Here is a 55368-nt window from a genome sequence, read left to right on the forward strand (position 1 = left end):
AGTAGATTTTGTAAACTTTATTGTTTACAAAATTTGTGAATACGTTTTCAAAATTTACAATTTATATTTAATTTTAAAGTTTTAAAATAATTTATTAAACATGTCTGTTGTTTTTATGGTAAAATATTTTTATGCTTATTGGGCTACATATTTATTTATTATTTTATATTTACAGGCTATACAGGACATAAAATCAAAATTCACATGTTTTATGTAACTGAAATGTTTAATTAGGCGGGCTACAGAAAATAATGAAGTGATATACTATGTTTATTTGAAACACGTATACTTACTGCATTTGAATCATTTTAACTATATGTAACACCTTTTTTAAAGACCTATGTCTTTAAAAAAGGCTTTGATTTTGCCACCCCATTTGATTTCCATGCTAGCCTAAGAAAATTTCTCTAGATCCGCCCCTGGTTTGTGGGTCTTACAGTGTGAGTGGGGATGGGGCACAGTCCATTTATCAGTCTCACAGTGCAAAAAACTCATCCAGCATCTACTATCCTACTGGCAGTTCTATGATCTTGTTGGGTTGTCGCTTCTCACGGGACTTCCAGCTGCTAAACCAGGATGTGAAGCTTAGCGTCAGAATGTTTTCTGTTACACCTCTATTTCTATAGAGGTGTAACAGAAAACACCTCGCTGTGAAGCGAGGTGTTGGGAGTCCTGCTTTCCTGAATCTTCTGAGGGGGTGGTTTTTGTGCTTTTTTGATGACTGCTATGGTGTTAGTGTAGAAGAATGGCTCATCAGCTAAGTGCACACCAAGGAACACTGCTGACCCTCTCCACAGCAGCACCGTTCATGGTGAGGTCTGTGTGGTGATCTTAGCCAGACCTCCTGAAATCTGCACACCACTTCAAGCTTCTTCACGTGAACTCATTATTGTTAGTAATGAGAACAACCACTGTGGTGTTGTCTCCAAACTTTACAATGTGGTTGGTGCTGGATCTGTGTGAGCAGACTAAACAGCAGTGGGCTGAGGACATGGCCCTTCTTGTCCCTCCTTTAGGGGGCGCCATAGCTTCACCACCTCCGCTCGCTCCAGCTTCACTGAACCTCTCTGCTCTCAGACACATCAGTCAGGGTTTTCCGGGTTTTACAGTTAATCTTTACAGTTAATCCGTGTGTATGTATGTATTCTCACTGGCCACTTCATTAGCTACACTTGTTTATCTTCCCTTTAACACATGTATCTTATCAGCTCGGTGCATTTATGCATGTAGACCTGATAAAGAAGAGCTGCTGAAGTTTAAAGTGAGTGTCAAAACAATGAAGAAAGGTGACCTCAGCGACTGTGAGTGTTTCTAGGATTTTCCCAACCAACTGTCCAACCTGGTACTAGGTGTACCGAATAAAGTGACCAGTGAGTGTGTTTTGAATGTGCAGAAAGTTTCAGACATCAGAAATCTCCCTGAAGCACATCAGAACTGATAAAGTCCAGGAAAAGAAGATGGTCATTGAAGCAAGGCATGGTATTACACTGACCTTTGACCTCTTTAGACTTAAACACACACAAAAAGAGAACATGCTCTAAGCTCTGACCTCCATCAGTAGAAGCAGACTTATGCTGAAAAGAATGGTTGAAAACAAGATCTTTCAGCCTGTAATCTGATTTTTATAACAACATTACTTAACAGACTACAGACCTGCAGCACAGGTACAAAAGGTGTGCAAACACAGGTGATGTCCCTACATCACAGTCAGGCAGTAGTAACGCACCACACTAAGCCAGAACGCTGGACACTGGAGTCAGTGAGGACAGAAGCATGATCATAACCTCCCACTCATTTCTGACCTTCCTGTGATCACCTAACGGGACCTAATCAGAAACAACCTGACACACTTTTTGTGACCTTTAATTCTCGTCCTGAACATGTTGTTGATCTCAGAAAGAGGAAGCAGGGAGCTTCCCTTATTCACTCTCTGACACTGTGTTTGTGTAAAGTTGACTTCACAGAGTGTGTGCTGATGGCTCAAGATGATCATCGATCACATCAGGATACCCAGTCTGTCAGCTCAGCCTGAAACAAAGTTGTTTTATTCTCGGAGTACAAAAGACGCCACACATAATGAATCTTTTACTAAACATCGGGATTGAAACCATTCATGCTCCTATATAAAAACATCAGCAGAGTATAAAACAAATATTACAAATGTTGTTCTTTAAAAAACAATCACACAGAAGTGCCTACATCAGAAACACAGCTATTGTTCACACAGCGATCACTTAATCAGTCCAGCTTTGGCCTAACAATCATCAATACATCAGATACACACAGGAGTCTGTCATGTGAAACACTCTTACTCCCTCACACACTCTCCCTCACACACTCTCCCTCACACACTCTCCCTCACACACTCTCCCTCACACACTCTCCCTCACACACTCACAGACCCTGATCAGACACACAAAGAGGGCTTGGCTCTCTCAGGCAGTGCGAGCGTCCCTTGTGCAGCAGCTTGAACTACAGTCAGGTTACAGGTTCAGCACAGAGCTACATTCACAATGAAGCAACATCACCAAGTACATTCAGAGCGATATAAATATTCACAGCTGTGAGCGATGAAGGTGCAGCGGGGTTCCTGACCCAAGCTCATCACGCGCTCCTTCACCTCCTCTACTCTTTAAGGACAGAAGGACCATCAGTTTAGTCTGATCTGGACGGCGTGGAGGGCGGAGTCACCGTGACATCACATCACCTACAAGCCCATCTGCATGTCGGCGAAATTGAAGAAGTTGTCGACGTCTCGAGACGACGTGTTTTTGTTGTCGGAGACAAAAAGCTGCAAGACAAAGAAATAGCAGTGTGAACGTGACATCTTCAAAAACGCAGAGTGAAGCCGTAAGGATCAGGCCTGGAATGCGCTGCACTCACCTTTGTCCCGCTGAACACCTCACTGGCAATGTTCCTGCATGCTTCAACAACTCCGTCCCCATTCATCTCAAGGGCAATGACGGGGCCTTCAGGCAAAATACAACAGTCAAACCCTCAAGACACCGACAGCACCACCGCCCCTTCTCCACCTGTGAGTCAGCCTGATACAAACATAACCTCCCCCTTCACAACAATTGTTTTTATAAGTCACCTGTCTGCATTGTTAGGTGTGTGGCCTCTTTGACTGACAGGTGGACAGCTGTCTGCTAGCTTCACCTGAACTGGACCTGTGGACCGTGTTTGTGGTGTTGGAACTTTTTGGAGCATTTTTATTTGCCATCATGGGACCAATAAAATGGTTGCTGTGAGGTCACTCCAGTGACAGAGAGTCCAAAAAGGCTTTGCTAAGTGAAATTACAGAATTTCGATTGGATGTTACTGATTAGCAGGTATCTATGTCTGACTGATACATTTGTACAGTCTGTGGATGCAGACTGATAACCATGACAAGCATTAGCCCCACCCTCTCACATGATATGTTCACTTGTAGAAACAAACAGTAACCTTTAAATGCTAAAATGTGCAGTCCAAAACCACCAGGTGACATCACTGAAGTCCATCTTTTATATACAGTCTATGACCAGGAGTGTTACAATACAACTTGATTTAAATGGCTGTACCTGTTCAGGTGTTTTACCTGCTGTCCCCCAAATATGTAATAAATGAATGAGAGCGTGATTATAAATATCACACACTGACTGACACACACCCTCTGGTCAGTACGAAAGAGCTCCTGATCAGCTGATCAGTGAGGAAGGAGCGAGTATACCTTTGGTGATCCACTCCGTGAGGTCATCCGCGTCACTCTGAAACACTCGCTTCACGTCTTCCGGTCGCATCGACACTTCTTTCGTCTGGATCAGCACAAAGCCTTTAGCAGTCACCTGACCACATCGGAGAGAGGCTAAAGAGGTTAAAGTTCACAGTGACACTTTAAAGAACCGTCAGTGAGCATGCTCAGATTCAGAGCATGTCCCCCATGCCTGAGTGCTGGAGTCACACAAGTTTCAACATAGCGAGCAGAGCATGGAGGACTGAGTCATCACCTTGCTGTCAACCTCAAGAACCAAAACTGAAAGAATTCAGAGCAGTAAAAACATTTCTGAGACGAGGAAGCAAGTCGGTGTCAGGAGCATGACCGAGCGGGTTCATCGTACATGCCTTAGTTTGCTCAGTTTTACGGCCTTTGGCAACTCGTTTCATCTACCTGAGGACAGGTGCCGATGGCGAGTTTCCACAGCTAGAGGTTCTAATAATCAGCTCAGTGTGTATGAATAGCAATCCGCGATGCCCAAAAGCTCAGAACACTCCATTTATCTCAGCTTTCTGCTCTTGGATCTGTGTGATGTCACAGAGAGCCGAGAAGTGAGCTGTAAATGAGCTGTTCACTGAACTGAACTGTGATTCATGCTAAGCAACTCTATTGTACACATTCTGTTGTACATTATTAAATACTGTATAATCTAAAATCAAATAAAGCCGCCAACAGAAGTAAAAAGTGTACTGAGCTGTCTGTATGACACACCTGTGTGTTTGAGAGATTGAAAGGATTGCATCATTAACAAGTAAACTTCACTTTTTGCAATTCAGAGCTGGTGATGGACTCACCTCGTCGATGAGCTTGCGGGCGTTTGCAGTAGTGTACTCTCCAGCGAAGAAGACAAAGAGGCAGGACTCCTCGCTGTCCTTGCGCCTCCCACCTTTTGTCAGTGGCACGATGCTTCGTGCGGGGTCGGCGGAGACTCGCACTGACTTGAAATCGGACTCGGGGTCTGGCGCCGGAACGAAATCCAGAACAGGTGAATCCTCTGGCATCAGGCTCCAGTTGGTCTCCCCGGACACGGGCGTGAAGTCGTGGATGTTGCTCCAGTTGTTGTTGAAGATGCTCAGCCCGGCATCCTTGAAGTGGAAAGCAAGCTCGGGGTAGTAGTACTGGAAGCAGCCAAACTTCATCCCAGTGGACGACTCGATGATGGGCTGGGTGGCACAGCACAGGAACACCTCCATCTTTTTACAGTCTCGTGTGCGGAACTGCTGACATGCCACCACACACTTGATGTCTTTGCAGTCCCTGAAAAACACGCTGCCTTTGATGGGTCCCAGAACGATGCGGCAGTTCACGCAGTCGTCGATGGTGATGGTCGCCGAGTGGTCGAACACATAGATGTTGCAGTTCTCGCACTCCTGGATGACGAATTGCTGACCGTTCAGTTTGCCAGGCAGACGGCCCACCGTCACGTCTTTGAGGCCGGTCAGCATGTAGTCCTTCGGGTCCACCTGTGCAGAGAGAACAGAGGATTCAAACACTGTTCACACTCTTACGGATGCACAGAGACACGATTTTTAACCCTTCTGTGACCATTAAAGATCCGAAAACAAAGTCTGAGAGTTAAACGCTGCACGCCCTGCTAACAGATGTGTGGGAATCAGCTGGACCAGAAGTACTACTTTATTTCATGCTGCGTCATCTTTGGCATTTGTGTCATATTCAACTAAAGAACGATGATGTGTTTCTGCGGCAGGCTTCTGCTAACAAAGAGCAGCATGCACAACCTAAAACTGGCTCCTTGCTCAACTGTTCATGATGTGCAGACACGACGGTGGTTCATCAGCTTCTAAAGCATGCATGTTTGATATATCTACACAAATATGTGTTTTTAGTTAACATCGGTCCCAAAACTCAAGCCTGCCACACGTTCAGATGTCTGAGATGTGTGACTCTGACTCCACATCCCTCTGAGCCTGCAGCAAACTGAAGCTGGTTTATGGTTGGTGGATATTTTGGTTGTCACTTTTAAAGGTGTGACCTCCTGTGGGGTAACACCTCAGCTTTAATGTGTGAGCGGGGTGCACGTGAACCACATGCCGTTTGGTAGTAAATCTGATAATCAGATAACACTGGCTGCAGGAGGGAGGGGTGGGGGTGCCTGAGCCTTGCTGTCTTAGCTCGCTGCTCGGCTCACAGTAAACACGTGAAGCTGAATCTTTGGCTGGCGAACAGCAGGAAACACGTTTCCACAACAACAGGAGCCCACGAAAGCACCGTCAGTGCAGATAATGTCACCATTATCATCACTGAGACTGACAGATATGCGACATCATAAGGATGATCATGTGACGATGTTCGGTGCTAGGCCCACACTTTTTTATGCAGCATTATTTGTACCGATTATTCCGATTTTTAGTGTGTAACTGCTTCCGTCCTAACAGGAAGTGACTTGGCAACTGAATGCCACAAACTCTGCACGAGGATGGACGCATTAAACCTTTCTCTATTTTGAGGAGAGAAAAGGAGACTACCAGTGAGAGCAAAGATTATTGTTGATTAACATGTGACCCGGAGCGTTACCTAGGCAACTGGAAATTTATAATGAGCTTTTTCAACAACATTCTGATGTATTTATTCATCTCTTGCATATTCTGGTTTCTCCTAAATGAATATGTATACATAATGGAGCCGTTTTTATATATTGAAGCTTTTTATTTGTGGGCTTTGTGTCATGACTTGCTGATCTCACTGTGTTATTTGCATTTTTAGCTGTGGAGCTCCAGCTGGACCTGTGCACATTACACTTCTTATTCTTTATTTTGCTCATTTAATTTGAGTTACTTTCCTTTTATAAGGCCATGGTATGGCATTTTATTTAGCATACACAGAGTTTATTGTTATTTTTTGATAAATTTATTTAAATCATGTGGCTTTTTTTTATTTAGATGCATACAAACTGAGTTAAAGTGTAACTTTTTTTCTTCTGCATTTTTAATTGTTGAGTTTATTATTCTGCTTTCAGCTTTGAGCTGCTGTCTTTAATTGTTTGTGGCTGTAACAGGTAACACATAAAGTATCGTTTAAATTCACACATTCACATCTGGCTGTTTTGGCTGTGAACAACGACAGGAACAGAAATGTCGGTGACCTGAGAGGGCTGTTTCCGGCGTCGTTTGCCAGGTGTGATCTACCTGCGCTAAAGCCCGGCTGTGGGTGTGTCCCGGTGCTGCTTACCTTCTCTCGCTTGTCCCAGCTGTACTGCTTCGGAGCCTCCTCGCTGTTGTTGCCAAGGGGAACCGCGTTGCCCGTCGACGCAGTTTCGGCGGAGGTTGTGGTCGGCGCCCGTTCCTCTTTTTCCGGCGACTTTCTCTTGGATTTCTTGGAGAAGAAGCAGCCCATGGCGGCCTCGAAACGACAGGGCAAGCGGGAGCGGGTTTGTGGGCTCGGAGAACGCGGTTAATGCGGCCGAAGCTCAGGCTCGAACTCTTCGCTTGGCTCGGTATTTTTCAGCTTCCCGTTTCACGGCTTCGTTTCGCAACCAATCGAAACCCCGAGGGTCGCTGTGTCACCCAATCACAGACGTCAGCACAGTGACGAAAGCACGCTCACAGAGGGCACGCTCACGAGACGTTTAAGGGCAAGTAGGAAAAAAGGAGCTCAGAACCAGTCCTTCATCTAACTCTGATTTATGTTTGCGAAACACGCACATCACATGAAGCTCTAAAATGAAATATTTAATTAATTAAATAAATCATTAAATGTGTCATTAATTAATTAAAATTGGAAATAAATAATACACAATTTATTAAATGTTTTAGATGGAATGAATGGGCATTTAATTCATGATTTATATATTTATTTATTTAATTAATTAATTCCATTTTTTCTACTCAGATTTGATGTTTTTTGTCAGTATTTTGTCAGCAGTTTACAGTTTGTCAATGAAAAAATAATTGTAATTTCAGACACATGAGAATGATAGCAAACAGGGTAAAAATATTGTTAAAGGTGAAATACAAAGGTAAAATCAAACTGTAGTCAACAATGGGCAGTTATATCCTGGACCCCAGAGAGTTAACCCAGTAAATCATGAAAAAATAGGTTTAAATGATAGGTCAAAAGTGTTACATGACAGTGCGATTTCTGACATTCTTTGTAAATCTAAGCATATAACAGTTTGATTATTTGTAAGAAAAGAGTGTGAAACTTCAGTTAGACTTGTATTTCTAACCAAACCACGTTATGTTGTGTAGCCTTCTGGATTTTAAACTTATTGGGCAGCATACTTATTTATTATGAAGGCTATACAGTATATAAAATCAAAATTCACATCTAACTGAAATGTTTAATTATCTGGGCTACAGAAAGTAAGAAATTTACAGACTATGTTCATAAGAAACATGTTTGCACTTACTGCATTTTAACCATATATAATGCATATTACAGGATGTAACACCTGCATATGTGTAAAGAAATGACTTTGATTTTGCCACCCTAAGAAAATTTCTCTAGCACCACCTCTACACCTAAACAGAGGTGGGCAGCACCCACCCAGGTAAAAACTAAAAACTCTTATTTTTACAGAGCAAGCAAAGGCAGCAGCAGTGACACCAGGCCACGCCCCCTGTGGCTGCTTCCTTCACACCAGAAAGCAGCTTTCACAAACATATTATTGTGATGTAAATAATAACCGCTGACATGAAAATCATGTATTTCAAAGCTGCTGCTTTGAGGCCGCCATGTTTATGTGCTGAGGTCTAACTGCGCACAACCAAAAACCACACACACACACAGACACGCAGACACCGCCGCGCGACAGATTAGCCTGCAACTTAAGCCACAGGCCACTGTAATCAGTGGCGGTCCTAGCCTGTTTGGCGCCCTGGGCGAACACCCCCTCCGCCCCCACCAGGGGGGGGGGTCATTTGTTTGGTTGCTATGGTGATGTGTAACGGGAGTCACGTGGGTGCTAGCGGTGACATTAAGAGGGCGTTGTCAGTCTGTCTTTCACTGGTTTGATTTTGACAGAGTAGGGCTGGGTAGCTGTAGTTTTTGTTGACCGCAGCACAATGAGGTTCCCCTTGTTGCATTAGAGCCTGTGATGTTTTAAGAGTTTGAATCGCGAGCCGATCACATTGCTCTGTAAACTTTTCAAGCACTTTAATAAACAAGCAAGCAATTCCACCTCTGGCATTATTGCGTAAAGTTGACAGCGCGTCAGGCAAATAGGCAGGCTCAATCCCCGGCCTCTAGCAACTGTGGAAGTCGCTACACTCCTCTTCTTTTCTCTTTTTTTTAAACTTTAAAAACGGGTTGTGTGTGAGACTTTAAATCAACAAAATATAAAATATACATTTTAAATTGTTATTGATCCCTTTACCCCGAGTCCTAAAGTGTATATTCATTTTTTTACTCTTAAATATTTATTGTTCGTTTACTACTTTTGCTGTAACTGGAGCCTCGTCGTCTCGTCTCTCTATATACTGGACTGTATGTAGCGGAGATGACAATAAAGTTTACTTTGACTTCAGCAGCGAGCAGGCGCACTGAGGGCTCTCGCGCTCACTTTTCGCGTATAGAATTTTGAAAAAACATTGGTGCAAATTATAAGTCTGTATCATGATGTCTGGTGTTTTCGTGTTTGTAGGTTTGTTTTTATTTTGTTTTATTTTGCGAGTTGGTAATTTTGCTGCTCCAGCCAGCCAGAGAATCCCCATGCCGCCCGCCTCTCTCCTCCCTGTGCCGCAAGCAGCAGGCGCACCTCGCAAACGGAGGGCGCCCTTACTCCCAGCAAATGGGTGATAGAAAACTGATCGGTGCCTATGCCATTCCCAATATGCGCTGGCATGATGTCGGGGCAGCATGAGTACGAGCAATTTTTTTTTTTGCCGATGCCCGTGATGCCGCCCCCCACCACGATGCCGCCCCGGGCAACTGCCCGTGTCGCCCATATCTAAAACCGCTACTGACTGTAATTATAGGTAAGTCTCCTCCCCCCTGCTGAAAATGGGCTTTTTTATGATCATTAATATTCAAATTGTCATGACCACTGATCAAAGCCCATCAGTGGCTGACTGGATCAAGTTCTGATCCACTGTGGCCAAAGCTCTTGCTCATCAGGGCTCATATCGTTGAGTTTTCTCTGTCTTATTGTAGGTCTTGACTTTACCATATAAAGCGCCTTGATTGTTTTTTTCTAAAACATCGCTCTGCGGATAGATTTTAATTCCAGGGATGAGCTGACATTGTTTAATGTGTCCATTTCACTTTCATCCACATGGGAGGAAGTCCAATGCTCTTTAGGCCTCATGGTGTCATATTACTCCAATTTACTGTGGTAGTCTAGTAGCATGAGGTCAGCCGATGTCTTTGTAGCTCCTGTTCTGCCTGCAGCCTGCTGGAGCAGAGATGCTGGGAACCCTTGGCGCATGTGATTAGAGGATCACCAGGGGGTCCTTTGTCCCTCCTTGGGGGGATACTCCCACTGGGTTTAAATCTGGGACTCTCGGCCATTTGACCTTAGAACTGAAGAAGCTTCTCGGATGAGAGGTGAAACGTCTTCAAGCAACTTAAAGAAGTCCAGACGCTTTTCTTTGCAAACTCCTTTGACTACGATGACCTGGATGACTGAGAACCTTCACAGACAACCCTGTGCAACGGGAGGAATTGTAGAAGTTCAGTTTCAGCATCACTCACACAAAAGCAGAAAGTCCAAGGAAACAGCTCCAGATTTCTCAGATAGCCGAGGAGTGACTACCTACTACTATAAGCTGTGTAATATAATAATGAGCAGAATGACATAATCAAATATGCAAAGGAGTAGGAGCCCTCCACTCCCACTCACACAAAAAAACAGCCCCATTCATCTACCCATCAATTTGTAAAAACCAGGAAGATTGAAAATAAGTAATATATGCACAATAATAATAAAATAAAGTGCTGGATTAGATTAAAAAGACACAAAAACCTGCTTTCTGATTGCTTGCTAGGTTGTTTGCTTTCTTAAAGGTGCTTTTCGCAGTGACCCTCTGCAGACGCTGACTGAAACTTTGACCACCAAGGGGCAGCATCTGTAACATATTATACTGGCCATTTCCCAGTACTCAAGAACACAAGTCCGTACTTGCATTCTTGCTATTCCATATTTAGTAGGTTCACTCGGGAGTCCAGACTTCCCAAGAATGCAACAAAATCATTCTACGATTGGAACGGCAGTGTACTTGATGACATCACAACTCCAGACTTTTTACCGCCATCCACCCCCTTTTTTATAAACTGTGATTAATATTTGCAATGGAAATTACACATGATATAAAAAAATTACATCCTGTCTACTAGGCTTCATAGAGTTACACAGAATGCACGGGAACAAATAAAACACTGAAATAAACCAAACATTAGCATTAACAACCAATGAAAGATTTGGATGCAAAAATTGTGATTGGCTGTTTTGGTCCCCAATCAGCTTTCTAGCTACTCCATTCTGGAAACACTGTCCAAAATGTAGCTAAATCCAGTGGAGTGGTTTGGTTTAAACTAAACCAACAATGGTCTTAAAAAATTATATATTTTAAAATAACATAATTAAACATTCTAACCGAAAATGGGTTGAGCTACACTATGGACAGTGTTTCCAGAATGCAGTATCTAGCTAGCTGATTGGAGCCAATCACAATTTTTGCATCCAAGTCTGTGATTGGTTGGTTTTGTGGCACATTTATAAAGGTGTACAGGAAGAGTTGAGCGTGCAGGGAGCAGAGATGTTGAGAGCGGGAGCGACACAAAGCAGGTCCACAGATGTCTGCGGACCTGCAGCAATAAATTTTGTTCGCTCAAATTAAGCTTTTATTCACTCAAAATATTTTTTCCTCAAAATACAACATTTGTACTTGCAAAAGTTATTTATGTGCGCTCACAATAGAGGCACAAAAATAACGCCATACCTGTCAGAAGTTCTCACCTGAAAATATCTTAAAAGTTTATTTTGTGTCAGACATCGTGTCATATTTCAGACTTTTTAGCCACTCTCCTTTGCCATGTGGGTTTTGGATTAAATGCATTCTGGGACATTTGGCTGCACCAAGTCCACGCAAGTCACCACTGATGTATGCGCGATAGAATGGGCGGAGCTTGTTGTGTACTTTGAATTGGAACAGTACTTGTTCTGCGACTGATGAGATGTCGCAAGTCCACGAGAACGCAAGTACGCACAAATACACACAAGTACGCATGCTGAGAAATTCATTCTCTTTAGCCCCTCCCTTTAGTTCCCTCGGGTCGCTTTACAGTGACTCGCCGCACCATCTTGTGGTTTAAAATGGTATTACATAAAAGCCGCAGTCCAGCTCCATATCCACTTCCACGCACGATCTGATATCGTCGTCTTGGTGTTGTTCCCACATCATCATACTAAATGTTGTTCCAGGATCAACATAGCAAGTGACCAATCAGAATGTTGTGACGTCATACTTTTGCGACTTCGGGAAAAACCGCCGTAAAACAAAAAACTGTACTTAAGCTGCGAGAAACCGCCTCTGTCCACCGATCAACGGACCCTGACCCTGACCCTAACCCTTTAATAAACGCTAAGCAGAACTGATATTGTCCTTGCAACATTGGAATTTCATAAATGCACGAATGGCTTGGCGCGCAAAAGAACGTCACAACAATGTGATTGGTCACTTGCAATGTTGAACCTGGAACAACATTTTCATGATGATCTGGGAACAACACCAACACGACAATATCAGATCATCCCACTTGCACAGTCATAATGAGCTATGTATCTAACAGGTAGTAAGGAAGGGACTGATGGGGGCTGCGGGTGGAGGTGGTGGGGGGAGGTGGACCTCGATGATCAGTGTGAGAACCAAGCTCAAGTCAAGGAGTGAAAACTTCTACTAACAATGGAAATGTAATATTTGACTGCATACAGTTTTTATCATGTTTATTGTGTTTACACTTGTTTCATAAACGGTGTTGGGGGCGGGTAGGATTAAAGAGGAGGAGAAAACGTCGATCCTCGTATTTTCACGCTGGACACTGGAGGGTGGAGCGGATGGTGCAGCTGCTTCCTCTGCAGACACATCATGTGAGCAGCTTCCTCCTCCTCTGCCTCAGCCCGGTTTCAGCTGCGCGGTCGTCACAGCGCAGGCGCAGTGACTCAGGCGCGTGGCTGAGAGACCTCCTCGGTGCTCGCTGCGCTCGTCAGAGGCTCAGCTGATGGCGCAGAGATGATGGCTGCATGGATCCTCCTGAGCTGTGCGTGGGGACAGGGCATGCGCGCGGAGGACTTCGCGATGGAGGAGCTGGCCACGGAGAAGGAGGCGGAGGAGAGCCACCGGCAGGACAGCTTTAACATGCTGACCTTCATCCTGCTGCTCACCCTCACCATCCTCACCATCTGGCTCTTCAAGCACCGGCGGGTCCGCTTCCTGCACGAGACCGGGCTGGCGATGATCTACGGTGAGCCTCGCCTTTACGCTTAACGGCACGCTCGCGCACGCCGACACCGCAGGCTTTGCGTGTTTCGGTCAGAGGAGGACACGCGGCCGTGATTTTTAAGACGGTGCAGAGCCGCCGACGCGCGTGCGCGTTTCACATCGAGCTCCCGGTTCGGTGTCAGCGCGCTCCTGTGCGCGCACCTCTCTGACTGAGCGCAGATCAGCCGAGCAGCTGCTTCAAGAGTCCAAGTGACACCAGCCGGCAGTCATATCACACTCATCATACACACACACACACACACACACACACACACACACACACACACACACACACACACACACACCTATAACAACCCTGTTATAACCCTGCTGGCAGTAGAATATTATGTGTGTGTGTGTGTGTGTGTGTGTGTGTCTGTTTGTGGGCTGATTCGGAGCCTCAGCCCAGCCTGGCTCTTCTGCTGAGGCTGTCCTGCCTCAGCATACATGGAGAATGATGACATGAACAAAGATCATCAGATAATGTGTGAATGTCTCTGATCACCTGCAGTGATTAGTCAGAAGGCCTGCTGGTGTACACATCTGCACGTTCCCAGTGATGGAGGCCGTCCGTCCAGCGTGTCACTCATTAACCACACATGTCCTCCGAAGAAGGCAGACTTTGATTTGTTTGGACCTAAAGCTCCAAGGCAAACATGGCTCTGGTGATTTTCCAAGTGTGGTGTCTGTGCTGCACAGGGTCAAAAACAGGAAACAGGCACCACGCTCACAGCTGACGTTTGCTTCTTTAACACCGTTTCATGTTTCATTACTACTTATACATGCAGACCTCATGTACTAATATCTGTCAGCCATACTCTGCAGTTAATTAAGTGACGTTTAACTTCCAGTTAGGAGAACAAGTTCACACAGGAACCTCAGACCATTTAAAGCGTGCTGGAGGAAGCAGGTGACCCCGATTTAAAGTTATTGTGGGCTTAACTGACGCTGTGTTTAGTGTAACCTCACAGAAGCCGTGTTATTGGTCAGAAGATGTAATTAACACGGTCCAGATGTGCAGTTCAGGGACTCTGGTTAGCTGAGGTGAAGCTGAGCAGACAGCTACAGTTAACTGTGTTGCCATCCACCTGTCAGAGAGACTTTTACACAAAAACACACCCTGTGTAGCCTTGATTATCTAATGTTATCCATTATTTTTCTACTGATTCTAAGGTCTGGTTCAGGACATCTTGTTCAGACTTTCTGACCTAGAGACTTATTCTAACCATTATCAGTGTGTGTAAGCATGCTGCAAAATATCTCTCTGCACTCAACATGTACCTGCAATATTTCAAATCCAGACAATAACACGGAATGAAGCTCTCAACCTTTAAAATACGGAGCGCCAACTCGTTTATGAGCACATTTGCATCGTGTTTAAAAAAAATGATTAAAACAACTTTAATCGTTTTCAACACAGGTCAAAGAGGCCACGCCCCTAAAAGACAAACTTGGGTTACCTACCTAGTTTATCAAGGTCAAGGTCAAGATAACCTTTATTATCTCCAAGGGGTGTTTGCTTTGTAGCCACCTGCATAAATAACACACATAACATATACACCCAAAACACAAACCACATAATACAATGTAAAAAATTAACAGCGGTAGGAACAAGTGAACCACGAGGCAAAGAACCTCCACCCTGAAGCCAGTGAGACAGTCGGTGTTCCAGTCTGCTGGTACTAATCCCCCACGGTTAGAAGCTTGAAGAAGCCCTGAGTGCTTTAACATGAGCATCTATGGGAAATGACGTTCCTCCACCTCCTCCACCCTCCAGCACTCCAACATAAGTACATAAACCTGAAAAACAGAGCTGATCCCAGATCAATTTACACTGCAGTGTATAAATAAAACTGAAGGGTTGTTGTGGACTCCACCGATTAAACCTGTGATAGTGTAAGAAATGCTGCTGCAGCTTCATGCTGTTGACGATGAGATGCAGCCACGAGGATGTTTGTCCTGATTTAACTTCCTGCTGAAAATCGGCGAACAGAGAAAGTGAAACAGCAAGTGGTTTAATTCTATGTGTGTGTGTCTGTGTGTGTGACTGTGTCTGTGTGCGCGTGTGACTGTGTGCATGCGTCTGTGTGTTTTTGTGTGTGTGTCTGCGTGTGTGTCTGTGTCGCGTCCGGTGTGGCGGACGTGTGGAGTTTGTAGAAAGGACCCAAAGGTGGCAGCTCTGGTGCAGGTGAGTATTTATTTACAGGAGTGGGTACAAACAGCAATGGTGGGTGAACATGAAACGGGAAAACCTAAACTGGGCAGAGCTAAGAAAACAAACCTGAACGAAGATGCAGGGAGGACAGAAGGAGAGACGCAGGGAGACCGAGGTAAACAACACAGAATGACGGAGGGGATTAACGCAGACGAACCAGCAACGAGGACGAGGTAACACACACTATAAATACACACGCCAGGAATCAGGGGAAGGGAAACAGGAGGGGAACACACCTGGAAGACATCACCGCTGACGAGGCAGGGGAAACGTAACAGAATACACTGACATAAGACACAGACCTTCACAATAAAACAGGAACTACATACACGTAATGACACAGACTAGGAAACGCGGACTTAACACAGGAGTAAATGGGCAGAACAGAATAACACTAAACAGAAGGAACAACAGAACCAAAATCACACTAATAGAAAACACAAAAACGCTGGGTCAAAGGACCCAGGATCATGACAGTCTGTGTGTCTGCATGTGTGTGTTTGTGTGTCTGCGTGTGTGTGACTGTATGTGTGTGTGTGTGTTTGTGTGTGTGTTCTTTAAAGTGGCCCCTTTGCTTCCTGGACATGAATCAGTATCTATGAAAACAGACTGATGGAAAATCAGGTCCAGCAGTCTGTGCCTGAGACCAGAAACAGAGACACGAGGTCCCCATTAACCTTTCGGTATTTCTGTTTGTTTCTCTCAGGTTTACTGGTTGGCGTGATTCTGCGTTATGGCATCCCAGCCAACAGCTATCACAACAAGACGCCAGCGAGCTGCTCGCTGAGGGAGGGACCCACCAGCACACTGCTGCTGAACGTCAGCGGGAAGTTCTTTGAGTACACACTAAAAGGAGAGATCAACTCCCGCGAGATACACAACGTGGAGCAGAACGACATGCTGCGAAAGGTGAGGAAGGCAAGGAAGTACGCTGGCATCTCTCACATCCGCCCGCCAACTTCAAACTTTATGTCTTTTCCAGGTGACCTTTGACCCCGAGGTCTTCTTCAACATTCTGCTGCCTCCCATCATTTTCCATGCGGGCTACAGTCTGAAGAAGGTAAGAGTCACCTGCTGTGTGTGGACGGGTGGGTATGTGTGTGTGAGCAGGGGAACGGCGATGCTCTGACTGCTTCACCTGTCTCCATGTTTACATTTAAAGCATAGCAGGTGATGCTTTTACAGCAAGCTGTGATTAAACTTGTGATCTGTCTTTGAGGTCACATCTCACCTGATAACATAACGCACTCATAAATGATATCAAGGTTACGCCAGAATAAATAGGCGGAGCCACACGGACATCCACCAGCAGCTCAGGCGCTCCAGTCTGACCAATAACACTCCGGGGTGGGTCGCTAGGAGGCAAGTCTGATGAGAAATATCAGCCAATGAAATTGGAGTAAACCTGGCCATCTTTCCTGATCATCTAACCGACTTTTCCAAAAATCTTTAACGAACCCAGAAGAACCTGCAAGTAAACACACCTGCCTTCACCTGTACTGTGGTGCTGCTTTTGTGTGCTGTGCAGCTGAAGAGTGCGTGAGCAGCATTTTGTGCTTTTCTTGTGAAATTGTTTTTCACGCTGGATCTGCTGATTCAGCAGGAAACAGGAAACAGGAAGCAAGAAGAGCATTTTTGTCTGGCGTTGCTGTTTGGTTGATGTGTGAGTCAGGAGCGTTGGATGCAAACAGAATTGAGCGCTGACCTGTACAGGCACACGTCCTTTAGAAACCTGACTCAGCACTTTGCCTTTGGCCTGCATAGAGGGCTCAGCGCGCCCCGTGCGGCAGCGAGCTGCAGAGGCCTTTGATTGGCTGCCTGGCTGGGTCAGTGTGAGGAAGAACCACATTTCTTCTTCTCTTTCTTCTTTTTGCTTCTTCCAGAGACACTTCTTCAGGAACCTGGGCTCCATCATCACCTACGCCTTCCTGGGCACCGCCGTCTCCTGTTTCGTTATCGGGTGAGTCAGAGCCAGGTGTGACATCACCTTCGGTTTGCTGCTGCGTGACTGACGTGTCATACCTGTTCCCTCCGCAGGAACCTGATGTACGGCGTGGTCAAGCTGATGCAGGCGGTGGGTCAGCTGACGGGGAAGTTTTACTACACTGACTGCCTTTTCTTTGGCGCCATCATCTCTGCCACGGACCCAGGCACGAACACAACCACAGGAAGGAGGACCGTGTGCACGAGTGTGAACGCGAGCAAGGTTTTCAGTGTTTTCTTTGTTTCTCTGCAGTGACGGTGCTGGCCATCTTTAACGAGCTGCACGCCGACGGGGATCTGTATGCGCTGCTTTTCGGCGAGAGCGTCATGAACGACGCCGTGGCCATTGTGCTGTCCTCGTGAGTCCGCTCCTCGCTTTACCCACATTTACAGCAGGGGACCTTTGACCCCTGCGGTGAGCTGTGCTTTTAAAGACAACTGATGATGCACGTCTGATTAACTGAGTAGATGACACAACAGACCAGCTGCTGACAGTCATGACTTCATAACATCTGCATCCTCAGCTGTGATCATAAACAGCTGAGGGAGGCGGGGCTCTGGCAGCAGGTGGGCATGCGTTATCCTCACTGCTCAGGAAGTAAACGTCTGTGCAGCTCTCAGCTGCTTATTTGCTTGTTAACACAGAAATAGGAAATGGGACACTGCCAGCATGCTGATCAGTAAACGTGACCACTTCCTGTCCCGCAGTCTGACTATTTTTTATTTAAAGAAACCTCTGACTGCACTTAGCGCTGCACTCAGATGTTTCCAGCTGTGGTTTCTAGTGACCACCTGTGGGGGCTGCAGGCAGTGTTCTGGCTCCCCCTGCTGGAAGAGCCCAAGTCACCTTTGACTCGTGTTTTTGTGTTTCAGGTCCATCGTGGCGTACCAGCCGGCCGGCGCCAACACGCACCAGTTTGATGCTTCGGCTTTTTTCAAGTCTGTCGGGGTTTTCCTCGGCATTTTCAGCGGCTCCTTCGTGATGGGCGCGGCCACGGGAGTGGTCACTGCTCTCATATCCTTTCAGAGAAGTCAGCGCCCACCACACGACCCCCCCACCCCCACCCAACTAAGTACAGCAGATATTCACATAAACCCGAAAAACACACGTGAACTCCTTTAAAAGCTGAACCCAGATGAGCGTCCAGTCTTAGCACTGATCCTGGTTCCTGTATCCAGCTGTGATCTATCAGCAGTTTAATATCTGTGTAAACTTTCGGGCTCACGTCAGCAATTGGAGCAGGTGTGAGCTCAGGTGAGAGCAATTGAACAGTCCCTTTTCCAGCTGTGATTTTTCTGGGTCAGATTATTTTCTAATAGTCAGATTTTAGCTCTCTGAGTGGAGGTCGTGGTTGTGAGGTGAACAAACATCTGTATAATAATCTGTGTTGTAATTGTATTGTAATAATCGTAATGTATAATAACACTGATCACACAAATTTAGGTCCTGAGAGAGAGGTCCTGAAGCAGGTTGTGAGGATGAGTGGGTGGGTTTTAAAGGTGGATGTCTGCTGAGAACCTTTGATGTAGTAATAAAGACGTGCGTGTCTTCAGTAAATATTATAAGCTTACTATACAGGACAGATCATCTGACTGCAGGGGTGGGGCTACGTTCACATTTGCCAACTGGTGTCTCAGTCCCGTGTTTACACTCTTTGACCGGAACCTTACGTCACCAAGTTCACCAAGCTGCACTGCTTCCCGCTGCTGGAGACGGCCCTCTTCTTCCTTATGTCCTGGAGCACCTTCCTCCTCGCCGAGGCCTGCGGCTTCACAGGTGAGCTGACGTGTCACAAACATCAGACTGCCATTTGACCATCACTGGGCGACCCGCTTCACATGCAGCACTTCGTCCTGTTCATAGATTTACACTGTTCCGTTCCGCCCCACGTTTATCATCAGAATACATCAAAAAAGGTTATTCATAGAGCGCTTTTACAGGAAACAGTCAGCTGTAAGGACGTGCTACAGGCACACTGTCAAATCAGATCCAAAAAGCATCATCCACTGCTAACAAGCTAGGAAAAGTCACCTGAAAATGTAGAAGAACATTTTACAAGAATCAAAACTGCTCCATTTATTTCCATCCAAGAAAAAAAGAAATCTGCATCAGCACAACAACACACACACAGTCAGCTGAAATACACAATGCCAAATTTCAGCCATCCATCCTCTTCCTCTTATCCCAGAGGGGTACACCTGGCCTAGCCTGAGACAGACAAACACTCACACCTGTGGGCAATTTAGAATCACCAGTTAAAACCCCACTGACGGCATGTGTTGGACTGTGGCAGGAAGCCGGCGTAACCGGAGCGAACATGCAAACAGAAAGGCCCCGCCCACATAGTAGTGGGTGTGGAGTCCAACCTAGGACGTTCTTGCTGTGTGGCAACAGTGCTGACCACTGCACCACTGTCCTCCCACCTCAGCCATCAGATTATTTTGAATATCTGAACCCATTCTGACTCCTGACCACATCTGTGTGTATATGTGTGTGTGTGTTGTTCTGCAGGCGTCGTGGCCGTGCTGTTTTGTGGCATCACGCAGGCTCACTACACCTACAACAACCTCTCTGAAGAGTCCACAAAGCGCACCAAGCAGGTATGTGAACATGTGATTCCCCCCCCCCCCAGCCATCTGGCGCCTGGGCCAGATGGTGCCTGCCCGATGAGCCGGCTGTGACCTTAATTTCCCCCCCTGACTGCTCAGTTCCATGTGGGGGGGTCGGTCTGAGGGGCAGGATGAGATTAGCAGGAACACAGTTTGGATCAGGACATGGCGCTGCCATTGAAAAAGGGGCGGTGTCACGGAGCAGCAGGAAGGTTACTGCCTATTCAGACAGAGTCATTTTAGGGAACAAACGGCGCACACACCCCTGGATCCCTCCCGGGAGGCCCGGTTCAATATAGATTTCTGTTTTTAACCTTTAAACTTGAACACAGGTTTTATTCTGTGTTTGTCTACGTTAGCTGACTCAAGCTGGAATCACGTCCTTTATATTTTTATTTTCTCTCACTTAGTTTGGATAGAGGACAGTATAGTTCAGTTTTTATTGTTATTTTAGATAAATAAAGTTTTATCACACCAGTAATAACCCTGAAGTGGACGACGAGATAAAATTCATACACAGAAGTGATAAACTGTTAAATCGTCTCACTAACACTACAAATGTAATGTTAGAAGTTTCTTCAGATAAGCAGCTGAACTGAGATTAACTAAACATTTCTCAGTTGGTCTCCAGTTACTGCAAAGAGTGGATCATTATAGCAATTCATCATTAAATGTAACATTAGCTGTTATGCTAACCTAAAAGCATGATGAGGCTCATCCTGTTTACTGTGTAACCATTCACATATTTTATGATTCTAAATGATGATGAATATTTTTAAACTGCAGCTTTTTGAGGTTCTTCATTTCCTGGCTGAGAACTTCATCTTCTCCTACATGGGCTTGGCTCTATTCACCTTCCAGAATCACATTTTCAGCCCCATCTTCATCATTGGAGCCTTTGTATCCTTTCTGAGCTTCTCTCATTGTCAGAGTAGCACCTGCAGCACTGAGAAAACTACCTGCTGCGTCCTCATTTCCCCTTTTTTCACATATTGGTCACGCTTGTGTGTTTCAGATCATCCAACTAATGTTAATATTAGACAAAGACAGTTTGGTCAGTTTTTAAAAGATGATTTCAATTTTCAAGGGAAAAAAGGTTATGTAAACCTACCTGCCCTGTGTGGAAAACTAACTGCCCCTAAACCTGATAACTGGTTGTTGCACCATCTTATCTTTTGTGGATCTTTCACGTGACTGTAGAGGAACATTAGCCCACTCTTCTTTGCAGAAATGCTTTAATTCAAGCACATTGGAGGGTTTTTTCAGCATGAACGCCTGTTTAAGGTCACGCTGAAGCAGCTCAGTCTGATTTAAGTCCAGACTTTGACTCGGACACTCCAAAACATTCATTTGTTGTTTGAGCCAATCAGAGATGGGCTTGCTGCTGTGTTTGGATCATGGTCCTGCTGCCTGAGTGCCCTTGAGCTTCAGGACATAAAGTGATGGCTGGACATCCTCCTTCAGGGTTTTCTGGTATGGAGCAGAATTCATGGTTCCCTCAGTTACAGCGAGTCGTCCTGAAGTAGCAGAGCAGCCCAGATCATCACACTACCACCCTCGTATCTGCCTGCTGCTGGGATGTTCTCTTTATGAAACGCTGTTAGTCTGATGCAGATGTAACAGGACTCAAACCTTCCAGAAAGTTCAGCTTCTGTCTCATCAGTCAGAAGATTTTCCCACAGGTCTCTGGGATCATCCAGATGTTTGTTTGCAGATGTGAGACGAGCCTTTGTGATCTTCTTGGTCAGCAGTGGTGTTCTCCTTGGACTCTCACATGGAGGCCGTTTTTGCACCGTCTCTTTCTTATGGTTGAGTCATGACCTCTGACCTTGTTGTTCTGGTTTTTCTGTGACCTCCTGGGTGAATTTTGGTAGGCCTGTCACTCCTGTGAAGGTTCGGCACTGTTCCCAGTTTCTCCATAGTCACTGACCTCCAGTGATAGAGGTCAGTGACTTTGTTTCTCGGCTGTTTCTTTACATCTTTTAGCCTGCTTCACTTTGTCAGACAGCTTCTATTTTGTGATTCAGCAGCTTTGATAGTGATCAGGCCTGGGTGTGGCAGTTACACTGAACAGATCTCATATGTTTGTCTAGTATTAAAGTTTATTTGATTATCTGAAACATGTACGTGAAAAACTAAGAAACCAGGAAGGGCAGTAGATGGAGCTCAGTACACTCTAGGCTAATTTTTCCCTTTTGATATTTCTGTGTGTGACCTCACATATACCACAAACATCCTTTCTTTCCAGCATTAAAACTTCTTAACCAGCCTGTCAGATTGCCATTTTCATTGGAAGAGCTCTGAACATCTACCCGCTCTCCTTTCTTCTCAACCTCGGTCGAAGGCACAAGATCAAAGGAAACTTCCAGCACATGATGATGTTTGCAGGTATGAGGAGTGCTTCCTGTCTCTGTAATTCTAGCTCATCGTATCGGGCTGGGTGGTTTCAGGATCTCTCTCTGCAGGTTTGCGTGGGGCGATGGCGTTCGCCTTGGCCATACGCGACACAGCTACGTACGCCCGTCAGATGATGTTCACCACTACGCTGCTCATCGTCTTCTTCACCGTGTGGGTGTTTGGAGGTGGAACCACACCCATGCTGTCCTGGCTGCATATCAGGTTAGAAAATCAAAGTGCTGCACTGCCTTCATGTTGTGTTTGGACCCAATTAAGTCCTAGCCTGTGAATAATAACAGAAAATGTTAAATATTCGAAGAAAAGAAAAGACATGACCTGACCTGCTGAGGTCACCTGAAGCAAGGTGTGAGTGGTGGTTGAAACACCTGGGAAGACTCACAGAGTGGACTGTGACAGTTGGTGTCATAGGCTACCACTTTTGGTCAATGATGGCCGTTTACAGTGGACATAGATGGGCTCTTTCAGACCATCTGTGTCCTCTGTCCAAAAACATTGATGTCTTCGGCGAGTGGCCTTTGACCTTTGGTGCAGATGTGCACCTGAGTGTTGTGTTGTGCCATGTGTTTGTGGAGTGGCTGTTTGGTTCGTCCTGATGATTACTGTGGCCCAGCCCATTGTAACACGCTGTAACTGTGTGTGTGTGTGTGTGTGTGTGAGAGAGGATGAAGTGTCTCTCTTTTATATATGCCTAAGTTTTGTTGTTTAGCAGTGTGTTTCATTTTGTATTTTTATTTATTTTATTTCTCAGATAAAACTGCAAAATTTCAGAGACGAAAACATAAATTTAGGACTGTGTGTGAATTTTATAGGTAGAATATCTGCACATTTAATCACGTTTTCCCAGTTTAAGGAACCATGATGTTTCCAAGGCATGTAAGAGTCTTTGTATGCAGTGGTGAACATCATGGCACTGATGTACATGACTGAGACCTCCGTCATTAAATTGTTGCAAATTTGACTCTATTCGCATTTTTTAACTTGTGTTTTTAATGCAAGTTGTAATTAGTTGTTAGTTAGATAAGTTATCTATTATTATAATACCTAAATTGTATGATTATACCGCCTCTCCATCCTATGACTACATCCTTAATGTGGTTTGTAAACATGTGAATGTGGGCGTAAAAGAAGAAATTATTAATCTGGACGTTTTCAGTGGGAGAAACTAGCCCACTGAAAACATCCAGATGAACAGAATCAAACTGGCATTTCCTTACCTGGATGATTGAGCATGAATCAAGACAAATTATTAATTAAAGTATTAAATATTCATGTTGAAGTACTGACTGTGTGTCAGAGGTCTTAGGAGGGCTGCACAGTAGACACCGCAGCGTCCAGGAGATGGAGCCAGAGCTACTCTGCTGCTTTCCCTCCACCTCCCAGAGGGGGCGCTGCTGCTCCTCTGAAGGAGCTCAGCTTCAGGATGTTAACCTGAGGTCACCCAGGTCTGACTCCCAAGTACTGGGACTCTACCAGCACTCATGTGCTGCGTGAGTGTGTGTGTGTTTTTACAGTTTTTCTTGAATGCTGCATGACAGCAAACACATAGGACTGAACAGAGGCACTTGTGGTCAAAGTGACACATTTTATTTGCAAAAGGCTCTGACTGTGCCAAAACATTTAAAATGTGAAACAAAAGAAAATTTTGCCTTCAAACAACAACTTGTGGACAAGTGTATGAGCTCATCCAATCAATCATTACACAATGGACAACAAAATACAAAACACAGCACTCAGTGCGAGTCAATGTAGCCCGTTACACCGCCTTCATGGAGGTGCCGTGTGTTATCTTATCTACACAGGCTGTGTCAAATTTGCCTTCGTGCAGTGAGTTGGATCCAGAATCAGAAATGCTTTGATGCAAATTTTATGGAATTGTCACGGTTAGCGCTGGCAGACCGTGGGGATGTGGGGAATGAGGACCCAAATGCAGGACTCTGGTGATGATGACAGTGCGTTTTATTTACAGTGCAGACAATAAAGATAACCAGTAAATCCCTGTGTGTTCCCGACTCCCGTTCCGTGTTTCCTCTTCGTGCCTGTAATACGTGTCTCCGCTACCTGTGTACCATCCAACTGCTGCTTCCTTGTTCCCACAAATCCTCCTGAGGAAACGCACACAAAGGCAGCCTTTAGAATACTCCACAACCTGCAGACTGATTGCTAAGTGTCAAACAGGTGCTTGACTGCTTCACTATATGCTTCACTGAGCTCATACTGATCTGGGTAGTTTTTAATAGCTAGGAATAGGTGATTTCTGTTTGGTTACCATAGCTACAACAGTGGGTTTTGACTGCTTGAATGACATCTGTTTTAACTGTTTTGAAAAAGGGTGGGGAAAATGTGTCAATCCAACGAGAAAGGGTTAACACATTTGCAAGTTGTCTTCTGCTCTGCTAATATAGTGATGATGAAAACTGAGTGGATCCCAGTTTCTTTAGGCAGGTCAAAGCAATCAAGAAAAAATGTAACATGTGTGCTGTGTGTGTGTTTGTGTGTACCAAAGTTTAGGTTGCTTTATGCGGCCCAAAAGTTGGAATGCCACTATATTTGTGGGGACCAACAGCCCTTATGGGGACATTTTGAAGGCATTTTTTAGATTAAAAATGTGGTTTTAGTGACAGGCTTACAGTTAGATTATAGTTAGGTTTAGGCTCGGGGTTAGGGTTAGGTATTTATTGTGATGGGTGGGGTTAGGGTAAGCAGCTAGGGAAAGCATTATATCAGGTAGATGTGCCCACAAAGATATGAAAACACGACTGTGTGTGTGTGTGTGTGTGTTTGTGTATTTAATATGTGTGCTGTGTCTTAGTGCGGAGCAGGAAGTATTATGTTGGAAGTTTAGAGCACTGCCAGATTCTACCCCTTTCACCCTGTGAACTTGTTGCCATGGTAACGGTAACCGGCTGTGCTGCTCTGTGCTCTCAGCATCCTTCGCTGCAGTGATGTGTGTGTGTGTAAATTTATGCTTTGCTTCTTGGTGGTGGGGTTAAAAACAGGCCTTAGACGGTGTTCCTCCCTCTGTGCTCGACGTCACCGATGACTGTGGCGGTGCAGATCATTAACAGCGACACGGTGAGACCTGATGGAGTGTTGGTCCTGATGTTCTGGAAGCAGGGAGCCTATCACAGAGTGGCATCACTAATCTGTGACCTCAGTGGGACAGTTCCAGGTGCTGGTTTCAGGTTTTAAGAGAATGAGCATTTAAAGTCATGAAGCTGCTGCTCTGTGTTTGATGCTGAAAGTAGAGGTAAAGCTGGCAGAGGGGCGGAGTTTACAGTAAGAAATTAGGCGTTATCGGACAAACACAAGCAGAGGATCAGAGAGAAAAACAGAAGCACAAACAGCGGACGTGAGGCCTTTACATCACAGACTTTTAGCTTTAGGAGGAAAGCTTGTGTTTTCAGGTTTATGAAGTCAGTCTCTGAGTAAAACATAGGACAGGAGCTGTTCTGGTCTGATGTAGGATTCAGCAGTCCTGGCTCCTGATGTTGCTTTCATGATGCTTTTAAAACCAGATGTTCTCGGCTGGTCAAAGCTCTGGAGAGCAGGTGGGCTGGTCCAGCGGCCGGACTCTTCTCCTCTGAAGCCATGCTGCTGGAATGGATGCAGTCTGCAGTTTAGCATCATGCCGGTCAAACTCAACAGCCTTCCTGAAAAAAACATTTGTATGGAGCAGATGTTGCTCTAACACCTGTTTGTACCTTTCAGCACTGATGGAGCCTTTCCAGATGTGCCAGCTGTCAGCTCCATAGGCATTGATGTCTTACAGTTCCAGCTGGGTTTGTAAAAATCAGACACAGGTGGAAACAAGCAGCGAATCAGGAGGCAGGAAGTCAATCCATAGCAGACAGGGAACAAAGACAAAGGCACTAACACGCAGACGAGACAGACGCCAACATTAGAAACATGAGGAATAATATAAAAGCCCAGAAATACTTTACAACAAACTGAGCAAAACATTTCAAACTGAGACACAGAAATGTTGTAATAAAGCTCAGGCTCAACAGCTAACACCGTTGTTTCTGAGGCTGGGAGTTTCTCTGGTTGTCAGTGGTGCCAGTTTCCTGTTTAAATAAAAGTTTTAAAGTGCGACTGCATCCAAACGTGCTCTGTGAGTGAACAAGTGACACAGAGACAGTCCCGGTAATGCTCGGACTAAGACACGGTATTTAAATGTGCTCTGTGCTGGAGCTTCAGACTCCAAACCAAACCAAAATGCTGAAACATGTTCAAACTGATGCTGAAAGAAGAGGAAGTGGAGGTCAAAATAGATACCATCAAAAACACGCTGACTGACGTGGGAAAGCAGCTGCTGGAAGAAACGTCAGCGTCTCGAAGAGGAACATGAAGTTGGAGCTTTCACTTCTCTGTCGCACCAGCTGGCAGGTGAGGCTCTAATAATCCTCTGAGAGCTGCAAGCGGCTTGCTTAGTCAAAATGAAAATGAAATGGTGGCAAAGCAGAAATGTTTCCTGTGATTGCAGCTGAAGCTTCTGTATGGTATGGAGACCACACTGAAACGATAATGATGATTATTGTCAGGGATCAGATTTACACATTAATGTGTATGTAGCTGAGTGCAGCGTGCATTGTGAATGCGCTGAATCTGCCTGTGTGGGTGTGAAGACTGAGTCATGTCGGGTACAGGCTGACATCACAGATGACCGTGCTGTTGCGAGGTGACAGCGGTTGCCCTGAGATCAGAGCAGATGTAGATCTGTAGTTTCATGATTGTTTAATGGATTTTTGTTCCAGAGTCGGGGGCGTGACTGTCTGCAGTCCCGCAGTAATGATGTGACGGGTTCAAAGGTCAGTGTCACTGTCTGTGAAACTCGGTCCTTACAGGTGTGACAGTAATGATCACAGAAATGCAGAAAGGGGGCGGAGTCTGCATATGTTGGGACAGTGAGTGGCGTTGTCTAAGTGTGGTTACGTCAGAGGCGATTCTTTCCCGCACTCTTCACTTCTGTTTTTCATCAATTACGGGGAAGAGAAATAGAAATATCCCCCAGAGACCGGCCTGGTTTCACTTCTGATCACAGGCGCTATGAATAACAGCTAAACAGAAAAAGAAGTATTAATTCATTTTAATATTTAATAATAAAAAGTTAAATATCAGAGGTAGCTGATAACAGCTTATCTACCAGAGGTCCTATGTGATTTCACAGTGTTTTATGGAATATTACACACAGTACAGTCTGGGCGCAGCAGGAAAGCAGCCTGTCACTGAAGGACCTACCCAGTGATGCCCCAGAACTAAAACCCAGAGGAATCTGTGGACCATCAGCGATGTGATAAAAAGCAGCATTAGCTATAAAGCACCTGTTACACTGCAAAACAGGTCAAAACCCGAGGCCAAGAACACATTACCGTCATCTGATTGGCCGGTCAGCCATTTTATTTATTTATTTTCTTCAGGGGAAGTTAATTGGTTCCGAGTGAGAGTGTAGTACTGTGTTCCACTACATTAAAAGGGCGCTGTTTCACTCAGTGATATGAGCGTTAGTGTTGGTTCAGCTTGTTTTTCCACCCCACACAAACATTTTTAACCCTCAGAGCTAATTTATCGTCATATGAAAGATGGGGGAGATGTTTCAAAAAGGGAATATCGTTACACTAAGGAACACAAATAACATCCTAAAATGTTCGTGTGGCGAGTGGAGCCACTGCTCAGGTGATTTCAGGTGTTTGAACAGGAGGAGGACCCGGGCTGACCCAGCGCCCGCTGCAGAGAGGACATCGCTCAGCCTCCTGGGGAGAGAGGTTTTAATGTTTCATTTGAAAAGATGTCTTTGAAAAATAAGACCAGACTTAGTAACCTGGTTAAAGTGGCTGGTCAGATTTCAGGGAGGTCTCAGGTCCAGCTTGTGGACTTCTATAACAGGCAGGTGCTGAGGAAGGCAGCCTCTGTCATGTTGTGTTCAGATGACTCTCTCTTTAATGATTTTCAACTGCTTCCATCAGGTTGTTGGTATAAAGAGCCAGCGGTAAAGACAAAGAGACATAGATTGTCTTTTGTACCTAGTACTATTATCATGGTTAATAACACTAAACCATAAGGGTTGTTGCCATTGCACACTGCACTTTTTTTGGATGATAAAATTTAGGTTGTTTTCTCTGGGCTTATTTTTGTGGGTGTGTGTTGTGATTCTTTGTTTTTATATCTCTGTATGGACATACTGCAAATCAATTTCCCATTGGGGACAATAAAATTACCATTGAACCATTGAACCATGCCCCCCGAGACCTGGATAAGCAGCAAAGGATGGATGGATATATATATATATATATACATATAAACAGATAATTACGCAGCGCCCAGTTTGAGACATTTAGTCATTTATTAACCGCACAGATAAACAGCATTGTGATGATTGTTAACTATTTCTTTGTCCTTTTGTGTTTCAGAGTCGATGTTGATCCGGACCAAGACCTGCAGCCGTCTGCAGACAGCTTCCAGGTCCTGCAGGGGGTAAGCACCACTCACACATGCTTCTGTGCAGTTATTAGAGTTATTGGTTATCAGTGAGAGTCATTTCCTTCCAAACCAATGAGCTTATTCACAGCTCACAATGAACTATGAATGATTATTTTCATATATAAGTGACTATGATGTAAAACCTCAGACCTCTGGAACCAGAAACATCATCAAATATACATAGATTTTTTTTAAATTGATTCATTAATAAAAATTAAATAGTTTTGCTGGTTCACTGATGTGAGAAAATATTTTTACATGTGTCAGTTGTCATGGAGTCTGTCTGTCTCTGCAGAGATTACCAATAAATATGATTATTCATTGATTATTCATGATATTTAACTCACATTCTGTTTGTATTAAAAAAAAAAAGCCTGCTCATTCAGCCTGGCTGGGTGAATTAGAAGGTGAAGCATTTTATCTTGATAGGCTGTTCTTCCCGTGAGTATAAAGCTGTGTTATCTGTGTGTGTTTGTCCAGGACGGGCCTCAGGCTGAAGGACAAAGTAAAACCAAGCAGGAGAGCGCATGGCTCTTCAGACTGTGGTACACGTTCGATCACAAGTATCCTTTCAGAGCTCTGTGGTCTCATCCAGGATGGTTCTGTCCTGTGTCCAAAGAATCGCCTCGGTTAACAAGCCCATAAAATGTGGTCACCTGCTTGCTAACAGACTGCAGTAAAGGTGTTTAGCTCCTCGTGCACCTGGTCCCTCCCTGCTTCTCCCCTCTGCTGAGCGACGGTTTCCTCGGTGACTGACTGTGTTTTCCAGTTAACCCCCGCAGTGGCTTTGTCTATGAGATTAATGGGCAGCCTGCCCCTCCCTGCAGCGTCCACAGCGGCCTTTTCCCAGAGTGTGACGGTCTCATTACAAATCATAGAGGAGCTGCTGGTTCTCTTAGCTCTCTGTTATTATTCTGCCAGAACTCATCAGCTGAAAGTTTAGTTTTATGTGCAACTGGTTTAAAACTGTCAGTCACTGGAGATGACCCTAACCTTAAACTATCAGCTTTATACATTTTTTATTTTTGACTTCCTCTAAAACTTGGAGTCAGGTGTTAGAGCTTAATTCTCGCTGTTAGGGTTAAAATGAGTCTGTCATTAACTCAGGAGCCTCATTACTTCATTTTATGAAGTGTAGGCGAGGCACCTCACAGTGTGGACTAGCATAAATACCTGAGAGAATTCATTCAGAGATTAAAAATATCATTGATGAGCTAAAGTCGCCAGAAGTATTGATAAGCAGAATGGTTTGATGGATAGGTGGACGGATGGATGCATGGGTGTATGGATGGATTGACAGGTGGGTGAAACATTACCATTTAAAGTGTTTAAGACTCAGTCAGCTGGTTGTCCTTAATAACCCTTCAGTTACCTGAAGCCCATTCTGACCCACAGTGGTCCGCCTCTCACCTCCACCCTGCCCAGCTACTGCGGGCCGCTGGCGAGCTGTCTGACCACCCCCCGGGCATACGAGGTGAGTGTCCACATGCACACTAACACAGCAAACTCACAGTGAGCAGTGAGTCTGTATGAAGTGTAGAAGCCTAACACCTCTGAGGGTGGTGCAGAGAGCCCTCTAACATAAAAAAAACAGAAGGAAAATATGATTTCATAACCGAGAACAAGCTCAAGGTCAGTGGTGGGCATGCCAGTTCTGGCATTCTATGGCAAATGTCAGTCAGGTCCACACTGCCGTGCAGTGAGCGCACTAGAAGGCACCGTGGACCTGACTGACATATGCCACCCTCATGAAGCTTGTGTTTGATTGTTTCATCAGAGACGTGGTGTGACCAGCTGGAGGTCTTTTTGTAGCTATTCCAGTGCTCGCCCTCTTCCGTGTACAGAGGAGCAGAACCCATCAGCAGGTCTGCTGATAGGTTAAGGCCTTCTACGGCCCTGTCCAGCTCTCCTCCATGTTCCTGAGACTGTGCTGGGAGACTCAGCAAACCTGCTGGCAGTGGCACGTAATAATGTGCCACGCTGGAGGAGTTGAACTACCTGTGCAGCCTGTGTAGGGTCCAGGTGTTACCTCATGCTACCAGCAGAGACACTGACCCTAGCCAAATGCAAGACTAGTGAAAAACAGTCATAAAAGACGGGGAGGGGAAAATGAAAACCATTCCTGGTTTGGGATTGTTGCCCCTCTATTGCACCCCCGTCTGATCCTCACCTGATCAGATCAATATCCAGGAGTTTAACTGACTTGATGCTGCACTCTGATTAAAAAGTGCTCCTTTAATTTGTTAAGTGTATTAAAAGAATTCTACAAATAAATAATTATTAATAAAGTACATGATGATGCCAGCATTATTTTCATCTGTTCACGGACTGTTCCAGCATCTCTGTCACTTCTTTTTATTTGCAGTTTGTTTGAGTGTCTGCCTTTATTTTAGTTGAGTCAGCATATTTCCCAAAGACAAACCGAAAACGATCAGCAGACATATATACCCCCCACCCCACCCCACACGGTTATATACACTACTGTGAATATTTCTGGACTACATTTATTTTTTCACAGGAGTGGGAGTAAAACTGATTCTGTGTCTTCAGCCCTGAAGACATTCATGAAGTTGAAATGCTGGAAAAATCATGTAGACTTGTTCAAAAACCCACTATTTTGTTCTTCCAGGACCTCTCAGGACCTGTAACTCTGAAAATATTTACAGCATGACATTACAGAAAAATCAGCTGATTGTGGTGTTGTGTGTGTGCGTTTCAGCACAGATAAACTTCTTTAGGAGATGTTTTTCCACAGGAAGTGATTCCCGAGCCGTTCTGGGACACAGTGAGTGGTTAGGAGTCATTTTCTCTCGTCCTTTGTGCTCAGTGGGGAGCCGGCTCCTCAAGAAGGCTTCCTGTGAATACTGAAGCTCTCAGAGCCTGCCAGCCAGTGCACAAAGAGCCGAGGCCTTCAGCGGCAGAGTAACTGGACGGTGGAAAAGCCTTTTGGCATTCAGCAAGCACAAAGGGCCTTTTCAGCTCCGCCTCAATGATGAGCGCTGTAATGAAAGATATTTCAGCCACACAAGCAGCCATTGAAGGCACGGTCACACTTGGATGCACTCTGGCAAATTCTTCTTTTCATTTTCTGAGAGATTCCTGCTCAAAGAGGAGTTCAGCCCTCAGAGCTGGCTCGCATTTAGAGATCTGAACTGTAATTCGACTGTTTCTCGTTTCATTTATTTATCTGAATGTGCCTCCTATCCCGAGTCTGCTCACAGAAACGCTTCCCCTCCCAGTTTGTTGCTGCTGTTTGCCAGCGAGCGGCTGGCTGCCAGGCTCATGTAATCAGGCCCATCCAGGCCTCGGTGTGGGCACAGGAGTTTAAATAAAGCTCCTTGTCTGCTTTCTCCTCCGCTTATCAATTTTATAAAACACAGAGGGGAACGAAACACATGAAATGCAATGGTTCAAAATGTAATTCAGAACAACAGATCTCTCACTGTCTGTAAAGGAGCTAAATGCAGCGAAAGCATCAATGCTAACCCTAACCCTCCTGACGAACACTTTCATTTCAAAAGTGGCTCACAAGTACGTAGTTCACATATTGCTCGTGTTCTCAGAGGAAGTTAACAGGAAGTGAAGTGGTTTAGTTTCACAACTAAAAAATAAAGCTTTGCTTGGTTCGGCAGGATTGCTGCTGCAGAGAAAGCGTTATGTAATTCTCTTGGATCCCTCTGTGAGAGTAATTCCCGCACTGATCCCGAGTTAACTCATCCCGTCCTCCCCTGGGGGCCCCTGGCCAAATATTGATCCGCCAATCAGTTCTAGCTTTGGGAACCTCGTGTTTAGTCCAGACGTGGACTTGAGCGCCGTGCAACATGTGATTTGGAGCTTTAGATGCTACAGAAAGCTGACCCAAATGTTTCAGCGATATCAGTGAGCTCATTGATGTTTCACAGAGAAATCCTGTTTTCATGGCTTCGTGTGCGTCTCAGACCTTTGAAAATTCATGTCATTGAAGTACCCGAAAACTGTCACAAAGACGAATTACCAACAAAATTCACTCGAATAAAAACATACGTGTACTTTCAGTTGTCCGGCCTGGAAAGTCTGAGAAGCAGGAGCAGATGTGTGATTTCTCTCTGATTAGAGGCAGCTCAGAGAAGCAGGGCGACAGTTGGAGGTTAATCCAGCCTAAATCTGCCCCTCCCCCGTGTAGATCCACTGTGTCCTCTGTGAGCCCTTGCACTCATGTCAGCGTGCTCGTGTGGTCATGTGTGTTCTCGCCACATGCGTCCCACATCTGTTCTCGTGCAGTCCCGTTCCTCCCCTTCATGTTCTGCTCTGGCTTTGTTTTCAGAACCATGAGCAGCTGAGAGACCCGGACTCTGACCTGATCCGCGGCGACGCAGACTTGACCTTCACCTTTGGGGACACCGCCATCACCGCCAACGGGGCGTCTGGCAGCGGAGCGGACGCTGCCGGGGGGTCGGGCTGGAGCGCGAATGGGAAAAGGAGCGGCAGCACGTCAGAGGAGGCACTGGAGCGTGAGCTGGACTCCCGCGAGCAGGAGCTGCTGAGCCGAGGAACGCGCCTTGTTTTCCCAATCGAGGACCACATCTGACCCCACCCGTCCCCCCATCCGCACCCACCCCGTGACCATCTCGCCCTCAGCTTTCTCCACATGCAGACGGGGGGACCTCCAGAGTGACTCTAAGCTTCCTTTGGGATCACAACACCTCAGCTGGACAAAGTTTAAAAGTCTATCTGACTCATTCTGTCATGTGACCCTGTCATGTAGACGGGCATCGCTGCACTCGCCTCTGTCTGAATACTCCTCTTCCTCCTTGCTCCACACAGCGTCTGGGTGTCTGCTCTGGACGAATACGCAGTTAAAGAACTTTGTATTTCATTATGTCGCCAAAGAAAATGCTGATTTTTCAAAACAGACGTGCAGTGTGCAGTCAGACTGCGGAGCTTCAACTTTTGTACGAGGATCAGAAGCAGCGCAGCAGATGAGAAATGCTTTCACTGATGATATGCATGCAAAGATGGATGATTCTCCCAACATCCAGCAGGCTCTCGGTGACCTCTGGATGGATCCCCAGTGAGCAGGAGGTGTTGAGAAGTTTTACTGACTGCAAAGAGCGGGCCCCTTCCATCGTAACTGCCCCTTAATGCTGCAGAGCTCCCTCCTCTGTGTTCTCCTCCCTCTCTTTCCCCACGCACGTTTGGCAAAGCTGACTCGTCCTCAGCAGTCAGTCGAAGAGAGCGGGTGGAGCTCGGTCACTTGCAGGCTTGTGCACAGAGATGATTTTAGAAGCAGATCTCACAGAGCGACCCTCTGCAGGCTCACACATGAGCCTGGCGAGCAGCACACACTTGCGTCAGCTGTGTGTGCAGGTAAACAGGCGTGTGTGCGTCTGCTGTGCAGCCTCCGTTCTCATTCGAAACACAAGGTTCACTTATTATTTTTCCCTCTGGACTCATTGTCAGGAGTGACATCACACTTCTGTTTTGGAAACGTGCTGCCGTGCATGATTTCTATAAAGTTCACTCTGTGTGTTTGTGTATGTGTGTGTCTGAGCAGAGAATCAGATGTGGAATGGTGTTTGTGTGGGCAATTGTAGAAGCGTTCAGTGTCTCACAACAGACTGTGCAGGTGGAAGTAAGCGTGCAGATGCCGGTGATGCCACATAAAGGCTGTCTTCACGTTTTATCCTCACAGCAGGAAATGAGCAGAGTGTTAAAGCTGAAAGTTGAAGCCTGCTCAGCTCGTACTGGAGCAATTCAAACTTTGGAATAAAAATGTGAAGAAGGTTTCAGTGAGGGAGGAAGTGATGATGTCATCTTTTTGTGAAAACCAAAGGTGTGCACATTAAAACAAAGGAGATCAGCTGACTCTGCATGTAGGTGATACTGCAGACTTCACTCATCTCTAGTGCCGGGAACCCAAGTGCTGACTACTTTGAAAACAGGAAGCTGCACTTGTGTTTGGAGGTAGGTAGGTGATGGGAACCCTGCTCGACTTCTTCTTTGGGGGCGGTGGATTTGTGCTGTGAAGCTTCCCCCAGCTCCACTGATCTGTTTCACACCAGATTAAAGCTTTTAGCGCTCTACACAGGACACCACGCTGTGGGTTTCCTCCGGTCTGATTGAGTCATTATTGACTGCATGATGATTTTATTGCACGGCAGCACGACGACTGCAGAATTTTGCATATTTCCTGTCTAAGACAAGCATTTCACTGCAGTCTGATAAAGGGACATGTGCTGACCGGGAGCTGCACTGAGCTACAGGCTGTCACTTTTTCAGACAGCTGAACCACAGCTGTTTAAAATTCACTGCGCTCACGCCTCCCACTGTGGCTGCTGCGCTGGTGTGTGCATGCACAGTAGCAGGTGTAAAAAGCACAGCTGCCAGCTGAGTGCGAGGCTTTCAGGTGCACAGCAGGAAACAAGCGTGCTTCTGTAAGCCAAGCTCTGCAGCGACGGTCACTGATGCTGGTGTGAGACTGTGTGAGGTGAGCTCATGGGGGAGCCATGTTCCCTCTGTCATGTGAAAGGTAAAACGTGCTGCTCTGCGCGAGTCCTGAAGGCAGTTGGCGTGTTCGGCGCCCTCTCTGCAAGGACGTGGGAGCACTTTGTGATGTCAGCAGAAGCGTCGGCAAGCAGGAACGTCTCTGACCTTCCCGTGCGAGCAGGAGTATCTGAGAAATGTGACGTGTAGCCCGACTGCCAATATGTGCAACTGTTGTATTTAGTAGCAGCTCTGCAGCCCGGCTGCATCCACTGTGGTCTGCATGTCAACATGTTAATAAAATCTTAAGTTCTTACCCAGCTCTGCCTCATTTTGTGGTGTGTTTACAAAGCCACTCGCACTCTATGTTTGTGGCTGTGTGTCTGTGTGTTAGCAGATTGGGAGGCGGAAGAATGGTGTATTTTTGAACACGCAGATATTTTCAGACATTCAAAATCAAAATTCGGTGTCAGGGAAATGAAAAAGGAGTACACACTGTCTGATCTGTGATGTGATTAAAACACTGATGACATGTTTTCACGATGGTCTCAAAAGAAAAAAAAAAGATTCACTTCCTGTGAGATCCAAGTGTAAAGTCTGATGACCTGTCCAGTTTATGAGTTAAATATTTCATGAGATCATATTGAGTCCTGTTGTATTATTAACCCGAGTGCATCAGAGTGATGCAGCTTATTCTGAGTCGCAGTAATCATTTAAGGGGGATGTGGTCTGCTTACTTGCCATCTCAGCTCTGGACCCACAACAGGATGTTCATTTTGGAACACCCACACAGGCCACCTGCACTTTTTTTGTAATCGTGGCTGTAAAATGACTAAATCATTTGCATCTTTCAGGATTGATTTGGATCTTCTCAGTAATGTGAAGCTCACGTGCTAACAGAGCTAATCCCTTTTTTCCAGCTTCAGTACCTTATGCTACCGTGATACACCGAATATTCCTGTCCTTATATGCTTATTTCATGCTTCTGTTAGTGATGGGCACTCAATCAGGAAGCCCTCATAAACTGGGAGGAGCTAAACGAGCTTGCTTCAGACAGAGAGTGACCTGAGGCCTGGTATCAGATAAAGAAGGATTATTTTGTGAGTTATGCTAAGCTGCTCTGTAAGAGTCCAAGAACAGAAACATGGAGCTAGAGATGAGTTTGTGTCCATTCAGTTCAACCAGAACAGCCAAACAAATGAATATGACTGAACTTTGACATGCTGATAAATTGAACCTACAGATAATGTGGCTTAGCATTAACAATCACACACGAGCTCTTTAGGGAGTGTGTCAGCTTTTTATTCTTTGAGTCAGTTTGAAGTTATTTTTCTTCCACCGCCAACAAAAAGTACAGAAACAACCTCTGAGCCTCACACGTGGGAGGTGGGGGCAACCTCCCAAGACTTTGAGATACCCCTACCACCGAGTCATGTCTTCAAAGACATACAAAGGACATTAGCTCAGGAAAGTAGAGCGGACTTTGCTCACAGACTGTGCTGCTGTGTGAGCTTCCATTATTAAATGCTTCACCTCCCACCTGCCCTGCTGCTCCACAGTATTTAACCCTGTGAGCTACAACAGCTCATTGGTCGCTGAACTGACCACGGCCAAATCCAAGTGTGCACATGTGACAAATTCTGCTTTCTGTCTTTCAGCCTGCTCCAGGGCTGCAGACCTGGGTCCATCTGTGCACAGAAGCTGCCAGAGGTTTGGAGCCCTCTTAGGGGGTGAGAGGGGTATCTCAAACACTGAAGCCCTTCTGGAGGCTCGGGTTACAACATTTACAGCATTTTACAGGAAAACAACAGGGCCCTGCACCCTACGCTGTGTGAGGACGGAAGAATCTCACACCCATGTGAGTGTTTTGTCAGAGAAGTGCACATTCCCGAGAGGCCGGGGGGAGGGTTAGAGAGGAGAACGGCCTCTCCAAAATACTGCAGTTCTTCACTGCTCTACATTAGTGTTGTTAGTGAGTACCACAAACACCGGCGATCTCTGCCACGCCGAGTCGCAGGCCAGACAGATGAGTCACGCAGGTGACAGCGAAGCTGCCGCTCTGATCTTGGCAGTCACCTCCTGAGGAGGAACACCCGGGGCGTGCAGGGCTGGTGTCCAACAGAAACCAGGAAAAATGAGCCGCCGCCTCCTTGTTCCAAATCGTCCACCTGTGATTGGCTGCTCTTTTGCTCAGATTTTCTCCAGTTCATCAGCCCGGCTCGGCCGAAGGAAAACAATTCCCGAGTCACGCCTGAGAACTCCTCGAGGAACACATTCCAGCTGCTCGTTTAGTTAGACCACCTTCTGACCTCAGACTGAACACCACGACCCTGGAAGAGAAAAAAAAAAAATCAGCTGAGGATTAAAAATAAATCTGAAGCTGTGAGTGTGCTGCAGTCAACAGGACTCGGAGCCCTGAAGGCACTTTGTTCCCATGGAGCGATAATGTTCCCTATGTCAGTACAGAACATTTTGACGTGTTAGAGGAAGAAGTGAGGAGGTCACCGACAACCTGTGAAGTCGGTGAAGCTCTCCGTCAACAGAGAACGGGCTGGTTCAAAAGCCCCTCCTCCACCTACTCGGATCGACTCACCACAGCTCAATCAAGGACCACCTAATGTGCATGGCCGTCGTCATAGCAACGTCCCCAAGCTTTTCGTGACATAATTAATACGCCACACGAACACTACAACAAAGGCGGACGTCGAGGCGAGAATATACCTGCTGCTCGGTCTGCGGCCGTTTGTCACTCTGGGAACATGGTGTCCTTTTCTGTAGCCATTTCCTCGTCGTAGGTTTTCAAAAACTTTAAAATGTTTTGATTTTTGTGAACGAGATGCTCTTGTGACTCATCGAGTGATGCCACTGACCCACCAATCGGTGGCATGAAGTCTGTTGTCACATTTTAGTACCTGGTACCAGGTCGTACCAGGTACTAAAACCCTGATCTGAGTCGGTACTAATGGCTTTATAATCGTCCTGCTCTACCTGAGCACTCAGAGCACTTTATACAACATGCCTCATTCACCCTTTCATACACATTCAGACAAGCACTTTTTCCATGCTTAAGGCTTTCTAACGTTCACACTCTGAAGGTTCAGTGTCCTGCACAAGAATATTTGTCATGCAGACCGGAGCAGCCGAGAGAACAAGGAGAGTTTAAATACTCTGGTAACAAAAAGGAAGTAACCAAGACAAACTTAACCAGAGACAGTAGGACAAGACAGGGGACCAAAATAGGAACCAAAACTTGTTCATCCATCCATATTATCTTATTCAGGGTCAAACATCCACCAAAACAGAGAAACAGGGATGGTGATCTATCTGTGAGGACAGGAACGTTTAAGTCTTAAATAATTAGCCTTAATCACTCTGAGGATGTTTGTTAGAATAAAAACGATGTTATATGAAGCGTTTCCAGTGAAAACAGTGAGCGAATGACCTGCTTTTGTTTTTAACAAATCACAACAGTCCAGGCACTTTATATTGTAAGGTAAAGACCCTAATATAATACAGAGGAACCCCAACAATCACATGACCCCCTATGAGCCAGCACACTGGTGACAGTGGGAAGGAAAAACTTCTTTTTAACAGGAAAAAACCAGCAGAACCAGGGTGGTCATCTGCTGGTGAGAAAGACGGGACAGAGATAGGGCTGTGCAATATGACGAAAATCTCATATCCCTATATGAGACCCTTTTCAGCCCGATAACGATAAATATTACAGAAAATGCACTATTTTGTGAATTCTGTGAATCTCGGGCAACTTAACTTGTGTGAAGTGTTTTCTGCTGGGCGTCGTGTATCTGGAGTTGAGTATTTTGACCGATGCATGAAACTATATATTTTTAGATATAAGTTGTAACGGATGCCATTTTCTTTGTGAGTATTTATTACAAGGCGTGCTGCGGGGAAAAGCCTGTTCTGACATTTGAGTCTAAGGTTTATTTGGAGCACCTGACGGCTCTTCTTTGCTTCTCATCCATAAGCTCTCTCCATACTCTTTCACATTGTGTAAGTGTGATTAATGTTAAGATTAATAAAAGAAGGTTACTAATAACAGAGAAGACATTTCTGTGACTGTTGTTGGGGTCAAAGGTCATGAAGTGTTTTTTCAGCATTCTTCTGTTTCACTGTGGGGACATTTTATAAAATGATTCCAACTTCAGCTCAATATCTAATCAACAGAGCCAATGTTTAACCGTTAACGTTTAAATGACAAACATTCCTCAGACGTTCTCGGAATATTCAGACTTCGTGACGTAACGTTGCGCTGGCATTGTGGGGACGTTCCTGTTGCCTGCGTGGCTCTCACAGACATGACCCTTAAAGGTCGTGTCTGTGGGAGCCTGCGGTGACAGCCGTGCTGTCGCCCTGGAGCTCTACCCCGTCACGTACAGACTAATACAATGACGCCCTTCTTGACAGCTCGCTGCAGTTCCTCCCCCCATAAGAGGAGCCAGCAATGCCAGAGACAGAACAAAGAGGCCTCTATGGAGGAGCAGGTCATTAAAGGGAGTGGGGGACCTCTCTCTTGGTCTTTGACACGTTGTGAAATCGAACTTGTGATTGTGTGACAAAGTGGGTGAGAACACCATTTGTCCAGATTTGAAGCTTGCTATTCTTAGTTAACATTCTTGTTTTGATTTTGCCATACCATATTTTTGTTCTGTAGTTTGCAAACATTATGTAATATAACATCTAGGTTTAAATCAACACTGACAAGTTTGTTAAGTTAACATTTTATCTATTTCAACTGTTAATTTGTCTAGTTTACTTGGTTTAACTCACCTGACTTACCTGTGTTCCAGGAGCAAAAGGACGAAGTGCTGCCTCACTTCCTGTATTTATAGCTTCCTGTTTAGTTTCTGATGTCACATCTAGGGACCAGGTGAAGAGGTGAAGCCTATTGTTTGGATAGCTTGAGTCTTTAAGTAGAAGAACTCGGGTGTTCAAGAGGAGAGGACCAGGTCAGTTTAGCTGAGTGCACTTGACATTAATTTTTGTTGGTTTAAGTTCAGTTATGTTTATTTGTACCAACTTAACTTTGGAGTTGAGTTTTTCTTCATGTTTGTAAAGATTTTTGGTCACAATGAGTGTGAATAAATCAGTTTTTACCCTGGACAGCATATGTCTCCTGCCCTTCTTCAGCCACTTTGGCCAAAGCTATCTTACAGATAGGCTGAGTTAAATCTGGGACATATTAACAGACCGGGATCGTTATCTGACCATCAGAGCAAAGTGCAGCCGCTCACACAAGACGCTGCTGTGAACCATCAACGACACAATTAAAGTTTAATTCAATCAGCACGATCGAAACATGAAACACGCTTTAGTTCTTCTACAGAACCTCAAGTCCCTGACTCCTGCGTCCATAATATCTTTGTGACGGAAACACCAAATCAGGCTGCTGGGCACAGACGGAACGTCTGCTCTGAATCCTCACAGTCCTCGAGTTCTGCAGCGTTTGTTTTCCTACCTGTGCTTCAGCAAACTCACACTAACACATCACAGCATCACACACGCTCCAACAACCACACTACACGAACTACACAACACACCTAACGTCAGCGCTTCGGTTCTCCAGAGGTGGTATCTGTATCTGAGGCTGGCTGACAGCCCACCAATCAGGAGTCACGCTGCACACATCGAGTTTGTTCACATGAACTACAGACACACACACACACACACACACACACGCACGGACAGAGACACACACAGACTTGACCCAGGCTTCGTCTAAACAGTCTGACCTCTGACCTTTGTGGTCGTGTTTTTAGTTTCCAATGTTTCCGCAACGTGGCGTCCATCGAGCCGAGGACACGACGTCATCAGCTCTGCACGCACACCGCTGCCTGCCGTTAACACGCAGACAACCTGCGAGAGAACTTCCTCCTGCACGGTTCATGCCATCAGTGGCAAGTTTAAGTTTCCTCTAACACCTGCTTCCTTTCTCAGCCCGATGATCTGCCTCCAGCCACACCTGAATCTTTAAATCTGCCCCACACACCCAGCAGCCTCGGACCTCTTTGCTTACTGTGAGCCTGATGATGTCACCATGTTACATCCTGTCTGTGTAGGCGTGTTTCCTGATGCAGGAACAGCTGTTAGACACTACACTGTGAACAGGTGAGTGCAGTCCTGATTGAGTTTTAATCATTGTTAAGCGCTGTAGATTGTATCGCAGTCACTGACGCGGCTTTAACCTGTAACTTTAGTGCGTACAGGTGATGTTACAGACTCACGGGTTTTACCCGCAGGCACAGATTCATCATCGACTCTCATGTTCACATCACCCACAACCATCCGGGTGGCGGGTCACCTGACTCTCATTTCTTTGAGTCTGGTTCAGTTTATTTTTTTCTCTCATTTTGTTCACCTGACGAGGACTAGGACCCGCAGCTGCGCTCAACATTGGAGCGAGAGCTCCATCAGCAACTGTGACACAGCTAAACCACCTGCAAACATCTGCTTTTATAGAATATTACCATTTAGATTTTGAATCCGAATGATGTTGGTTTTGTGCTGCTTGGTGACACAGTTATGATCATTACTACCTGCTACTACCTTTTGTTTGCATTTTATGTCAGAAATAAAATTCCTCTGCATCCTGCCTCACTCGTGTCACTTCCTGTCATTAACTTGTCAGAGCATCTTCCTCCTCTGAGATAAACAAACCATTTACTTTGTTTCCTTAATCTAACTGGAGGAAGAACAGCTACATGACCTCAGCAGATTATTGGCTGCTCTTCCTGGCACTGTGTGTGTGTTACAGAGTGTGTTTTTTATAGGGTGTGTTATAGTGTGTGTTTGTGTCTGTTACAGCATGCGTTTATCTATGTCTGGTACAGTGTGTGTGTGTGTGTGTGTGTGTGTCAGTTAGAGTGTATGTGTGTGTGGTGAGAGGGCTCAGTCTGGGGTTAAGTCATGTGACCTGCCATGTCATCAGCGTGGAGGCTGTGATGTATGAAAGTCTGAGTCTCTGTTTCACCTGCATTGTGATCCAAGCGGGTCAGGTCAGAGGTCACAGATCAGCAACATAAACAGACGCTTGTCAGCTTACCTCGGCCCATGGCTCCGTCATGACGCCGTGTCCTCCTCATGTGTCTTCTGGTAGCCCAGCTGCCTCATGACCTCGCCACAGGACGCCTCCACCTGACTGATCTGCTCCACGCTCAGCCGCTCCCTCCAGGCGTGGACAGCCTCCTTGGCGTCGCGGGAGGAGATGAGGAATGGTCTGTCGGAAGAGTAGCCGTGCCCGCGTGTCATATTGAGCGCAAAGCTCTCGAGCGCGGCAGAAGTGGGCAGGTCAGCGAAGCGCAGCAGCCTGCGTAGCTGCTCGGCCGGCCGAAGCACCAGGTCCTCGTAGCGAAGGCGCAGGTAGCGGCTGCGCAGCCAGGGCGGTGCGCGCAGCTGCAGCAGCAGGTCGCGCAGCCAGCCATCACAGATGAGCTCCAGCGCGCCCGACACGTAGCTCTCCGCGCGCGTCGCACGGTTCGCTGGCGCGAGCAACCGCTTGTACCTGTCGCTCTGTCTGCGGCTGCGTAGCACCTGGATGCTCTCCTTCACCAGAGCGTGCTTCGACTTCAGGCGCGAATTGTGCACGGCGCGCGGGTCCCGGAACAGCTGCACGACGCGCAGGTTCACACTGGGGTCCCGCATCAGCGGCACGAGCGTGCCCAGGTCCAGCACGCGCACACCTTTGATCACCATCACCGGGTACTTCCGACACTCGCGCTCCAGCTCTCGCAGTTCCCTGCGCGGGCACTGCGCACACAGCTCCTCCTTCACCAGCCCCACCTCGTGGCGCCGGTGGGCGCGGCACAGCGGCTCGGAGCACAGCACCTTGTTGGTCTTCCAGCCGAAGATGAAAGCGCTGCTCACGTTCTGCGCGCCCGCGTATAGCCGCAGCACCGAGAAGTCACAGCGGAAGAGCGCGCTCATCATGTCGCGCACGGCGCCCTGCAGGCTCTGCGCGTCCCCGGGGTACAGCGCCTGCCAGATGTGCCACATGGGCTCGTACAGGTAGAACACGTCCGGGTGCTGGTTGAACAGTTCGCCCAGGAAGGAGGAGCCGGTCCTCCAGGTGGCGTGCAGGTAGACGTGGATCCGTGGCTGGCTGCGGTTGGAGGAGGGCTCGGTCGCCGGCTCGCTGCCGTTGGGGCCGCCAGCGTCCTCCCACGGCAGCTCCAGCTCCGGGCAGCGGGGCTGGAGCTGCGCCGCCGGCCGGGTCGCCCGGTCCCGGGAGTCAAGCACGTAGGGCAGCAGCAGCAGCAGTCCGGTGTAGGCCAGGATAAGCAGCAGGTACTTCTTGTTCAGCCTCCTCTTCATCTCCGCGCAGGGTCGCTGCTATACGGAGTGTTAGCCACGCCCCCCACCGTTTCGTCCGGGTAGAAATACCAGCACGGCCGTCTCACGCCGGGACTGCTGCCGTCCACCGTCTCTGTGAGTTAAGAGTGCGGAGTGTGGGGGCGGGCCTTGTTGACGCCGACAACAGAGAGCATCGAAGGAAAGAGGCGTCCACCAAAAGCACCCGCCCCTGAGCGCGCTGAATTATGGGAGGCCCAGTGTTTCAGCGCAGTCACAGCCAGCTGTGAGCGCTTTAAGCTTATAATTTAAAAAAAAGCTTTTAGCTTATAATATTTTTTTTCTGCTAATAACATAGCTCATGGGTTCACAGAGGGCCCTAGCAAGTCTATAGCTGTAGAACAAAATTGCTATGAACATTTTTCTTCTGGAAACATAGTGTGTTAAGAATGTATAAATATTCGATTATAAAGAAAAAAATATAGTCAAATCAAAAGTTATTTACAGGCTTTTATTTTCGTAAAATTTTGTATTGTACATATGTGAGCATGACCTGAGCATCTGCAGAGAATCATCACCATCACCACGGGGGCTTTTGACTGCGCTCCTCACCTGGTAAACAGGCGATATCAAGATAGCGCGTCCTCTCGTTGACCCGTAAACGAGCATTATCTGGGTCACTGCAAGAACTAAAACATGGACTTGTTGTCTAGAAGCATCTTCACGTATTCATTTTAGCCCTTGAGCGTATTTCAGTGCTTTTTGTTTACTAGTGCCCGTGCGCCCACTGCTGCTCATACGGATGCATTACCGCCATTTTCCTACATAGATTCACAGGAAGTGGAATATTCAGTTTTTGTCCTTTTTTTGTACCGACTGAGAAACGAGGTTTAACAATTTTAAAACAGTAAAAAATAAAAACCGTAACTAATTTGAATTGTTTTTGCGCATGCTCAGTGCTATTTGTTTGTTATGGAGGTGGGGCTAAGACTGCGCGGTCCTGTAGGAATCAATGGAGGAGGAGACGGCCGTTTATCTGTAATGGCGCATTTAAGACATCCCCGGTGCTGTTAGCCTGTTCGCGGGTGGAAACTGCGGGCTGGAAGCCGACCGAGAGGCCGCTTCGATCTGTGCCCGTTCACGGCGACTGCAGCCCGGCTGACAGCGTCAACATGGCGCACTGGAGCACCTTCGAAAAGGAGAGTGAGAGAGAGACGAGGCGGCTGATCAGGTGTCTCAGCGGGATCGAGGATGAGGAGGACCAGAACTTCCAGCTGGCGCTCAAATTCGCCTGGTCCAACTTTAAGTGAGTTTTTACGGGTGTGTGAGGGAGCAGCCTGCTGCACGCAGCGTACTAACATCCGCCTCGTGTCTCCTCAGGTTTCATCGATATCTGGACACAGACAGCCACAAAGTGGAGCGCAGTGTCAGCGGGTGAGTGACTCCTTCAAAACAGTGAAGTCTGAGCAAACTAAACATCCCATGTAGGCAAACCTTTAAAGGCGACTTCAGGATTTTCCACATAAAAAGCTTGAAGAGGAACAATGTATGTTCTCCTTCAGGGCTCTGCATGTCCTTCTGTCCCAGCATCCTCCTCTGTCACTGCACCCTTCTGCATGTCCCCCTTCGCTCCATCCACCAACCTCCTCTGAGCTCTTCCTCTTCTCCTCCTGCCTGGCAGCTCCATCGTCATCCTCTGCTCTTCGTCTCCTGCTAACGTTATGGTATAGTGACAGTCTGTCGTGTTTTCCAGAATCTACGAGAAGCTCGTGGTGCACTCGGACCTACAGAAAGCAGAAAGCTGGATGAGACTGACTGAAGAATTCCTGAACTCACCTTTACCGAACACAGATGGGAAAAAGGTAGCGCACAGCTGTTTTCTGCTCTATCACAGACGGACACACGATCCATACTCATGTGCGACACCAGTCAGTGTTGGCATGCTGCATCATATTCTAGCATGAAACTTGTGAACAAGAGTCAGAGGGGATTTTGGAAGGATGAAGGTAATAAATGTAAACTTGCCATCAATAAACAATCACATTAGTCTTTTCAAGTCAAGTGGCCTTATTATCATTCCCACCATGTGTGGTACAGTACACAGTGAAGTGAGACAGCATTCCTCCAAGACCATGGTGCTGCATATATCAGACAATCAACACAAGACTACATAAAGTGTGCAAAAAACCAAAACAAAGACAGAATGATACAGACACAGCAGTGCAACAGAAAAGTGCACAGTAATAAAGTCTAATAAAGTATTTCTGTGTGCATAAAGTGTGCGCTTGTTTTCTGACAGATGACGCAGGCCTAATGGCTTGGTATCACATGTTACACACAGTTTTCTGGTGTGTAGGGCTCAAACACTGAAACGTGACTGCAATGATGTGAGAATATCTCAGTGAAATGTGATCTGTGTTTCCTCAGACCGATGCACACTACAGCATACTGTCACTGCTGCTCTGTCTGTCGGGATCCCCCTCAAACACAGACTTTACAGAGAGACCCAGACTAAAGGAGGCCGGTGAGAACCGCATTGTTCCCTTTATCTGTGACCAATGTGTCAACACATTCTGAAGTCATTAAATCTGCTTTTCTTATGTTGGAGTTAAAAACACACACTGTGCAAACAGAAGGTTTTTCACATATTCTTCCAAAGCAGGAAGAATTTTTTTCTCTCATTAAATATAGAACTTTTTAAACCAAAGCTTGGTTTTAGTGAATCCCACATTACAGATGCTAATGATGCTTTGACACCAGGATCAGATGAACAGATTCCAGTGAAGTCATCACAGTCGCACCCATGTTTCTGTTTCAGAGTCAGAGCGAAAGCTTCAGCGGCAGGAAACCTGCCCACCGTGTTTCACTGCACAACATCAGTGCAGTGATTATAAGTTCACTTCATGTCAAAGCCCAGAAAGTTAAAAAAATGACTTGTTTCCAGATAACCTTAGCACTTAGCCTTGAAGGCTAAAAATCACACAGTTTATGTTAATCTTTCCGTCTTATGTCTGCAGAACCAGAGGACAAGTTTGACTGGGCTAAATATCTGATGGAGGGTGAGGACACAGACATGGGGCCGTACCCAGACACACCTGTGAGTCACCGATCCCACCTGTTTCTGATACTCTGAGCAAAAACCCGACTGCCATGAGCTTTTAGATTATTATAGAAAATATAAACTGTTCTAAAAAGGTTTGTTCTGCAACATGAGCACCACACCACAGTCACATGACTTTAACATCATCACTAACCTGTGTTCACCGGCAAAAAAACAAAACTAATTTCTGACCCACAAGTACAAAGCCAGAAAAGCTCCAACAAAGTCAGATGGTGAAAAATGATAAAGAAAGAATCAAACGTGAGCTTGTGTTGAATCTGACGGCAGCGTCACGTCTGTAAAGTAGGACAGATCTGTGCTTCCTCTCTGACATCACTCTGTGATGGTCTGTGAACTGAGGACAGCAGCTGTTCGGGTCTGATTGAGGATTCCGGCTGCTCGGCAGTCCCGGCTCTGCTTCATCCTGTTGTTGCTTTCACAACGCTCCAGATGTTGTCGGCCAGTCAGAGGTCTGGATTGCAGCCGGGCCAGACTCTTCTCTGAAGCCATGCTGATGATTCTGACCTGAGATCAGTTTCTGCTTTGCCTTGGTCCATTTTAAAGAGGAGCCGGCGCCGTTCTCCATCATGGTCACTTGTGGCTTCGTGTCAGCATGACGAAGCTGTAACCTGCATGTGTGGACAGCACGCCGAGCTGCTCGCAGACGCTGGTTTCTGGAAATGTTCCTGAGCCGTGCACTGATTTATCACAGAGCAGTGTTTCTGCTGAAGGTCACAGTCATCAGCCTGTGCACAGAGGTTCCTCCAGATCCTCCAAGTGTCCTGATGATGTCATGTTGTGTAGATGATGAGATGTTCACAGTGAGGACCGTGATTCTGAAACAGGTTGGTGAACCTCTGAGAAGCTCCGCCTCTCTGTTGCCAAATTCCCCATGAGCTCAGATTCGTCACGAAGCAGTAAAATGTCTCATTTTGAGTATTTACTGTTTTCTGTGCTCTAATGTGGATAAAATATAAGTTTATAGGATTTGCAGATCATTGCATTCTGCTTTTATATATTTTAGGAAGTCTCCTGGCTTGTATGGGCCTGGGTTTGTATTATACTGAGCATAGTACCTACAGGTGTATTACAGGTAAGCTGTGCCCATCAGTGTTTCCTGTTTCATAGGAGTGGTCTGAGGAGGAGAGCGAGGATGATGACAGTCAGCAGCCAATCAGCAGGGAGGACTCTGGGATCCAGCTGGACAGAACGCCTCAGGAGGACCAGGACAACGCCAACAAGACCATTCCAGTCACGTGGACAGGTGCGAAGCAGTCACACAGCAGAAGGTGAAGGTCTTTACACCGTTTTCACCAAATGAGAGGCAGGAGCGTCTGGTTTGTTTCCTGTTCAGTCACAAAAGCTGAACAGAAAACGTTGATGTCACTACCCAGAATGCGCTGCAGTGTAAGCGACTCGGACATGGAGGATGTTTTAATGTCACACTGAACCTTTTTCCCGTGTTTCCTCTCAGTGGGGGAGCCTGACGCTCGGGCCTGGCTGGAGCAGCATCTGGTGACCCCGTACTGGGCGCCGCACGCACCTCGTTTTCCCCACAGCCTGCATCTGCACTCCAACCTCCTCAATGTGTGGTGAGTTTGTCCCCACTGATAGTTAAAAATTAATATACAGTGTCCTATCTGCGGGGACAACATTTGGACAACGGAGGAGCTGGGAGAGGGAGGTCTGGGTGCAGTTGGGGGAGGAGCTATAGTTTGAAATGAGAGTATTTGGTGCTGATGCTGCGTTTGTCCCCTCAGGGATCAGCACCTGTATAACACAGACCCGCTGTACCTGCCAGAAGAGAAGGCCTTTGTCACAGAGACGCAAGTAATTCGAGAAACGCTGTGGTAAGAGATGACGATGGTCGCCTGCAGGTCGCCACACACTGGGATTAGGTTGGTGTTGAGAGCAGGTTCAGGGTCCTGCTAACTGTACGAGTTTGTTCCTGCAGGCTTCTCTCTGGGGTCAAGAAACACTTCATATTCCAGCAGCACGACGGAAAGGTGTCAGTCAGAAGTAACGTGGTGGTGACTCATCTGACCGGCGTGAGTTCGCATCTGATAGACGTCACTAAGCTCGTGCAATGCAGGCTGTAGTGAAACGTGCTTTTCTCCTCTGTGCTGCAGAACTGCCTGCACTCTGTCCTCGAGCACATCGCCGTCTACGGTCAGGCCGTGTTCAGGCTGCAGAGGTTCATCGACGAGGTGACAGGCCACAACTCAGAGCCAGGCCCGCCGGGCACCGCGTCCTCCTACGGCTCTAAGAAGGCCTCTGAGCCTCCCTTCAGGACCTACCAGGCCTTCGTGTGGGCACTCAACAAGTACTTCACAAGCTTCAAGGAGGAGCTTACCACGATCGAGAGGGAGCTCATATGCAACGGTAAGTCCGAGCTTGTTTAGGGATCACTGAGGCTTCCTGTTTTCATGCTGGTTTTCTGGTTCTGTCATCCTGAGCCCGGCTGCCTTCGTTTGATTTCCGATCGTGTCTGTTTGCAGATGAGACAGTGACTCTGTCTGCAGTGCTGGAACGGCTCAGCCCTCACCTAGCTCAGATCAAAGTGCTGCACAGGGTCTTTTGCACGGGTGTCGCCGAAGTGCCGCCCGCCACCCCCAACGTTGTCCGGGCGTCTCACCTGCTCAATACCCTCTATAAGGCCATCATCGAGTATGACAGCGTCGGCGAGGCATCGGAGCAGGCAGTGAGCACTCGTCACGGGATACTGTGACAGGGGGGCGATTTAGTGGAAGGAAACAAACGCATCTGCTCTCTCTCTGTGTCTGCCAGGTGGCGCTGTTGTTCTCCCTGTGGACGGAGACGGTCCGACCGTATTTGGAGATCGTGGACGAGTGGATCGTTCACGGCCATCTGTTTGACCCTGCCAGAGAATTCATCATCCAAAGGTGCGCTGCAGAAACCGTGTGTGTGCGTGTGATGTGATGTCAGCAGCGTTTTGTGGCCTGAGTTTCTTTCTCCCGCTGCAGGAACAAAGACGTGCCCGTGAATCACAGGGACTTCTGGTATGCCACCTACACGCTGTACAGCGTATCGGAGACGGTGGACAGTGAGGAGAAGCTGAATGACGCGGCCAGCGGGAGCTCCGGGGGGGATCAGGCCTCCGGTGGCAGACAGCTCACCATGGTGTCCTTCCTTAAACCTGTCCTCAAGCAGATTATCATGGCCGGGAAGTCCATGCAGCTGCTCAAGAATCTGGACTGCAAGGAGGCAGAGAAGTCGCAGCGAGCCTCCAGAGGTCAGTGCTTTGTTCTGTCTGTTTGTTTCAGTAAAGGAAGGCGCTGCATTGACCGGGTCAACACAAACCACAGATGGGGTTTTCTATGCTTCTGCTCTCCTGGATGTCCTCAGGCTTTGTTGAGTTCCATGTCTCTGCCGATGACCTAACCTCAATGACCTAGGCTGTCTGTCCCGGATGTTTGCTTGCAGACGCAGAGAGGAAGAGTCTGCACACGCTTTTTCTGGAGTCCGTGCAGTCGCGCCTCTGCAGCCGAGAGGAGTCTCCGACGGACGGCGTGACGGAGCAGCAGTCCACAAGGAGGAGTCTGATCAAGATGCAGTCCATCATGGCGCGGCACCTTGAGATTGACGATGTCCACGACCCGCTGCTGGCCATCAACTTTGCCAGGTAATGCCAGAGTTCTTCTACAAGCCTCTGAAAAAATTTCCAGCGAGGATCAACAAATATAAGTCAGGGATTCATCGCAGGATGAAGATGCAGATTGTGAGAAATGTAAGGTGTTCACATCTTCGAAGAGAGGACAGCTCAGAGCTCAGAGTTTGTCTTTAGCTCCCAACGTGACAAACAAATTGTGGTGTGAGATTTTCTGTTTTCCACTCTTCCGAGCTCTGCGTGGATACGAGCGAGATTTTTTTTATTCCCGAGTCTGAGTGCGTTCTGTCTGCCCTCTTCCTCAGGCTGTACTTGGAGCAGAGCGACTTCCAGGAGCGTTTTTCCGGAGGGGATTTCAGCGTGGACCGCTCGTCCCAGTCGGTCACCTGCCAGACGTTTGAGCTCACACTGCGTTCCTGCCTCTACCCGCACATTGAGAGGAGGTACATTGAGTGCTGTGGGAACCTGATGAAGACTCTGACAAAAGACTACAAGTAAGCACAGCCCTTCAGTGATGCATTTCCTGTTTCCGCAATGAGGGAAAGGGAAACTTCTGAGCTCTGTGGCGTGTCTGTAGGCTGCTGGAATACCTTCAGGCGATGAGGAACTACTTCCTGCTGGAAGCCGGAGACACCATGTATGATTTTTACACGGCCATCTTTGACAAGGTGCAGGAGAAGGAGAGCTGGCAGCAGCCGTCGTTTCTGAACGTGCAGCTGCAGGAGGCGGTCGGACAGCGCTACCCGGAGGACAGCAGCAGGTAGAGTGCACATTTGCTGTGACACAGTTCCTTATTTCTGTTAGAATCAGTTTGATCAGGCATCTCTGTTTCCCAGGCTGTCGGTGTTTCTGGAACCCATCGACGCTTCCAGGAAAAAACAGCCTGTGAATAACCTGGAAGTCCTCACGCTGAGCTACAAGGTGAACACTGCAGTTTGTGCTTTGGTGTCTGTCGGTGCGTTGTTGAATCCGCCACCTGACGTTTCCTGGTGCGTGTCTGCACAGGTTCCCTGGCCCGTGGACATTGTGATCAGCTCTGAGTGTCAGAAGATCTACAACCAAGTGTTCCTCCTCCTGCTGCAGATCAAATGGGCCAAGTACAGTCTGGACACGCTTCGATTCAGCGGTACAAGCTCCACCTGAAGCTGTAAACTGAAAATAAGCCCGTCTTAGTCATTTCTCTGATAAATGGTTGTTACTCGTAGGTTTTACAGACGTCACTAAGAAGCTGGAGGGCGCCGCAGCCGAGGAGGTCAAGGTCAAAGAGCGCGTGAACCACCAGATCCACAGGATGTGTCTGCTCAGGGTCAAACTGATGCACTTTGTCAACAGCCTTCATAACTACATCATGACGAGGGTGAGGCAAACCACCAAACTGACCTCCTGCAAACAGGATGTCGCATCCATTACATTCAATTCACTTCATTTTTATTTGCACAGCACCAAATCACAACAGCAGTCACCACAAGGCGCTTTATATTGTAAGGTAGACCCTACAATCAAATATACAGAGAAAAACCCAACAATCATATGACCCCCTATGACCAAGTGCTTTGGTGACAGTGGGAAGGAAAAATTCCCTTTTAACAGGAAGAAACCTCCAGGTGAGCCAGGCTCGGGGAGGGGCGGCCATCTGCCGCTACCGGTTGGGTGAGAGAAGGAAGACAGGATAAAACACATGTTGTGGAAAAGAGCCAGAGATTAATAACAAGTATGATTCAGTTCAGCGAGGTCTATTAATAGATAGCGAGTGAAGAAGAAGCACCCAGTGCAACATTGGAATCCCCCAGTAGCATACACCTATTGCAGCATAAATAAGGGAGGACATCACTCACATTTACCCCTCGAGCGCTGCTGTCGACATAGTAGTGCCAGCAAACGTTTTTATAATGAACACCATCAGGACGCTGTTCGGTAGGGAAGATCAGCAGCTTGGCACAGCGAGCGCTGATCACGTGACAGTGAGCGGGCAGCCTGATAACTCTTCCTGTCATATTTACTTCTAGGGTTACATAATAAAATCACTTCTTTAAACGACCCCCTTTAATAAAAAGAGTACTCACTGCACTCTCAGTTTGACTAACTCTGGCTCTTCATCTGCTTTGTGTCTTGGCAGATTCTGCACAGCACTGGACTCGAGTTTCAACACCAAGTGCAGGAAGCCAAGGACTTGGACCAGCTCATCAAGATCCATTACAGATACCTGGCCACGATTCACGACCGTTGCCTGCTAAGGGAGAAGGTGAACATTTACGATGGCGGTCTGACCGCTGACACAATCAGCTGTAAAGACGGTTCCTGTTTGTTTGAGATGATGAAAAAGCGTTCGTTCTTTTACGAACGCAATGAGCAGCCTGAGGCGTTTCTCAGTTTTCCTGCTTTAGCACAAAGAAATGTTGCTGCACCATCAGCACCGCTGCTTGTACACTGACCTTACTGTACTGTGTGATGGCGGGCAAGTAAATAAATTGGATCTTATAAGACTGATTCTTTATGTTTCCAGGAAAACTTGTAAAACACTGTACTGTGGGCGGGGCCAGAACCTTCAGTAGGCCGAATCTCACTTGGCTCCCTGCTCAGACTCACCTGTTTCTACATGTTGTGTTTTCTCAGGTCAGTTTTGTGAAGGAGGCGATAATAAAGGTTCTGAATCTCGTCCTCATCTTCTCGGACAGATGGCAGGCTGGAGCCTGGAAGTAAGAGTGATGTGTCTATTCAGTGGTGTTGATGTGACATTCGTGGTGCACGCTGCGTGTGTGTGTGTGTGTGTGTACGCGCATCCAGGTACAGAGACGACACACCTGCTCTGCAGCTAAATGTTGTTTCTCTTTCAGGATAGAGTCCATTGATAAAATGGAGTCTGATTTCAAAAACTGCCACATGTTCCTTGTGACGATCCTCAATAAGGCGGTGTGCCGGGGCTCCTTCCCTCACTGTGAGTCTGTCGTCTGGGTGATGATGTCAAATGCAGTGATTGTGTACGGTGGTCCAAAGGTGCAGAACATCCAACTTGGAAAAGCTTAAATGTAAAATCGGTTGGTGCTTCGAGGCTGTCGGGATCCAGCTGCAGTGCTCGGTGTTTCCTCCATACGGAGTCTGTCCGCAGTTTAGAGGGGATCGACTTCATAAGTGCACGAGATATCCGCACGACATTTTCAGGCTGAAAATGTCGTTACGAGGGCTCAGGCGTGTGTGGTCGAAGTTTTCCAAGGGCCAACAAAAGCCGACCTTCGGTTGTTGACACCTGCATCATCTCAGACTCAGGAACCACAAGTCTCCTGCAGTCTGATCCTTCTAGGTCAATTTAACAGGAAATGAAAGTAATAAATGAGAAATAGGATGTTTGTGCTGGTCATCCTGTCAGCACACAGGACTGAATGATTGAAAAACCTTTCCAGTAAATGAAATATGTGTTTGGCACCTCTTGGCCACCGTAGCTGTCCAGTTAACCTCGTCTTGTTGTATGCTGTGAGCAGAGAGGAGCTGATGACGTCTGTCTCTCTTGTTGTGCAGTGGAGTCTCTGGCGCTCTCTCTGATGGCGGGATTCGAGCAGTGCTGACGAGCTGGACACGAGCACGCTCTGTGATGATGTCATTGTCTGCTGAGATGGACTCAGACCGGCCTGCTGCTTCTCCGCAAATTTCAAACATGAATGCTTGTATTTTAATATTAATAACGTCTGTGATGAGGCAGAATAAAAATGACTTGACAATACATGGTGACATTTGACTCCGTTATTCACTTTACGTTGTGTAAAGGACCATGACCCGACACACTGGGTTTTTTAATTGATTTTGCACTCATGTACAACGTCCTGGTTCGGCACACACACAATCGTCAGCTGTCTGCATACTGTCCCACTTCGGTCTCCACCCTCACTATACGAAGGGAGGAACCCCATTAGTTTAATCATGTCCACCTGTCCCTCCAACCTCCCTGCATCACCCATCCCCTGCAGCTGAGCCAAGGACCACACCTCTGCCACACATTGATAATAAATATTAATTATTGTCACTGACAGATTAATTGTTGACTGCACGTATAAACTGAGGAGTTCTCAGAAGCTACTGCTGTTGGAGCAGAAGAACGGGGAGGGTTGCCTCAGGAAGAGCGTGTAGTGTAAAATATTTGTCAAATCAAATGCACCATATGACCAAAATAACAGCACACAGCGAGACTGAGGCCTTCAGCAAGGAGGCTCTGCACACAGAGGAGGTTCACAGTAATCCAGCCCCGAACGTCACAAACAGCTGGCATTACTGCACCACTAACAGGAAAACCACACACAGGTGTCGTAATTCAAGTTTATAGACATAAAGGCACAAAGCGCTGTACAAAGAAATAAAAATGCAACAGCAACACAAAACCACGATGCTACTGCTCAGCCACAAGCCACCTTTATTTCTTAAGGAGAGTGAGGTGCATTCAGAAACTTCCTCCTTTTTCTAACCTCCATGAAAATGTCATTGAGCTGAAAAAAGAGGTGAATATTTTTGTAAGCAGCATATTCCAGTAATGTTAATTGCAGGGCAGCGTATGCATGACACTATGACTGAGGGCTGAGCCCTTCAGGTTTGATTCTACAGTCCCCTGTTTGTAGCTGTAAGGACTTGTGTGCAGCTAACTGCTCAACTGTACATTCTTATGGTTCTAACTGTAGAAACTGATGACCCTGTAGAGATGAAATCTGATTAATGTGATGACACTCTGCATTAGTGATTATGGTGTATGTGTATTTGTACGTGTGTGTGTATGTACATGTCTATACTTATAGATACTTATAGATATCTTTTACTCACATAGTAATAGTAGTAGTAGTAGAATAGTTTTTAATGTATTTCTTGCATATTTCCACAACTTGTATCAATAACATATTCTGGGTATGTGTGTACATAGAACCTCAGCTACCATTGTATATATTGTATTATCTTATTTATTTTGTATTTGTTGACTTTATATTCTGGTATACTCTT

At 46.6% G+C, this 55368-nt stretch overlaps 4 protein-coding genes across 4 annotated transcripts; 2 read left to right on the forward strand and 2 right to left on the reverse strand.

Moving 5' to 3' along the window:
* Positions 1-2018: 2018 nt before the first annotated feature.
* On the reverse strand, positions 2019-7293 carry rp2 (RP2 activator of ARL3 GTPase). The gene is made up of 5 exons (XM_031743544.2): positions 6947-7293; positions 4552-5220; positions 3713-3827; positions 2884-2969; positions 2019-2791 (listed from the first exon to the last, which is right to left on the reverse strand). Exons 1-5 carry the CDS (start codon positions 7109-7111, stop codon positions 2708-2710), a joined length of 1119 nt encoding a protein of 372 aa, XP_031599404.1. The 5' UTR covers positions 7112-7293; the 3' UTR covers positions 2019-2707.
* A 5521-nt stretch (positions 7294-12814) lies between these two features.
* Positions 12815-36000, forward strand: slc9a7 (solute carrier family 9 member 7). The gene is made up of 16 exons (XM_031743510.2): positions 12815-13177; positions 16116-16318; positions 16392-16469; positions 17293-17369; positions 17447-17559; positions 17646-17751; positions 18266-18407; positions 19064-19169; positions 19905-19993; positions 20789-20902; positions 22279-22390; positions 22468-22621; positions 28828-28891; positions 29378-29460; positions 30266-30371; positions 33201-36000. Exons 1-16 carry the CDS (start codon positions 12946-12948, stop codon positions 33462-33464), a joined length of 2043 nt encoding a protein of 680 aa, XP_031599370.1. The 5' UTR covers positions 12815-12945; the 3' UTR covers positions 33465-36000.
* Positions 36001-36639: 639 nt separating this feature from the next.
* Positions 36640-43823, reverse strand: chst7 (carbohydrate (N-acetylglucosamine 6-O) sulfotransferase 7). Its single transcript, XM_031743557.2, has 2 exons — positions 42423-43823; positions 36640-37689 (listed from the first exon to the last, which is right to left on the reverse strand). Exon 1 carries the CDS (start codon positions 43688-43690, stop codon positions 42440-42442), a length of 1251 nt encoding a protein of 416 aa, XP_031599417.1. The 5' UTR covers positions 43691-43823; the 3' UTR covers positions 36640-37689; positions 42423-42439.
* Positions 43824-44652: 829 nt separating this feature from the next.
* Positions 44653-54109, forward strand: tubgcp5 (tubulin, gamma complex associated protein 5). The gene is made up of 23 exons (XM_031743556.2): positions 44653-44972; positions 45047-45100; positions 45420-45528; positions 46094-46190; positions 46684-46763; positions 47895-48030; positions 48241-48358; positions 48527-48616; positions 48721-48814; positions 48896-49148; positions 49265-49467; positions 49554-49669; positions 49751-50019; positions 50211-50409; positions 50700-50888; positions 50972-51154; positions 51231-51315; positions 51400-51520; positions 51600-51751; positions 52511-52636; positions 53008-53090; positions 53229-53329; positions 53908-54109. Exons 1-23 carry the CDS (start codon positions 44839-44841, stop codon positions 53952-53954), a joined length of 3039 nt encoding a protein of 1012 aa, XP_031599416.1. The 5' UTR covers positions 44653-44838; the 3' UTR covers positions 53955-54109.
* Positions 54110-55368: the final 1259 nt, after the last annotated feature.

The sequence above is a fragment of the Oreochromis aureus genome, linkage group 23, assembly GCF_013358895.1.
Source record: "Oreochromis aureus strain Israel breed Guangdong linkage group 23, ZZ_aureus, whole genome shotgun sequence".
NCBI classification, from domain to species: Eukaryota; Metazoa; Chordata; class Actinopteri; order Cichliformes; family Cichlidae; genus Oreochromis; species Oreochromis aureus.

Bases quoted from the DNA above. Each gene is read 5' to 3' on its own strand.
- rp2 (XM_031743544.2), bottom strand. From the start codon at position 7,111: ATGGGCTGCTTCTTCTCCAAGAAATCCAAGAGAAAGTCGCCGGAAAAA. The intron at 3,828-4,551 runs GTGAGTCCATCA...CGATGTGGTCAG, and splicing joins CCCGCAAGCTCATCGACGAG to GTGACTGCTAAAGGCTTTGT. The intron at 2,970-3,712 runs GTATACTCGCTC...TTTTGCCTGAAG, and splicing joins CACGGAGTGGATCACCAAAG to GCCCCGTCATTGCCCTTGAG.
- tubgcp5 (XM_031743556.2), top strand. From the start codon at position 44,839: ATGGCGCACTGGAGCACCTTCGAAAAGGAGAGTGAGAGAGAGACGAGG. The intron at 48,031-48,240 runs GTGCGAAGCAGT...GTTTCCTCTCAG, and splicing joins CATTCCAGTCACGTGGACAG to TGGGGGAGCCTGACGCTCGG. The intron at 48,359-48,526 runs GTGAGTTTGTCC...TTGTCCCCTCAG, and splicing joins TCCAACCTCCTCAATGTGTG to GGATCAGCACCTGTATAACA.
- slc9a7 (XM_031743510.2), top strand. From the start codon at position 12,946: ATGATGGCTGCATGGATCCTCCTGAGCTGTGCGTGGGGACAGGGCATG. The intron at 17,370-17,446 runs GTGAGTCAGAGC...TTCCCTCCGCAG, and splicing joins GTCTCCTGTTTCGTTATCGG to GAACCTGATGTACGGCGTGG. The intron at 30,372-33,200 runs GTGAGTGTCCAC...CTTTGTTTTCAG, and splicing joins CCACCCCCCGGGCATACGAG to AACCATGAGCAGCTGAGAGA.
- chst7 (XM_031743557.2), bottom strand. From the start codon at position 43,690: ATGAAGAGGAGGCTGAACAAGAAGTACCTGCTGCTTATCCTGGCCTAC.